Source organism: Lagopus muta, chromosome Z, assembly GCF_023343835.1.
Source record: "Lagopus muta isolate bLagMut1 chromosome Z, bLagMut1 primary, whole genome shotgun sequence".
NCBI lineage: Eukaryota > Metazoa > Chordata > Aves > Galliformes > Phasianidae > Lagopus > Lagopus muta.
In genome coordinates, this window is record NC_064472.1 from 42438919 (window position 1) to 42496331 (window position 57413).

The following is a 57413-nucleotide window of genomic DNA, read 5'->3' on the forward strand; positions in this document are numbered from 1 at the left end:
AGTGATTTATAACAGGCTAACAAATTAAAACATTTCCTTAGCATTGGAGTCAACAAAGAAGGCTTAAGACACAGTAACCAAACCTGCCAAAGTACTCCAACCACATAAAAATCTGGTAATTTAAAAAAAAACCTTATTGTAACTTCTAATGCATATCATTTGAAGTATACAGAGAGAAGCAGGCGCTCTCTCCCTTTCTCCCTTTCTCCCTCTCTCCCTCTCTCCCCCCCTTTGGTAGTGGTATTCTGCCCTCCAAAATACACTTCCAGCTCACTGCAATACCCCCTGCTGTTACATTACATAATCATATACAGCATTAGTCATAGCATTCACAGAATCCACAGTCTGAGGATGGCAGGGGTCCAACCTCAACCCCTGCCCAGGCAAAAGCACCCATGACAGTTGCCCAGGACTATGTTCAGGCAGTTTATCCAGAGCTCTGTCAGCCACATAGCACTGCACAGAAGTACTTACTGCTGCTCAGAAGGAATCTCCTGTATTTCAGCTTGTGCCCATTGCATCCTGTTCTGTCAGTAGGTGCCCCTGGAAAAAGGCTGGCTGCATTCTCTTTGCAACCTCCCTTATAACCACACACACTTGATGAGGCAAGTAGAAGCTTTCAGTCTTATTTCTTAAAGGAAGGGAAAAAGCAGAAGAACATTTACTGCCTCTAAATGACAACACAGTTTTAACTTCTGGAATTTCAGCCCTGCACTGTAGTCCACCATTCTCACCAATATGGAAAAAAAAAAAAAAAAAAAAAAACAAACTTATGGGCATTTGTTCTCACGTTTGGGGGGCTCATGAGGATGGCATCCCAAAAGTGTTAGTATCATCAATCTCATGTTCAGCAGTTTGTTACACTGTCTATAACTGCAAACTCTTCACTGATATGAAGGGATTAAAGAACTCTCTTCTTTACATTTGAACTTAGTCACAAATAGCTTTACATCAGCCACACCTGCAGGGCTTGCTCAGGGAGGTTCTCAGAATCAGATACATGTACAGCTCATCTCTGAGCTTTGCATCTGTATAATCAGTGGATGTTAAGATGTTACAATCACAAAATAAACAAGAGAGTTAGGCGAAGTAGATTATGATAACAAAAGAGAATAAATGGAAGGCTTACCCTTATTTGGGCTCACCACAAAACACCAGAAGGAGTGATCTCCAGATAAGATCCTTCCCCACTGGTAGCCAGCTCTTAACTAGGTCTATGAGGGGTGGAGCCCTTCCGGAGAAGGTCAACCCCTTCCGGCAGCACAGGTGAGTTGCCTTCACCTGTGCTCCTCTGGCTGACTCATGGCTCACCTCAGGTGATCAATCAGAGGTTCAGGCCGTGACTCAGTAGTTCCCATACAGCATCCTAACCCAGTGCCATGTAACAAATCTTATTATGTATGAATTTAGGATCCTTTTTCTTTAGTGTTGACTTCTATGATATTGTATTTTGTTCATGATATACAAGATATAAGAAATATTCTACTGGGGGACCTGTAAGTCCATTTTGGGTGGGCTGTTAGCTGAAAGACGTTTTAGAAAGAAAATGAGATCTTTGCTGGGCAAAATATATGCTAGAACCTCAAGAATATCAGGGAGGATAATTTCTAGCTCAATTTATGACAGTGCTGGAAATGTCAAGCTACAGTCATAGATAGCACAGTGTTTATGAAACAAAGGTCACACTAAAGTAATGTCTCCTATTGATTTCCATAAACACACAAACAGATACAAACAGCACAGTAAAACTATTTGATAGAGTACATTCTTAGTTACAGAACACTATTTTTCAACACTGTCACCAATATTAGCCATGCGTTTTCACTAGTGATGAACAAAATCTACATGCTGTGCTCAAAAGTCTTCATGGCTGAAACAGAATTTTAACAGTTTTTCATTCAGAATGTAATAATAGACAGTAACAAGAATTACATTGTTGGATTTAATACAGTTTGAACAACGTTAAGCTAGCTCTGAGCACAAATTGTCCTCATGTCAGCAAAATACCATGCTACTTGCAAGCAACTTTTAGTTGCTACTCATGTACTGGTAAAAAAAAAACAAAAACGGAAAATAACCCCACTCAAATGAATACCTAACCCTAAAGCCAACCCTAACTCCTGCTCCCAACCTAACCCTAAACCTGACCAATACCAAAACCCTAATAATCTTAGTCATAACTCTAATCCTAACCCTGACTCTAAAAAAATCCCACATAATCTTAATCCTAAATTTAACCCTAAATCTAATCCTAAACCTAACCCTAACCTTGATCCTAAGAAAACCCAAATAACCCTAATTCTAACCCTAACATTAATAATTTAACTGTAACTCTGCACCTAATCCTAAACTTAACCCTATCCAAAACACTAATAACTTCAAGTCTAATGCTTACTGAAACCTAACTCCTAAACCTAACCACCAAACTATCCCTAATAATGCTAATCCTAACTGAAACCCTAAACGCAGACTCATAGCCCTAATCTGACTCTTACAGGAACCCTGAAAACCCTAATCCCAACTGTAACACTAATAACGAAACTATGACTCCTAACTCTAACCCTAATTTCTAACCCAAATCCTATTTTCTTAACCCCTGACCATAACAAAAACCGTAATAAGACTAATTCTAGCCTTGACCCTAACAAAAACACTAATAGTCCTAATCCTGACTTAATCCAGCACTAAACCCTAACCTTAAACCTAACCATGACCCTACAAAAACCCTGATATGTCTAATCATAACTCTAACCCCAAACATAATGCCCTTCACTGACTCCTAAAATTAACTTCTAATCCTAAATCAAAACTCCAATATTCCTAAATCTAACTGTAATCCTGACCTAAACCAAAAACCTAATAACAGTAATCCTAACCATAATTATAACCCTATCCTTAAACCTAACTCTAATCTCTAACACTAAACATAACCTTAGCCTTAGCCATTATCCTAAACCTGAGCTCTGATCCTATAACTAATCCTAATTCCTAAAACTAACTTTAATTCTAACCAAAATCCTAACCCCTTACCCTGACCCTAACCAAAACACTGGTAAACCTAACCATAATCCTAACCATAACCATAATTATAATACTAACCAAAGTCCTAACATCCCTAACCCTAAATCTATCTATAACCCTGACTCTAACCAGAAGCCTAATAATACTAACCCTAACCATGATCCTAACACAATGACTAAACCTAATGAAAGCCCCTAACACTAACCATAACCCTAGCCATATCAGTAACCCTAACTGATACTGTAAAGTGGTCGATCAGGAAACTCTCTAGGACTCAAGCTGGAGTTCGAAAGCATGCTTTTTTTATAAGTGTCAGAGCTGGGGATGTGGGGATTGAGCTCTTCCTATCAGGAATACCTTGCACAAAAGATATTCAGTTTATAGATTAAACGCGTTACATATGCAAAAGTTTTCCTGGAGATGTGATACATATTCAATAACTGACTCCAAGCAGATCTTCCTTATTTTCTTGGTACAAGCACTTTGCAGTACTTCCTTATCTAGTGGGTATAGAGACACAGCTCTCTCTGGTATCTAAACAAACTTCAGGGTTATTAATGAACACTATCAAGCTTAACAGTATCATTACAACTTGTATCATACACATAATCCTAAACCTACCATAATCCTAACCAAAATCCTAGTAGCAATAATCCTAAATGTAACCCTAAATATATCCCTAACTGTAACCCCAACCATATCCCTAACACTAACCTGAAGAAGCTCCTACTGTTGTGGACTGGTTGTAAAGCTGGGCTGAGCATTGGAAACTGTAGAGTCAGAAGTGGCACCTAAGGTCTGGCTGTTGTTTGTTAGCAGCATGGAGAACAGTGAGAACAGTGCCAGAAACTGGCACTGTTATCTCCCTGCTGCTGCAGCAGGGCACAGCTGACTTGAAACAGTACTAGCTTGGACTCAGGTAGGGGCTTTCTTACAGTGCTTTTGTGGCAGGTACCACAACCTAACCATGCTACCATAACTTTAACAACACACCACTAAATCATGTCCCTGAGCATCATATCCAGATACTTTTAAAACACTTTCAGGTATGGTGACTCAACTACCTCCCTGGGGAACCTATTCCAGTGCTTAATGGCCCTTTCCATGAAAAAGGTTTTCCTGATATCTAAACAAAACCTCCCCAGCTACAACTTGGGTTCATTTCCCCTTCTCCTGTCAGCTATCACAAGTGAGAAGAGACCTACCTCACTCTCACTGCAATCACCTTTCAGGTATTTGAAGAGAGCAATAAGGTCTCCCCTAAGCCTCTTCTTTCTAGACAAAACAGCCCCAGCTCCTTCAGTCACTCCTCAAAGGGCATATTCTCCAAGTCCTTCACCAGCCTTATTGCCCTTCTTTGGTCCTGCTCCAGCACCTCAATTTTCTTTCTGTATTGAGGTGCCCAAAACTGAGCACAGTACTCAAGTTGGGGCCCCACCAGTGCCAAATACAGGGGCAGGATTACTTCCATAGTCCTGCTCACCACATCATTTCTTCTTGGCCACCTGGGCACACTGCTGGCTCATGTTCAGCCAACTATCCATCAGTACACTTTTGGTCCCTTTCTATCAGGAAGCTTTTCAGCCATTCCTCCCCAGGCCTGTAGGGTTGCCTGGGGTTGTTGTGACCGAAATGCAGGACCTGACAGTTGGCTCTGTTGATTCTTGCAGTTAATCTTGGCCCATTGGTCCAGTCTATCCAGGTCCCTCTGTAATGCTTTCCTCCCTTTTGGCAGATCAACACTCCCTCCCAACTTTCTTGTCTGCAAACTTACTGAGGGTGCACTCAATTCCCTCTACAAAATCATTAAATAGATATTAAATAAAGCGGCCCCAGTATTGAGCCCTGGGGACACCAGTGATGACTGGCCACCAGTTGGATTTAACTCCACTGATCAGAACTCTTTGGACCCAGCAATCCAGCCAGTGTTTCACCCAGCAGAGAGTCATGGGCAGTCAGTTTCTTCTCGATGAGGATGTTGCGGGGGACAGTGCGAAAGGCTTTACTGAAGTCCAGGTAGGCCACATTGACGGACTTACTTTATCCACTAAGCGTGTCACCTTGCTATAGAATGATATCAAGTTTGTCAAGCAGGAGTCACCATTCATGAGGCCATGCTGACAGGCCTGATCCTCTGATCAACGTTTAGTTGATCCATGATGTCTCCTTAGATTATCTGTTCCATAGTTTTCCTGGCAGCACTTAGGTAAGAGTGATAGGTCTGTCCAGGATTATGTTTCCAGCCATTTTTGAAGATGGGCATCACATCTGCCAGTCTCCAGTCCACTAGGACATCTCTGATTAGCCAGGACTGTTGAAGGATGATGGAGAGTGGCTTGGCAGCCACATCCGTCAACTCCCTCAGCATTCCAGCTTCCATCCAGCAGTCCATCTGGCCCCGTGCACTTGTAAGTGTCCATCTTTTGAAGCAGGTACAAAACCATCTTATCATGGATTATTCAGGGTCTATTCTGTTCCCCATCCCTATCTCCCAATGCAAGGGGCTGTGTGCCCAGGGAACAACTAGTTTACTATTAAAAGTTGAGGCAAAGGAGGCATTAAGTATCTCAGCCTTATTGCGATCCTTGGTCACTGTGTTCCTCTCTGTGTCCAACAAGGGATGGAGATTCTTCCTAGCCCTCCTCTTACTGTTGATGTATTTACTGAAATATTTATTGTTGTTTTTCACCTTAGTGGCCAACTTCAGTTCTAACTGGGTTTTGGCTTTTCTAATGTTCTCCCTGCAAAGCTTTACTGCATATTTGCAATCTTCTTGCCCCCTCTTCCAAAGTCCTCCCTTTTGTTCCTGAGTTCCAGCCAAAGGTCTCTGTTCAGCCAGACTGGCCTCCTTCCCTGCCAGCTTGTCTTCTGTGGCTTGGGGATGGTTAGCTCCTGCACCTTTAAAATTAGCACCCTAAAGTATTCCCAGCCTTCCTGGGCCCCCGTGCCCTCCAGAACTACCTCTCAAGGGACTCTCTCAAGCGAAAAGAGTCCAAAAGAGACCAAAGTCTGCCCTCCGGAAGTCCAAGGTGGCAGTTCTGCTGACTCCCCTCTGTGCTTCAACAAGCATTGAAAAATCTATCATTTCAATATCACTTTGCTCTAGACGGCCTCCAACCTTTACATCCCTCACAAGACCTTCTCTGTTAATAAGCAGTAGGATTTTACTTCCCCTTGCTGGCTCCCTTACCATCTGGGTCAGGTAGTTATCTCTTACAAACTCGAGGAACCTCTGGGACTGTTCTCTTTCTGATGTATTATATTTCCAACAGATGTCTGGAAAGTTGATGTACTTCTCAAGAACAAGATATGGGGACCACAAGACCTCACCCAACCATCTATAAAGTATGTTGTCTACCTCTTCATCCCAGTTGAGTGGCCTGCAGTCTTGTTGTCCTTCCCCTTGATTCTGACCGTAAGCTCTCAAACTTATCATCACTATCATTAATTTCCAGACATTTACATTCTTTCTTAACATAGATGTTCACATTACCACTTTTCTTGCCTTGCCTATCTCTTTTGAAATGTTGGTAGCCAGCAGTCACAGCACTCCAGCTGTGTGAGTCATACTACCATGTTTCCATGATGGCAACTATATTATAGTTTTCTGATCACACAATGGCCTCCAGCTTCTCTTCTTTGTTACCCATTCTGCATGCATTAGTGTAAATGCATCCGAGCAGGGCCACTTTTTAAGTGGGAGGAGCCCTTATACTCTCTTGACCATACTTAGATGTTTCTGTAGTAGCCTCATACCAACCCTTTTGGCCTTCCTGCAAAAAGATGTGTTATCCTTCTCCTTCACCAAGACACAAGAGTGTAGGATCTTACTAGCACATCCCTCTCCCACAAGCACTGGCATATTACGTACTCCTTTCCTGTGACCCTGTTTTCATCCCCACTTCCCTTCATACACTCTATCCCACTGCCATGGCTTTTCACATAAATGATCCTCAGCATTGAGGCTGTTCTCTGTGGGAATAAATGCTTTCTCATCACCTGGCCTTCAGTATAATACTTTCTGCTAATAATCTGAGAACAAAACAAAGATTGTACATGCTTATTTCTGTTTGCTTTTTTTTCAGTAGACAACTTGAAAATTTCTCATGCTTTTATCAAAAACATGACCTGAATGATAAAACCCTACTTAAATATTCTGAAAACTGTGTTTAATTTGAGTAAATTAAGTCAAACACTTTTTTTTTTTTTCATTTTGTTTCTGCTATAATCTTGTTAAATTACAGAAATCTTAAATGACACGTTAAGTTTCATTTCAGTTCCCTTGGACATTAAATGAGCTATTAGGTAGTGTAGGATTAAAGCAACATCAAAGCCCTGATAGATTTTCAGCATTATGCAAAGGCTCTCATTTTCCTTTTGACTTACAGTGCCATGAAGATTATAGGTTGCACTGAGTAATTATATCAGTACTCCTGCTTATGGATAAGGCTCTGTCAGCATTTCCATTATAATCCCCCTAGTTTCAAAGGGCTTTATTACTTGTCCATAAAAATTTGTTCTGGGATGGAATTTGGTACTGAACTCTCATCCCCAAGTAAAAAGAGCTATTTAAACATTTGATTACTGCTCCCTGGTTTGTAGGTAGTAGGTGTGTTTTAAAGCACTCAGGGATTGTACCTGAAAATCCTGTACCAGTTTTACAATTCAAAACCAGCTCTATTTTCTACAGTTAATGCTGACAGATTGTTACTAGACTGCTTAGTGGATTTGTTCTTTTTCTTTCCTGATGTGGAAAGGGGCAGAGGGTCACAAATATGAAGCACTCAAATTGCAGAGTAAACTTCATCAATGACTTCTGGCACCAAGGTTACTCCATTCAATCCTATGAGATGGTAGAGCTGTGAGATTATAAAAAGGAATGTGTGCAAGGTATGAGGTGAGGATAAAACAAGGCTCTGGGAAAGGCTCAGTGCTTTTAAAGAAGCTGTAGCCAAGGTCTTGCACACTGTGCTTACTAATGAGAAAGCAGTTTCAGAGAATGAAGAAATAAGGGAGTCTTTTCTTTGTGAGGAATGATCTTGGGGTGTTTGTGTTAGTAATACATATCCTAAAAGTAGGATGAGTTATAGAAATATTGACTAGATAGAGGATGTTGTATTTACTCTCTAGCAGATAGTAGATATATTGGTAGAAGAGAAAGCTAAGTTATGTAAGCAGGGTATCCTGTTACAGGACTTTATAAACTGTCCTTTAAGAGCTAGCTCTCCAAAAGGCTACCAGCAGCCTGAGACAGCAGGTTGCCAACAGAGAAGAGCCCTGCAAATGTAAAGCATCAGTCAAAGGCACAGTGAGCTAGGTATGTCATAGCTGTCCTCTCTGGAGGCTTTCAGACATCACTTGCAGCCCAAAAAGCAAACTGTATCCTGGGCTGCATCGAAAGAGACATAATTAGCAGATCAAGGGAGAAGACTGCTCTCCTCTACTCCTGTCTTGTGAGGTTCCCCACATGCAGAACTGCATTCAGCTCAACATAAGAATGTCATGGAACTATTGGAGTAAGTCCAGAGGAGCACCTCAAAGATGGGCTGGAGGATCCTCTGAAGACAGGATAAGAGCTGGGGTTGTTCAGCCTGGAGAGAAGACGATTTCAGGGAGACTTTACAGTGGCTTTCCACTACCTAAAAATGGGCCTAGGGGAAAGCTGGGAGGGACTCCATATTAGGGAAGGTGTAACAGCTTTGAATAAATAACCAGAAGATTTAGATTAGATATTAAGAATCATTTTTACCTTAGAGGATGGTGAGGCACAAGAACAAGTTGCCCAGATATGTTGTGGATGATCCCAGGAGGTGTTCAAGGCCAGGTTGGATGGAAGCCTAGGATCCTGATCTAGTGAGAGATATTCCTACCATCAGCAGAGGGCTGGAACTGGGTGGTCTTTAAGGTCCTTTCCAACACAACACATTCTATAATTCTGTGAAATACTTACAAAGGTATGTATGTACATGGCTGCAGCTTTCAGCCTAGAGTTATCTAAGTACAGAATGGCCCTCAAAACAGCATGATGTATGGTTTGAATTTAACTGAAATGCAAATTTCACCAAGAAGTGACTGCAGACCATGTGTGGAGCAAGTGCACGTGACTGACCTAATGCAAGCACAGATACGTGTTAAAGGCTTCATATGTAATGTAGAAAGGTAAGAGGATAAGTCAAAAACAGTACAATTTGTAATCGGTGTCAGTCCTTCTGCCTGAGCTCTTTCTGTTAAAATAATTATATCCTGCTTTTCCAGATTTAACAATTTTCAAGTTCTCTTAATGAATCTGGTATCTCAGCAGCACCTGATTCTTCATTTTCCACAAAATCCTGTGGGAATCGAGTTTCACAATGTATGGGAACTGCTGAATCATGGCCTGAAACTCTGATTGATCACCTGAGGTGAGCAATGAGTCAGCCACAGGAGCACAGGTGAAGGCAATTCACCTGTGCTGCTGGAAGGGGTGCAGCCTGGCTCCACCTTTCCTGGACCCATTTAAGAGCTGGCTACCAGGGGGGAAGGGTCTCTTTTGGAGGTCTGCTCTGCTGGAGTTTTGTAAGTGAGCTCGAGGTATGGGTAAGCTTTCTATCTATTCTCTTTTTGTTATTATAGTCTGCTTTGCCTAACTCTCTTCTTTATTTTGTAATTATAGCATCTTAACATTCGTTAATTATAGACACAAGTAGCATAGTTCCTTTAACATCAGGTAGGTTCTGCCACTGCAATAGCAACTTCATGGGTTGAGTTCAGGATGTTTTTATTAATAAGAACTTTATATTAGGGGAAACAATCTGTTGATTTCAGCTTCATCTGAAGGGCTGGTTACTGAGCAAGTGGACCTCGTTATCCAGTGCATAGATCCATTGCCAACAATGGCAACAAACATAGGGAGCACAGCTTTCCCCTGACTTGGCTCATCCTTCCACTCACCTCTGCAATTTCTGTCCTGTTTATGTGGTGATCTCTGTGTGTCAGGTATTATTTCTGTAGTAGAGATTGATTGTGAAATTGTAGTAGAGAGCGATTGCGAAATCAAACAATGAGGTAGTACGTGCTGTAATCTGATAGGAGGACCTACCTTGTATAGGTGGTCCTATAGTGCTAAGCAATGATATATAAAGGGATGTGTTGCTCAATAAAGAGAGCATTCTTCAAGACCGCAACATATGAGTACGAGCTGCTTGATAGGTAATCATAGTTACACAGTTCGCGGGGAGCTCTCACATAGTGAGAGTGCGAGGCAGCATATTTCTCATGTTGCTTGTGTATCAAGTTATGTAAATCATGGAGACTGCTTATAGACTTTTCAAGAATACAATAAATAATTTATTTGTACTAAACACTACTTGTCGTTACTGAGGGAATTCTTGTTAATTTCTTCTCTTCTGGTTCCTGGGTCTGTTCAGCCTTGAGAAAAGGAGACTGAGAGGGGACCTGATCCAGGTCTATAAATATCTAAGGTGTGGGGGGCAGAATGGTAAGGCCGGACTCTTTTCAGTGGTGAGTGGAGACAGGACAAGGGGAAACAGCTGGAAACTGCAGCACAGGAAGTTCCGCACAAACATGCGCAAGAACTTCTTTACAGTGAGGGTGACGGAGCACTGGAACAGGCTGCCCAGGGAGGTGGTGGAGTCTCCTTCTCTGGAGATGTTCAAGACCTGCCTGGACGCCTACCTGTGCAACCTGCTGTAGGGAACCTGCTTTGGCAGGGGGGTTGGACTCGATGATCTCTGGAGGTCCCTTCCAACCCCTACAATTCTGTGATTCTGTGATTCCTTACTGCAAGAAAGGTGTCAAGGCTCTGGAGAGTGTCCAGAGAAGGGCAACTAAGCTGGTGAGAGGTCCGGAGCGTGGGCCTTATGAGGACTGGCTGGGGGAGCTGGGATTCTTCAGTCTGAAGAAGTGGGAGCTCAGGAGAGACCTTATCGCTATCTATAACTACCTGAAGGAAGGATGTAGTGAGCTGGTGTCAACTTCTTCTCTTGTGTAACTAGTGATAGGACTGGAGGAAATGAACTGAAGTTATGCTAGGGGAAATTCTGGCTGGACATTAGGAAATACTACTTTTCTGGGAGAATGGTCAGGCATTGGAATGGGCTGCCCAGGGAGGTGGTGGAGTCACTGACCCTGGAGGTGTTCAAGGAACATTTAGGTGTTGTGTTGAGGGATGTGGTTTAGCGAGAACTATTGGTGACAGGAGGATGGTTGGACTGAATGATCTTGGAGACCTTTTCCAACCTTGGTGGTTCTATGATTTTATGCTACAGTAAACACAGAATACAGTATATATAACCTTGTTATTATTGTACAGTGGATTTATTTCAGTGCTGAAAACATTAAATGCTTCACAATTGACCAGCAGATCAATCTCCTTTTTGGTGAATGCTACCAAAAGACTAAGCAGGCATGGTTACATGAAGATGTGACTGCACAAGGGGTAATGTGTGACCTTGGTTGTCATGCTATGCATGGTTTGCTGGATGCTTTTGCCCTGGGCTGCAGAAATTCTTCTGTGACAGGGCTGGATAGCTTCCCCCAGGCACAGTGGAACCATGTCTCTGATTTGATGTCACCATCTTACTATAAAGTCATCCTGCCTTTTCCTTGACCAGCACCACTTGTTCAGAGCCTGGTCAAAAATATTTCCCTCTTAATTAGAGAGCTCCAGAGAGGAGCTTCAGGAAGGACTATTGACTAAAGAATTGTATTTAAGCTGCATCAGTTTGGGCTAAACTGCTAGGAGGACTGTTAATTTACTGACAATCATTCCTCGCAGTTCTCACTCCTTATCTGTATACTAGAAAGGCCATTAATGCAGATAAAATGGGCTTTCAGTTTTGTGCTAGCATGCAGAATACTTCTCATAAATAGTATGTAAGACGGGTTCAAATTATTGAGGGTTTATTTCAAAGGATGATAAAACATTTGATTACTGTAAGAGTTCAAAAGTTTTTTCCAACAGTAAGGTACCATATATTTAAAATGAGAAAGTGGCATGCATGTTCTTGCTAGTCAGTGTCAGGATGAAGCGAAGGAAGGGTTAAATAATGAAAGCTAAGATGATAAGCAAGTATCTACCACATTTTAATTACAAATCTATTAAAAGCAGATGGACGTAACTCAATCTCTAGCTGTTATATTCAAACAGGTGAAAATATGGATAGAATAAAATCAAGACAAATGAAGTGTTTCTTCAAGTATCTGTGTTATGAATATGAAATATTGTTTAATGTGATTAACTAAATAATGCACTCCTTTGAAACTCTGTACCAGTGAAGAACTGACTGAAGAGTATCTGAGCATCCTCTGTAACCATAATGGTTTTACTAATCTCAGATGATCTTATCAGTTTTTATCTGATGACTTTTCTAGTGCTGTGGTCAGGTTTCTGCATACCTTTTTATATCATTTTTGTAGCATTATGGCTCATTTTCTGAGTCTTGCTGAAATTGTAGTTTATGGGTTTTTTACTCCTTTTAATTTATTTTACAACATTCAGAGTAAGCTGTAAATTTATTTTTTTGAGTTTTCAAATCTCTGGAGCCATTCTAATCATATACTTTACTCCAATTCCTGGTGCAAACTGTTTCTTCATGTTTAGGCTTGAATTTTAATGTTATTGCACTTCTTTATTTTGCTGATTAATTCTGGATTGTATTTATTTCTCTGGTTATGTGTTCCTTTGTTGATAGTAATTTATAGACCTCTTAAATAGATGATCACCGCAAAAGTGATCAAGGCTTTATTTAAATGTATTACTGGCACCTAGATAAAAATTACATGGCCCTGTATTTTGAATCTAGTACTGTGGAACCTGAAATAATTCATCTAAGCATTAAAGATGAAATTGCAAAACTCAGAACAGAAGTGATTTAATTTTGGAAATGTGTACTTAGAACTCCTTCTGACTTTCAGCTGGAAAAGAAACATTCTGGATAAAATGAGTTCCTTGTTATCCATTATCCATTTAGGAGATGATTTTGTTATATTTTATCTTGACATGTTCCTTACGCATCCTTGTGTGACATAACCATACAAAATGTGCAATGAAGGAAAACGGCAGAGAGTGGGGCATAACATACTTTAAAATCATTTTTTCCTGCATTTGTTTTTCTGGCTTCTGATGGATTTTCTTCATTTTGACTTACTAGCTGAGAAGAAGAATCACGTGAGATGAAAAGGAAAGCTTATTACAGGAGAGATTTCTTCATTTTTAAATTATCTAAACTGTGATTTTTTCCTGTTTTGCACTTTGTGCTGTCACTTACACAACTCTCAAGGGGGCAGAAAATTTTACTTTTACCTCAGTTCAAATTTTTGTAAAAGCAATTCTGCACAATGGAATTCAGTAAACATGAAGCACAGACAGATAACTGGAGAACCGAAGTGTTAAAACTGACACTTCTAAAGAAAACTTTTACTAAAATTTAATATTAAACTATGTGTCTGCATAGGGGTTGTTTGTTAAAACACAGCTATACTGCAATTATACTACTATCTTCTGGATAGAATGAGAATGTGTATTCTCAATTGATGTTGCTTTAAATACTGCTTAAGAAAGCGATTCTGGTGAAGAATGTGAGTTCAGCAGCTTTTTCATCTGTCAGGCAAACTTCTCTCAAGTTTAATGACAAACCTACTAATGTCTTGATTTCCAAACATATATTTCAAGGGCATCCTTATTCCATATTTAATGGATTTCACAGGTCTCCAAAAAATAATTTGTTGGGAATTATTTTAATGCTTTAATTCTCATAATATGTCTGATTTTTCCTAGGGACACAAAGAAGTGAAATTAAAAGGTAGTATATGAAGACAGAACAAATAGCACTTGAATTTTTTGTTTTTCTTTAAAAAAAAAAAAAAACAAAAAACAGATGTTCTGAATTTTAAACACCAAACTTTTCCTCAGTTCCCTTCTTGTCTCTCAGTAATTCAACTATTTACTATGAAACAAAAAGAATTACCAGAGAACTAGTGAAATGCTCATATGAAAGGAACTGAAAAGTTTAGCGACTGAGAAAAACTTTTAGAGTACTCAGAACAGCCAATTTTGCCGTGTATTACCCCACACATTGTGGTGGCAACAAAGAAGTCGTCCTAAGAAGGAAATGATTTTATTATGCTGCCTGTTGATATGCTTTGATACTGTTGAAAGAGACATCACATCCTTACTAAGCATTAGAAAGGGAACTAGAAACTGCTCTGATGAATGGGAAATATGGGAAAAGAAATTTGCTGCTTTTGTGAAGGTACTGGTTGTAAAGGAGTACATATTAGGTTTCATCAGGTTAGAGAAAAGAGTATGATCTCCACTCAAGTGTGTCAGGCAGATGTGAAGATGCATCAGATTGTCTGTGTAACATGTATCAGTGTAGCTCTAGGCAACTTGGTTTGAGTACCAGAAACAGCTTCAAATCTCCAAGACATTTTGCCTCTCAATTTAGCTAAAATTTGGCTTAACAAGTAAAGCAGTTCTTTTCAGTATATCACAAAGCCTGTTTCTCAGACTATGTATTAGTGGCTTTACAAATATTTAATATATGGCAAATAGGATCTATAATGGCTGTCAGGTTTGGCAGTACTTGTGATCTAGGAAGTAAATATATGTTCATATGTGAACTCACTTTCTTAGTCTGAGTAGGGCTCTGCTGTACTTATAAAAAAAAAAAAAGCCAAACAAATCTGTATTTAAAAACAAAACAAAAAAATAATCACTTAACTATTCATTAAATATTTTTTGGGGGAAAAAATTGCTATCAGTTTAGTTCAGAGAGAAAATCGTACTATCCTGGAAATATTTTTGCTGAGCACAGTGTAGCAAAATGCTGATTTCCTTCCCGTGCATCTGCAGCTCAGTGAACTTATTTGTTTTGAACACTTCAGAGTGTTTCAATCTGTTATCAAATGAGGGGATGGATACATAACATTAAAAGCAGCAATTCACATGTGAAACTTCTGACAATGACTGGTAATTATTTATAGCTCGCTTAAGCCACAGAGCAAAATCCACTTGAGTTTTTGAATCCCACTGTCATACTCTCCCACAAAACAGTCTCTTCCTATACAAGCAGTGAGTTTGAGATCTTCAAATAGATGCATCTTCAGGTTGGGTCCTCAACATCTTTATTCGTTTTTCGAGCCTCTCCATCCATTCGTTTCTGAGCCTAAGGACAGAAACACTGGTTAGCTTATCCCTAGATTTTTACTAGGAACCGATTTTTTTTTTTTTTTAATTTTTTTTTCCCTCTTAAGCACTTCTGCTGATTATTATGCAAACTGATCTGCCCATTTAGAGTGTGTTGCTGGATAGAAGTTCAGGATTGGATCTCAGATCCCACTACCACCTCATTTGATCATTGTGGTTTATTTTCATCTTTTTTTCATCCTTTCTTAAGTGTCTCTTTCTGCCAAAGTGACTTGTCACCTCCACTGGAGATTGCTTACTGCCACCTGCTGGGTAGCAACACCCATTGTTTCCCTAGTCCCCTTCTCAGAAATTACTTCAGAAAAAGTACTTTGTAGTGAGGCTTTTGTGCACCATTTAGCTTGGAGGAGCTATGAGTGTTGAAACTCCACTTAGGTCCATAACAGGAACACTAACTGCCTGTCAGATGATAAATGGAAGTTTGTTTTCTCTTTGGTAGAGTCTAGATACTACAGAAAGACTGCCTCAAAAAAAAAAAAAAAAAAAAAAAAACAGAAGTTTCACAGTTGAGGATCTGAAACATTGAAATTAGGTTATTTAAAAAATGGGTAAAATGTACTGGAGATTGATTCCAGTGTTGCTTCATGGAAGGTTATTAATGCAATGTCATCTTATACTTACTTGCTTAAACATTAACTCAAAGGAATGTAGGAGGGAAATTTGGAACAAATGCTTTCTTTTTGAACACTTCATAGCCAGAATACCCATCTGTGTATGTGCCTTCAACTCCCAGGCACTTCATGTGAAGTAAAACAGTATTGATGGTGCAGCAGACTACTTTTACATTATTTAGCTGAGTAAGGTAAATGTGACTTACTGAGGTAAAAATAGCTACAGATGGTTGCTTTAATCAGTTAGACTATTTAGACCATCTGCTTTATTATGGACTTTGTTCAGATTAACTCACAAATTAATTGAACACGTACTCTTGTGAAAACAAAGCCATAGAGAAAGAGGGTGAATCAAGTACAGATAAGTGTTAGTTCTGATGTGAACCTTGATATTCAAGGCAAGTCTGTACTGCTAGAGTTTGTCCTAATAACTTCAGGAATTTCCGCACTTTGGACCCAATTTTTGAATAAGTAAATTATTCTCTCATCCTGTGAAGCGATAACTAATACTAATTAGTATTAGTAGGCCAATTTGTGAAACTTTATTATTTTCTAAAAATATAAGAAAGTAAACATTACTTCCAACTTTCACTGTGTGACATAATATAGGCATAACTTTTCTTTTAAAAAGAATAACAGTGCAAACTCAAATAACCTTTCAAAATACAAACTACTAACTTTGTCAGAGCACTTCTTTGCTGACGTTCTCTTTCAACTTGCAGATACCGAGTTTGTTGTTCAATTGTCTTTTCCCAGAAGTTTCTCAGGTTGCTAGTTTCACATCCTCGCACTTCGTGACGTATATATTGACTATTCATTTTCTGTTAAGGATAAATTTGAAATGGTTATATTGTAAGTTATTTGTCCCTCATCTTTTTTCACAGCAGAAACACGATACTGCTGTTTTGGATTTTTCACAGCATTAGGTTCACACAGTTTTTTTTTTTTTAATGTAGGATCAGGATACCAGTAGGCAATTTAAAACTTTTATTTTCTGCCTCTGACACTAGACAATGTGCTGTTTGCAGTGATTTGAGTTCCTGCTTGCTAATTTCAGATGCTATTTACCTCTGTCTGTGATTTTTAAGATTAACATGTATAACTTTTCTTTAGCATTCTTTACTTTAATAATTAGTATGTGGTTTATGATTTTCAAAAATGACAGGAAGTAGAAAAATTGCCAGATCTAGTGGGAATTTCTCACTGTTTTCATTTTTACAAAATGTTCAAATGATCACAGTAGATCAAGACTCAAGCAACAAAAGAAAATGACTCTGGTGTTTTGCTGTTAATGAATTTAATTTTTGTCTTAATTTTGGAGAATGGAGAAAATGTGCATACATTAAGATGTTAACTTGCAAAACCCATCACACTTATTAAATACTTCTCTGTTCTGTAATTTCCAAAACAGAGCAATTTCATTCAATGTGTTTATATACCTGTGTTGATTCTGTACTTCCTTCATTTAACGTCGTCCTAGAGAGAAATTTGTGAGTAAATCTTAAACTATGGAAAAAAAATATGTCTCTGGATGACTCTCTATGGGCTGGCAATAAAGCTCTTATATCCCCCATTACAACCAGAAAATCGTATAGTTAATTTCAAAATTTCACTGAATATAGAATGAGTTTATAGATGCTACCTTCCAAATTGCCAGGTGATTTTGCATAAACATGCCATTATAATATTTTCCAGAATATATATGTTTTAACAAATATTTGTCTCGTGTGTTGTTTAAATTTGTGCAATTATTTGCACTTTATTTTCATCAAAAGAATAGAGAACTAATAAACAAGACCCTCAAGGCTTGCTTGGAAAAGCTTGAAGGAACTACTGCCATTCCCCTGCTGGGCACGGTAACAAAAGCAGAATTGGGAAGCAGTAATCTTTACATAACTCAGGAGATTTGGCTGTTTTAAGAGAAACTCTAAGAGAAGTTTCTGTCTGTTGGTAGAGAACAATAGCCGCCTTTTTGAAGAGTTTTCTTATTTTTTAAGAATTCCCTGTGACTCTGCTGTGTGTACACCGTATGTGTCAATACATGGTCCTTGAATAATAAAAGTTATGTTTCTGAGCCTGTGTTTGTAGAATTTTACTGAAAATTATTTTCAGATTACAGCTGTATGTATAAGTATTGAGCAGATTATAGTTGGATAAATAAGTATTAGCATCAGCATGTAATTGCAATTACAACTGAACACCTTCAACTGTAAGAGGCAACAAATTCTAGGTCAAAAGTCTGTTTAATATAAGTGTTCATAAATAATATGCATTCTATCAGTTTCTCTTCTCAGATGTAGTTACTGCTCTCTTTAACCTCTTGTGTACCCAGGAATACTCTAGACACTTGTGAAGAAGATCCAGTAACAGCCATCTGATCAGATTGATGGTGTTTCTGCTATGGGATTTCATCTCAGAATAACAATAGTGCTGAAGTACATGAAACAAAATTCTCAAACATCCTTCAGGCACTGAAATAAACAGTGACAGGAAATAGTCTCTCCTTTTTTCTTTGGTAAGAGATGATCTTAAAAAAAACCAGAACATTTTCACTTTTTCTGAATGCAAATTCCCATTTTACTATGAATATGCTTTTTTCTATATTTATGAGAGTGAATAACTCTTCTGACTGAGGTGAAGTTCAGAATCTGTGGAACTCACTACTACCATATATTAACTGAAACCACACACTTACTTTTGGAACACACACATCCTTTATCAATTTCAGATGTTCTGCCTTTTGTCAAACTGCATATATTTTTGGTGCTGTTTTGAATATATATTTATATGTATCTTTCTATCACCTCCTTAATAAAAAATAAAAAATAAATCCCAAGGCAAAAGTTTTGAACACCATAAAAGAGAACTTCAGAAATAGTTTTCATTGTTATTCACCTTTCATCATTTAGTACAGGGATACCTGTTGAATACTATGAAGTATACATTGTAGTATATATCATACTATATGCTACATCATTATTTTTTTGGTGGGTGTGGGAAATTAGTATTTTTCTCACTGTAACATCAGCCTTTTTGGGTTTGCTGGCTGAGGCATACTAGGAACACTGTCTGAGCCTATACTTTTCCAACATTTTATTTTGCATCAACATGTGGATAATAGTTAAATTTTCTTTTACTCAATCCTTGATCTTCCCTTTTTTTTTCCTCCTAATAGTGCACAACACTCACAACACTCTCTCTGCATGACACACTGAATTCTTGATTAACATTAGTGAACCAGTGTGCAACTATTTGCACCACACAGCTGTAGAATCATCCTATCTTAATCTACCCTTTACTTTGAAACTGTTATTTAAGCCTATTCATGCAGTGACTGTAGAAACTTCTCAACAAATCTGCTGAAGTACCCCTGCCTGGTTTCCTTTATATTTGTGCAAAGAAATTTGAGTTCAATATGTTCTGCCATTTATTTCAACACTGTTGCCAGAAAACTTCAAGGTTATGTGGGAAATCAGCAGTATCAAATCTAGTCTGTCAGTATTTCACATGGCAGAGGATACAGTTTCTTTGTTAACGTCTTCTGACAATAATGGAAATCCTATTTTCTTCTCCTACTCAGTTTCTTTCTAGTTCCAGAAGAAATTAAGTGAATTTAAACTTGTATGGTAGATTTGCATCAGGAGTTACCAAGTGGGTAATGTTTATTTTCATATCAAAGTGGGAAATACAGAATATCAAAGTGGGAAGTAAAGAGCTTCGTTTAGCAGAGGAAGAATGGTTTGAGGAAGACATGTAAGGAGCCTCTGAAGAATGCTGTGTATAACAGGTAGGAAGAAATGTCATGCTCAGGTATATAAGAAGTTGTGATAACTCTTATATAGATCTCGCAGTAGATCTAATTTCAACTTGCTTGCAACAGCTAACACCAAACAAAATTTTATTTAAGCCTCTCATGATGATCCTTCTGTAGGACAATAATGAGTCTCTTTCTGGTAATCATCTTTGACAGAGCCCTGGTTGTTAGCTGAACCAATGTAGCTGCTCTCAGATGAAAGGAATATCTAGATAAACTCTAAGAAAGCTTTAGCCAACACAGGATGAACATGATCAATTCCTTTATGTTTAATCATTTTGGAGAAGGTTGATAGTATTTAGACTAAATTTGCAAAGGAGATCTTATAAAGGAAGTGAAGCTATAGCGCTAATACTGTTATTTGAAATAGAAAAATTGTGCTGGTAGAACAAAAGAAGGGCATGTCAGACCAATTCAGTGTGACATCCTGCCTCTTTTGTAAGTACAAAAATCAATAGTTTGAGGTTGGTACTTACTAGTTCTATGAGAAGTCATTAGCATCAAGTGAAATATACTGTTATATAAAGAGAATTGAAAATTAAGATTTACTTATCTAGAGAATGAAAAGTAAAGTGCTTTTCCCCATTGTAGTAGAACAGAAATTGTTTTTTTAGATGCTTTTTTTTCTTAATTTTACATAACATTTGCATAAGTCAGGAAAGCTATTTAATATTTCTCTTGTGTCTCATGCAACACAGTCAGTCAGGGATTTGAGGATGCTATGCATCTTTGTAGAAATAAACCAATATTTTATTCCTCTACTTTTGCATGGATGTTTCTCCATGCAACGATGGTGATGTTATTTCCATGATAATGCTGATGTCTAATTTTATAACAATAAGAAAGCTTTAATTTTAGAAAATGGGCCTTGAAATTGCAACTATGATTTCCTTCCTCTGTCATGGATCTTGGGTATGTTATCTGCCTTCTGGAACTGGAAGCTATTAATGTCTCGAAGTGTTAACTGAGATTTGTTTTGAGATCCTGCCTGGTGAAACGCATCAGTTTCAAATTTATCTTAGGTCTTCAGAGCATGGAGAAAACTCTTTAAGGGTAGAAGAAAGTACTTTGCTTTAATCCTTTGTAACTTGTTTATGTGGCAAGTTACATAAATAAGATCTGTGAGATGAAGGATGTGCAGGAAAGAGGTATTATTCTGGGAGGGCAGAGGCTGCCCACTTGAGCAGCCAGGGATATGATGCCCCAACAGAAGCTGCAGTATCTGACAAGGTTGGGTAGACAGGATCAGAGCCTGGATGCTTTCTGGTACGCACATTGCCCCTGTTCTCTTTCAAAAATACAGAGACATATGATGTCAGAAAAAATGTGTGGCTTGCATGTGTGCAATATTCTATGTATTGTACTTCAACACTATAGGTTGTGAATCTATGCTTTTATTTTCTAAAGACTGATATCTGAAATTTGCAATTAAATAACAGAATTCTAGACACATGATTTATTCTACCATCAATCTTTCCTAGTTTGTCAGAATTTGAAGCATACTGTCTAACCACAACATGTTCTCAGTCAGGAGGTCACTGACTGTGTAAAACCTTCAATAAAATTTATTGAAATTTTGCATAAGATAAGAATTTTCCCTATGTAAAAATGACAACCATGTGATTTAGTAGTACAAAAGGAGTTACCTGAATGCATGAGTTACAGATACTCATCTAGCAAAACAATTCTGGAATATGCAAGTAAAAATGTTTGAAAGCAAAGATCATGCAGCGATCTCATGTTCAGACATTCTCCTTGTTCCTGGTTACTGGAGTTCATTACTGCTTTTCTATAGGAAGTTGATGAGTATGGCCTTGTTTATCAGTTTCAGAAAACTGCTTTCTTAAAATGCATTGAATGATTATCAAATGTGAGCCTTTTCTCATAAAAAAGCCTTTACAAAAAGAAAAAAAAATATGAAAAAGATACAATTCATAGTGGCTGTAGACTCTTTTCATATCATGTTGCTATAATGGCAGTATCAATGCCTTTGAACACTACACATTGGAAGTATTTTCATCTGTCCTTCATCTGCTGAATCTCAGTTCTCTTTGCCTGTTTTAGTTTTTTCCTGGATATCACAACTACTAATATGTTACTGAACTGGAGGGAACTGATTCTGTGCCTTGGTTTTCTGTACCTGAGAGCTCAGCAGTCCTCCAGCTGAAGGTTAACATTCTTACAACCGTTTGAGCAAAACACTTCAATAATCAGCAGTTTATTTCCCTCCAGGTCATCCATTCAGCCATTACTATATTTTTTCTTTTTTTTTTTTTCTTTTTTTTTTTGGCTGTTGTGCTTTTATTTATCTTCATTAGATTCACTTTATTTTTGATTCATTTATTTAGCTGCTTTTCTGCACGCTGCTGTTTTCATTAACTTCTCCTTCAGCCCACAGCTGAGTGCTTCCCTTGCAGACACCTTTGCTTTTTCATTCTCTGCCTTCAAATCTGTTGAGCTTCCTCCTCCTGGCCTGCTCACTTACCATGTTAGCATTCTTGTTCTCAAATCCCAGTCTAACTAGCTGGCTCAAATCCCCGTTTTTGAACATCTTTCAAGCTGATTTAATCAGCCCTGTTGCTCTCTCTGGAAAATTTCTATCCACTATCCACTTCTTTCTGGAGTTGCATTTCTCTGTGATTACTAATGCTGATCTCACCTAACTTTCCCTGGAGCATCTTTGCAGCGCATTTCTGTTCATCATCTTCCCATGCTCTCTTTCACTGACTCTCTGTGCTGCCTGTCCAGGTTTCTACATGTCCTGTCACCATGATACAAACAGCTGTGGTGACAGTTGCATAAATGCAAGTATTGAGTGAAAAGGCATTCATAAGCATCATGCAGTACAGAATATCCTAATACCTTTCATGAACTTTCCATAGATTTGCCTAACACTGAATGACTTTTAGATTTCAACAATTAAAGCTTATTTAGAGCAGTAGTAATTTGCTTGCGTGATTAAATATTTCTGAAAATAAGTTTCTTCCCTCTGCTAGATGTATTTGAAATTTAATCTTATGAATTTCTGAATTTGTAGGATCAAGTATATAGCATTATATATACAGCATATTTATTAGAAGCAGGGACCCTGAAAACGTTTTCTTTGTTTGATTTTTGAGTACAGGAGGGCTTGAAGATCTCAGATCAAAGAATAGTGTAAATCTTGTGTCAGGCTCATGTTCTTTGTTAGATCAATTCAGCTGTGACAAATCACACAAGAGAGACATGTCCAGATTTGTCTGAAGGTGTCTACTGTTAAATTAACAGATCTGTAACAGATCACCTTTGCAAGAGAAATGTGTATATATCCTTGGCTATTGTTTAAGTCCATCAGTTGACAAAATACTTATCTTCATGTATAATACACATCTATTTTACCTAGGGCTGTGGCAAGGAAATTGCAATTTTTTTCTGTATCAATGCTACTCAGCAGCTTGCTTAGGATGCTGTTAAACTGGGCACTCTTCCCGGACATTTTCCTCACACTGTTATCTTCCCTAAAATATAGTTCTGTGAGAATTAAAGTTAGAGGAAAAAATGCATTTCTTTATATTATTATGAAAATCTTGACATATAAAAAGTATTTACTTACCTCAGGATTCAAGCTCTTCCTGCAAATAAATCCTCTTTGTGACACAAACAAATGAAAAATATTGCCACAGCAGCCCTGGCTTCTCCAGTGTCACAGGACAGTAATGAAATGCATCCCTTAGTACTTTTTATTTGAAGTGAGGGTAACATAAATCCTTCATCATATCAAGGTTATTTTGAACAGAAGCAATAGCGAGATAAGATCATTTAATGAACTTTGCAGCCCCCTGCCTGAGATGATCATGAAACACAGGCCCCCTTGAAAGCATGCATCCCTCCCACACTTACAGATACCTCAGAGAGCATGACTTGGCAAGTGCTGAAAATTATTCTTTAAAATGCATGCTATCATTATCCATTTTAATACTCCTCTTATGAAGCTTGAAAAATTCCAGACTTGCTATCTTAGCTGCAATGGAGGTTGAAGTGAGGTGACAAATCACACTTGGTTTAGCATTACAGGGTGACTTATAGAAGTGCACGGTACTTTGGAGCTGTTAATCTAAGGAGGTGTGCTTGATTATGACCTATCATGTAATCTGTTCTCTTTGAGGCAATAGTCATAGGAATGGTCTGTTTGGTTTACATTAGCTGACAAATTGCATTAAACCAGCACTAGTTTTATCATTTGAAGCTGTTAGAACTCTATTAGACATGAGCACTTACATAATTACATTTCATTTTCTGAGGAAAGTATTTTGTAGATTTTGTTGATGACAGACATATGATCTGATCTCAATTTTCATTAAATTCATCTGCATTAGTAATATACCATATGTGACTGCTGGCTTTAGTAGTGTTTATAGCACGGCTGACTATTTTAACCTTCCTGTGCTGTCATTTTTCAGACACTAAGTAGCAAAAGCAGAAGCTATGAGATGGATGCTTTATGTAGTTCATATTCACTTAATTTTATTTTGCAGTCTGCTTTACAGCAGAAAATACTGAGCAAAACCTGAGAGCTGCAGATTTTTCTGTAAAAGAGAATTCCATCTCATATTAAGCATTGGTCAGTTTGTTTAACTTGTCAAAAACATTAAAGTATTAATTTATTTCAGCATTATATCACCTTGTATCATGTGAAACCATAGAAATTAGCCCTCTTGTCAGAATATACGATAATAACAAAGGTCCATGTTCAGAGTCATTACTTGGTTAATATTAAAATAATACACTATTGCAAAGACAGAGGTGTGTGTCCTGACTGAATACAACAGTGATGCTAACTACCATAGTGCTGTAGAGCCCATTATTTCTTTCTTGCCATGTTACTCACAGCTTCAACAACTTCACAGTGTATTAGAAATTAGAACTTTGTTTTGAATGCTGTAATGTGAATAACTTCTAAATATTTACAAGCATTTGCATTCAGGAGAAAACTTCATTGTTGAGTCTTCATCAGCTGTAGTGATATTTCAGCATTTGTGCTGATAAGATGCTTTGTGTAAAGCATGCCAAGTTGTGATAAACATCATATGCACTTATGTCATCTGCAGCAGATTTGATACATCTTACATGATACGCTGCTGATTGAATTTACAATGAACAATAAACAGATCTATGCATTTACAGTGACACCTTATACAAAATAAATAAACATCTAGCATGTACAAATTCTGAACAAGTGCTCTGCTGGGCTATCCACATCTGAAGAAGAAACTGGGTGAGAGGTGACTGAATAGATGTCCTCAAAAGCATTGCAACTGTCAAGTACAATTTTATGCAGTGAAAATTATTTAAGAAATTCTCAGGTGCACCACTGTCTTTGTTCACTTCACAAAGAAACGTTGTCAAGCCTGTTTACCATAACCGGCAGTATGTCAGTATTTATCTCTAGTCTGCAGAAGTACCCACAAGCACTTGCTTAATGATGTTTGCAGAGACCTCAGAAGTATCAGTAAAATGACTGTCAAAGAGCAAATCTTCAGAGCACCTGGCATGTTAATTTTCTGTAGTGATCAAATTCTTCCTCTGTGTTCTGACTGTACTCTTGGACTGTGTGGGAGAGATGGAAATAAAACTCTTCCATTACACTTTCATTAGTAAACACATTTTGGCCCTAATTTGCTGACATAGCTCCTTCACGGTCTGCATGTTTTTAAGACTCTGTGCTGAAGAGGAGAAAGGAGAGATCTTTAAAATAATCTACAAGAACTTTCAAATTCATGAATTTCTCATGGTCTTTTCTCTTTGATTTTAGAGAAAATGAATTCTGGTGAGGTTAAAATTTTAAAGCATACATTGTTCCATGTTGTTGGGTAGCCTTTTACTTATTCACTACATATAGTATTCACATTCTTCGCATTACTGGCTGATTCAGTGACAATTAGAAATTTGTGAGGAAGGACACTTTGTATGCTTTGTCCCCCTGGTCTAGGCTCAACGCTGGCCACAGTAGTTTTGGCAGTACTCCCTAGGCTTCACAAATTCTGGAAGGAAGCAGACAACTCATAGCATAGGTAAAAGCCTGATCAGTTTAAGCAGGTGTTTTCCCATGGAAGTTGGTTGTTAACTTTTTTGATGCTTTTGTAAATATTTGTAGAATAAGGTTTTTAAAATCAGTCCTTTAAAGGACATCTGACAGAAGACCCATTAATTTGGGTCCTTCAGTGAGTTCAGTATACCCCAGAGAGAAAACAGGTAGGGGTTCCTTGATGGACTGGTCCAGAAGGTGATGTCAAATGCCAGTTTTTCCCTATGCTGATTTGAAGTCTGTAATCCCCCATTGTTACATCTGAAAGAGCAGCTGGAAAGAACTCCACTTAGATGTTTCTAGCCCTGCCTGCTGGATATGATACTGAAGGTTTGATTAACATTTATGGAAAATATTAGCTTGTCTGAATGACCAAACCTCTGAGTACGTTCTGGATGGTGCCTGAGTCATGTCATTCATGCCTATGACACAGAGTCGTTTTCTTTTTTCTTTTCTTTTTTTCTTTTTTTTCTTTTTTTTTTTCGCCTCTTTTAGGATGATCACAAAGCCAGTAAAATAGCAAACTGAAGAACTTACATGTTTTGTTAATTGAATGATACTTTTCTGAAGACCACTTAAATGACGTTTGAAACATTTATGTAGCTTGGTTAGTGTTTATTTGCAATTGTGCTACTATCTTTACGACATAGATGAGAAAAATTAGATACAGAATCATTTAGATTACAAAAGACCTTCAAGATTATAAAGTGCTCTGCTTGTGTAAGATAAGATTCTAATATTTTTTAGTAATTCATTAGTTGCTTGCTTTTTTGTTATTCTTTCCAGGAATATAAAGTTTTCAAGCAGTTTAAATTTCGTTAGACTAAAATTTATCCACTGAAGGTGTTATACAGATGCTTTCTCATGGAACTATAATTAGCTTGGCTTCTTGCACTACAGAGTCTGCTATAAAGAAAGAAAAAGACTGCTGGTGTCACCTGCTCTCTCTCTGCATTTTCATGTATTTGAAACTACCCACAGTCCACATCAAATGAACTTCCTCAGGGACTTGTCCAGAGAGGTTTCTATGAGTAGAAATTGCCTGCAAATCTGGCCTGGATGTTCTTATATTTTGCTATGGTATCAGAATTAGGAAACTCAATTGCTCCAGACACCTTCAGGCATCAATTTAATGAGCAGAGGAAAGAGGGTTTTGAAGTTATGTTAAAATCAACCAGTGCAGAGTATGCTTTATTACACACACTCTTTGAGCTAGGGATGAGGCTGCTCTACCGCCCTTTATGTTTTATTTTTAGAGATCTAATACGATCTTGGTGAAATGATGCAGTCTTCTGCATCTTTTCATACATAGCTGCATTATGCTTCTTATATAGCCACATTTTTAAAGCTAGAATTAAGTGAAATCTAGCTTATGGGATGAATTGGGAATGCTGGAGACTTCAAGTTTACTTCAAGAATATTGAAGATGCCTGCGGGAACCTTGTTAGCATTAATTTCCAAGAAATAATGTCAGTTATGTCATCCACAGCAAACTGGAGAGATAAGATGGTATATGAATTTCACATCTGTTTATCTTCTTTCCATATTAATCAGAACTTAAGAGTCCAACACTTCCACATTTATGACAGATAAAAATATTACATCATTGCTTTCTTTAAGGATGCTCAAATATTTCTCCAAATCATCTTTGGGTGATTTTGCGAACCTTTTTTGAGAAAGTAAGGTTAGGAGGATGGTTAAGGCTCTTAAGGAATCATTCTTGCTTTCTAAAAACGAAAGCTAACAATCTTGAATAAATCTGTAGTAGGAGTCCCAATGTAAAGTAACACAGGGATGCTGTATCTGTAGCTTAGCTTAATGAGAACTAATATAGCTCAATTAAAATATTTAGATGTTAGTATTTGTATTCTACTTACTTTCCTTTTATGGTGTACAAACAGGAAAGGCTCTGGCTGAATTACTGCCTCAGGACATATCTGTGCTGGCCTGCAATGATTTACTGTGACCAATTAACCAAACTGAGAAACACATTGTGTTTTGTTGCTTGGGTCCTGTTCTGACTGCATCAGTTAACATTAGAAAGGCAGCCCTGCCTATTTAGGCTGGACCTGAGACCTTGAAGAATGTGAATGTGAGATCTGAGGGCCCATTTACCTCTCATGTGTGCTTCCTGGAGAGAAATCTGATTTTAACTCTTGCACTCAATCAGGTAATGTAAAGAAGTATCAGATGTTCAAGATTGTCACCAGCATGTTTCTTGTAAACACTTGTGACCCAATCTGATCATTAACTCTTAGAATCTGTCTTTAAAAAGCCTCTGACTAAAACAGTCCTCAGTGAGCAAACATCCCAGGCAAGATTACAAAAGTATCAGGTATGTGTTAAGTAAAATTTAAGTCATGACATACTATAATCACATATTTACAAGAGAACTGTGAGTGGCCTGGGCCATTATGCAATAGCAGACCCGGGCATCCTGAAAGCTGCAAAGCTCCTTTAGTTGCAAGATCTGATAAACGAATTGTTTGAAGACACAGATCTGTAAGCTATGAAACATCCAAATCTGAAGGAGGATTAAAACAAATATAAATAAATAAAAATGAAATATTTTACTGTTTCCTTTCCTACCACAGATTAATTTAGATAAATGCTCTTCAATTGTGAATGCTTTGGGCAATTAGACCACTTGGATCATTTTCTGAATACGGATTTAAATGCTAATATTACATTCAAGAGTTGAAATTTTGCCTATAATTCTTGAAAAAGGATCACTGTGACTTCAAACAAACAAAAAATGAAAATAAAACATTGTATTGGCAAAGAAAATTTTTCTGAAAAGGAGCAGAATAAATTATTTCCTTACCTGCTTTTTGGCACATAAATTGCTGATGAAATATTAAAATGTTTAATATGAGGTACCATTATATCTCTTGCAAGTAGAACCACCTTCATAACATGAATTATGCGATACCTTAAACTTAAAGGTAAAATTCCTTCAGAATCAGTTTATTCTGTACTAAAGTTGTTCTGGAGTTGAATTATCCAGAAAATAATCTTAAGTAAGCAATCATTTAAAAATTCTCCTTGAAGAAAATTGAAGATCAACATGCTCTGAAGATTCTTCAGAACCGAATCAGTGTGTAGAAATGGCTTCAGAGAACATCCTCAGGCTCTTTTGAACTCTGCACTCTGGACTACCATTTTGGCTCCTTTCCTAGTCAGTGTGTACACAAGAAGTATTAGTAGAAAATCTGAATGGTGATCACAAAAGGAGCTTCTCCTGGCCTGTATCTCTTTCCCTTTTTTGATGCTACTCTGCAGCTGAGCATCTTGCTGTCTGCATAGTGGAAATTAAGTCTGAATGCTTGGATTCCAGTCCAGATATGGGGAAAAGCCACCAGGATGTGGGCCAATAACCAGTCTGACAAAATAAATGAGTCAGCAGCCATTTATTACTCAATTTACTAATCTGGCAGTCTGGATAGATCCCATCTAACAATAATGTTGATCTTGTGGCTGAGAAGGCCAATAGTGTCCTAGGGTGCATTAAAAAGAGCATAGCCTTGATCTGCTGTTCAAGGAAGGTGATCCTCATGCTCAACTCTGCCCTGGTGAGGCCATGTCTGTATTCCTGGGTCCAGTTCTAGGCTCCCTAGCTCAAGGTAGACAGGAAATTTCTAGAGAGAGTCCAGTGGAGGGCTATATAGATGATTAAGAGCTGAGAGCATCTGTTGTAAGAGGAAAGGCTGAGAAACTTGGAACTCTTCATCCTGAAGAAGAAAAGACTGAGGGGAGATCTTATCAGTGCTTATAAGTATGCGAGGGCAGGAGTCAAGTGGACAGGACTCTTTTCACTGTTGTCCAGTGACCGTTCAAAGGACAGCAGGCACAAGCTAGAACACAGGAAGTTTCATACAAACTTGTTTTCTTTTAAAAGCTTCTTTATTTTAACTGTGACAGAGCACTGGAACAGGTTACCCAGAATGATTGCAGTTTAGAATATATGGAGACATTGAAAGTCTGCCTGGGCATTTGCCTGTATAATTTGTTCCAGCAAGGCTGCTTTGGAAGGAGTCTAGATGAGATGATCTCTGGAGGTCCCTTCCAACCTCTACAATTCTGATTCTCTGATAATTATTTCAGTAGCTGAACTAGCAAAAGCAGAAACTTTCAGGTATACTAAGCTTAATTATATCTGAAACATAACACTGAAATAGCAAGAAACAAGACGCTTTCCACTGTCATGTCACTTTTCATCAGGACATAATAGTACCTCACCTTACAATATAAAAGGTGTTTTCTTCTCTGGTCCATGTCTTTTGTTTTGTTTTGCCTACAGAAATATAGGCTTCTCTATAGATTAACTGCTCAAGTTTTCTGGTCATTTTGTTTTACTTCACCAGGGTACCCTGCTGTCTTGTCATGAGCACATGCTCTTTTTTCATGTTGCGACACAGTGTCATGCCAGACATTGACCTCTGCTTTGTTTGCACAAGACCAGCCTTGCTGGCAACCAATAGGAGTAGCTTCTCTCACTGGTGGAAAGGGGTCTTAAGACAGGAGTAGAAAGATTCATTGATAGAGCTTTAAACTAGGTACGAAGGAGGGTGAGGGTGTAACTGGGGTCACTGGAATGGAACCTGGATGTAACGTCCCAGTGCCTGTAGGAGAGGGATGTGCTAGTATGATCCCATAGTCTTGTGTCTTGGTGAAAGAGGAGGACGGCCCACCCTTTTGTTGGAAGAACACAAGGGTTGGTGTGAGGTTTATGGCTGTGGTAACACCTGAATATGGTTGTGAGGGTATTAGGGCTACTGCCACTCAAAAGGAGGCCCAGCTCATGTGCCTTTACACTAATCCATGCAACATGGTAATAAACAGGAGGAGTTGGAGGCCATTGTGTGGTCAGAAAGCTATGATACAGCCATCACGGAAACATGGCGGAATAACTCTGTGATCTCTGATTCTGTGATTCTGTGTTCTGTGAATGATTCACACAGCTGGAGTGCTGTGATAGATGGCTACCAACTTTTCAAAAGAGACAGGCAAGACAGGAAAGGTGATGGTGTGGCCCTCTATGTTGAGAAAGAATGTGAATGTGTGGAAATTCATGATTGTGGTGATGGTTGAGAGCTTATGGGTCAGAATAAAAGCAAAGGCCAGTAAGACTGATATTATTGTGGCAGTCTGTTACAGGCCATCCAACTAGGATAAAGAGGTGGACAAGACACTTTATACATGGCTGGATGAGGTCTCAAGGTCTCTCTCCCTTGTTCTTGTGGGGGACTTCAACTTCCCAGACATCTGCTGGATTTATAATACAGAGGATAGGGAACAATCCTGGAGGTTCCTAAGGTGTGTGGGAGATAACTTCCTGACACAGCTGGTGAAAGAGCCAACACTGGGAAGCTATTGTTAACAGAATTAGGAAATGCTGTTTGTTAGCAGAGAAGGTCTTGTGTAAATGTTGGAGGTAAGAGACCTTGAGATATCTGGGGCATAGAGACCTTGAGATGCTACATTTCTTGATCCTTGTTGAAGCATGGAAGGGAGTCAGCAGAACCGCCACATTCGACTTTCAGAGGGCAGACTTAAACCTCTTTAGGACAATGGTTGAGAGAGTCCCTTGGGAGGTAGTTTTGGAGAGTATAGGAGCCCAGGAAGGCTGGGAATACTTTAGGGAAATAATTTTAAAGGTGCAGGAGCTAACCGTCCCCAAGTCATGGAAGACAAGCTGATGGGCAAAGAGGACAGACTGGCTGAACAGAGACCTTCGGCTGAAACTCAGGAAAAAAAGGGAAGTTCCACTCTCTGAAAGAGTGGGCAAGCTGCTTACGATGATTACAGGTATGTAGTGAAGCTGGGCAGGAAGCAAATTAGAAAAGCCAAAGCCCAGCTAGAACTGAACGTGGCCGCTAAGGTGAAAAACATCAGTAAATATTTCAGTAAATACATCAACAACAAGAGGAGGCTTAGGGCATAGATTTCCAGGCTTATGGTCACTGCAGACAGCATTATGGTGGAGAAGTTTATTTTCTAACCTGGTAACAACAAAAAAGTTTCAACAAAATTATAAATAGTATATTCTCATTTTTTACTCCTGCCTAAATCATAAGTGCAGATGATGAAGAGTTCCAAGGAAATGTGCTCTAAGTCAATCTATGGAGAAGCATAGAACCTTCAACAAAAATGTAGACCTACTAACTGCAGAATCATCTATAGCAATAATCGACTATAGCTAATAATTGACTCAGCAGAAGAGGTACATGTATGTGCTTTTAACACTGGCAGAGATGTAGCATTGTAAGTCTGTAAAGATTTTATAGGGTCAGAAAACTGACAGCCAGCATAATCCTGTCATCATGTTACAAAAAGAAAGCAGTTCACTGCCCAGAACACATAAAAATTTTCCTGACCTTAGTGTTTTGGTCTTTTGGAGGAACACTGGCATAACTACCACGTAACTACCACATCTGTCCGTTTTTAGTCTTAGTTTCTGAGAATAGTGTTTTTTTTTAATAGGTAAATCTGTTTACCCACAGCTTTTTTTCTGAGGTTAGAACAACATTTTAGTTTGTCTAGCAGCACTTCTCATTACTATTCAGGAGCAGCATGACACTGTAAATGAGACCAGACAACACATATTATAGCACCTGTTTCAATATATTTTGAGTTATTAAAAAAATATTTTTATTGTAGCTAAGATAATCACATACACAAAATAACAAAGTCAGTGCATGAGAGTGTCAAGAGAAAACATTAAATGCTGCAGATGTTTAATTCATCTCTTGGGAATGTTATTTCAAGCACTTGCACATTTTTCTCTTTAGCATTGATCTGCAAGACTGAATATTTTAATTAATCCATCATCGTGTATTTATTTATAGTGTGCCTGAATGATGTTATGAAGATATCTGTTTTCTATCTTCATTATATAAAATATTCCAGAATCTGAAAATCTATACCAAATAATGATTTTTGAAAGCAAATATTTTCAAGTCTTTTTAAGTTGTTTATCTTGGTGCTCTGTCAAACTTTGTTGCTAGCAGCCTGACAAAGCATATACTCTTGAAAAGTAACAAGTCTCTGTTAATTCTTTTCATCTGCCTATCTGATAAAACTCCTCTAAAATTAGTATTCAGCACTTCAGGATCCATGCATGCAGGGCTGGGGTAATTTGTCTTTCTCATACACTTAACCCAGCAAGTGGGTTCCTGAGTCCCTTTGATATAATGATAAGATTAAAGGTAATTATTTTGCTTTCTGTGAGTCTTTGCTCAATGAAACAAGAATCACTCCTTTGCCCTGCAGTAGGTCAGATCGTACTTATTTGTTCTCTGTAAGTTTGATTTTAGTACATGAGTGGAATGGCCATAAGAAAGCTACTTGAAAAAATACTGCTTTAGTGCCCATAAAATTAGTTCTGTGATAACCTTTATCTAATTGTATTTTCGTCTCAATGGTCAAAATTTTCTTACTTTCAATTGCCTGAGAGAAATTATCTCTCATTGATTCTATGCTAACAAAATGAGCAGCATTTGCTACATGTTGACAGTATATGCAGCCTTAATATGTACAGGGAACTGTAGCGAAAGAAGTAGATAATGGTATCTTCCTTTTTTGAAGACTGCATTAAAAACAAGAAGAAGAAGAAAAAACAATAAAGAAAGAAAGAAAGAAAGAAAGAAGGAAACAGAGAAAGAGAGAAGGAGAGAAAGAAAGAGAGAAAGAGAAAGAAAGAGAGAAAAAAAAAAAAGAAAGGGAGGGGGAAGGGAAGGGAGGGGAGGTAAAGATACCTTGCATTCAGATACTTGCTTTGGATATATTCAGTTTTTTTTTTTTTTAGTACTGTGAGGCTTAAGAAGACATTTATTAGTGTTATATTCAACGTCACACTTGTATCTGACTGCAAAGTTAAGAGTTCTATTGTTAACTTCTGATGATGCTGTCTTCTGGTGAATGATGCACTTGCCAATGTTGGGGTCTAGGAGCAGCATGGAGAAGATGGAAAAAAAAGCAGCAAAATCACCAGGGATAATAAAAACATGAAGGAAGCAGGGGAGTGTGCACACCCAGGGTTTTTACCTTGTAATTTGGAGCCAGACTCTGCGGTGACAGGCACTTAAATAACAGTAAGAAAATAATCCATTAGGTTTTATCAACTGCCTTGAGAGATAACTATCAAATACTTAAAGAGCTAAAGAAATTACACTTTTCTACTATCTGTAAACTTTTTTTCAGGCTTGTATTAGAAAGCTTTAGAGCACTAGGTTCAAAATGGATTGTTTCCTTTACATTGATAGTTTGTTAGATTAGACAGCAGACTTCCCTGCAAAGTTTGTGAGTTCAAGATCATGATTGGTGTTCTCCAGGGGTTGGTGCCAGGGCCCATCCTCTTCTACATCTTTATTGATGACCTAGATAAGGGCATTGAGTGCAGCCTCAGTAAGTTTGCAGATGACACCAGGTTGTCTGGAAGTGTCGATCTGCCTGGGGGTAGCGAGGCCCTACAGAGGGATCTGGACAGGCTGTATAGCTGAGCTGAAGCCAATGGGAAGATATTCAACAAGGCCAATACAGGGTCCTGCACTTTGGCCACAACAATCCCAGGCAATGCTACAGGCTTGGGGCAGAGTGGCTGGAAGACTGCGTAGAGGAAAGGGACCTGGGGGTACTGACTGATGCTCGGCTGAACGTGAGCCAGCAGTGTGCCTGGGTGGCCAAGAAGCCCAATGGCATCCTTACTTGTATCAGAAACGGTGTTGCCAGCAGGAGATGAGGAGAGGAGTCTGGAGAAGAGGAAGCTCAGGAGAGACCTTTTCACTGTCTACAACTACCTGAAGGGAGGTTGCAGTGAGCTGGTGGTCCACCTCTTCTCTTGTGAAACTGGTGATAGGACTAGAGGGAAACAGCTTCAGGCTGTGCCAGGGGAGATTTAGGCTGGAAATACTGGACGTTAGTAAATACTACTTTTCTGAAAGAGTGGTCAGGTACTGGAATGGGCTGCCTAGGGAGGTGGTGGAGTCACCGACCCTACCCTGGAGGTGTTCAAGGAACGTTTGGATTTTGTGTTGAGGAATATGGTTTAGTGAGAACTATTGGTGATAGGTGGTTGGACTGGATGATCTTGGAGATCTTTTCCAACCTTGGTTTTTCTGTGATCCTGTGATTCTGTTCTGCGTAGCACAGTGCTGCAAGGAAGTGAAGGGTACATGGTGTGAAGAAGGCTGCCCCGTCTACAAAAAGGCATCCTTTTCTGGGGCTCTCTGCAGCCTTGTGCCCTGAGGAGATGAGGGAGTTGCACCAGTTGCAGGGGCAAAGCTGCAGATTCCAGGCATTTGTTTTGTTGTTGGAGTCAGTTGCAAACAGTGGAAGGTCTAATGGCTGTGAGACCTATGAAGCATTTAATAAATGCTGTTTGAGAGCTTTTCCCTTGTCCAAATGTGGCCACATAGAAAGGGCACATGCATGAACTTGTTGCAACAGATTATCTATTTTGCTAGGATGTGCTAGGTTTGATGGAGAGACCCATAAAAACAGTTAGCGTGAGGCTGGAGAGCAAGCATCACTGTTTACTACAAACAAATCTTACTGAAGTGACTGTAACTGTGGTGTTTGAAGGTTTGCCAGGCCAGTAGGGAAAGAAAATAGTGTTTTCTTTCATCTATTCTTGCAAGCAGATGGAGACAGATAAAAGTGGAGACAGATTTAACCTAAGCAAGGTAGAGGCTGCATGCTTTCCTTTGTTCTTCAGAACTTCCAATTTTCATTCTTTTTTTTTTTTTTTTTAATTTTTTGTACAAGACTATTTATTGATCAGATCCTAAAAAATTTTTCTTTTCCTTTATTTTTTCTTTCTTTTTCCCTAACTTAACAAGATAATCGTTTCACTTCAAACTCAACTCCTGTGGACATTTCTGTCTCAGAAGTATGCAAGGATAACAGACTCTTTTTTTGTTCTGCCTATTCATGGTGTCTTACAGAGCCCTGACACACAGGCCAGGCAAATACCTCTGCAACTCACCGTGAGGATGTACTTCACCATAATACAGCAGATGCCAAATAGTATTAAAACAATCATTTTCAGATTTGCTAGTAAAATTTTCCTAGTAATGTAAATGGCATAAAATAGGAAAAATTATTTTTTATTATAAAAAAATAGCAAGCACAAAAAATGTCTGCCAGTCCTTTTAGGTACACAGGATAAATTTTTCAAATCCTAGCATTTAGATTTACCACAAATTTACACTGACATTAATTGGAATTACTTACACAACTAGGTTTCCTATGCAGTGGCTTTAAAAATACACCTTGATTCTTCTAATTACATGCCTTGGGCTACTGTTTGGGTACACTGATAAACTAATTTGATAATGTATAGTTCCATCAGGGTGAGTCTGCAGGGACATAGGCTTATCTGCATAAGGAGTTACTCTAGATCAGGTCTTTCTGGTAAAATCTGCTGTGGATTATTACAACAGAAATAGATCTTCTGTCATAAATCCTGTTATTAGGTCATTCTTTCCTTTTGTCAGCTGCAGTTTCTTATGGTTTTGTACGTTTTCTATAGAGATAAAAAATTAAGTATTACTCCCGATGTATTTTACTGTACAGTCTACTTTCCACTTACTTTGCCACTTTCCCTCAAAAAGTAAAGTATATTTAAGGTCATTACATGCCTTCGCATTACATATTTCTTTCCAGGTATGTTTTATGATAAACAAAGATGCTTTCACAATGGGATATCATCATAAGTCAGTGTTTGATAAATAAAGGCTATTTTCCTCCAGTGTACTCTCTGATATATATAATTGCCTTAAGATAGCACTCTGTTTCTAAAGCTTGTGCAAACATAGGTATATGAGTACAGACAGGATAGTGGTGATATTACAAGAAAAAAAGCCATTTCTGGTCTACTATATTATATGTGGTAAAAAACCTTACTTCTTAACTCCAAGGTGTTCAAAGGAGCAGCCTGAATACTTTGTAGTATTTGTATACTCTTGTTTTCACACTGTGGCTCCCTATAGAAGTTATGGAATAGTCATAGATTCAACTTATTAAAACATTTATTGGTAATGCATTTTTTCTGTTGAGCAACTGGGTTTTTGTCTTGGTTTGATGCACCAAGAAAATTTATTTAAAAAATTAAGAATTGCATCTATTTAATTTTTGAATGTCATTGGTGATTTTAAAAATCAGTAGCATCTTTAGAGCCAATAAAATTAAAATTTGATTGTTTCTATGTAGTAGCTTCACAGAGAGAATGAAGGAACATTTAGCCCGGCATTTACTTTTTTTTTTTCTTTCTTTTTTTTTTTTTCTTTCTTTTAAATAAGCATGTATTTGATGTCTTATAAACTTGCATCAGAAATGCAGTTACGTTTTCCAAATATTTTTCTTTTTTTAGATTTTATTTCACAGCCTAGAGATAGTCATATTTAAATAATATATAGTTCAGGACATATTTCCTAATGAAAAATATTAAAGAGGTTGCCCTTCACTGCCCTTTTATAAACAAAAGGGCTTTTATTTTTAGGATGCAAAACAAAATAAACTCTCAAAGGACAAATGATTATCAGCTCTGTGTTCCTCAGAAACATTTACTTCCTGCCTAATATTATGCATAGTTACAATTTTAACTACAATGAATAACAACAAGAACTGAAAAGCTTTCTAACTTCTAGTTCTTCCATAACAATAGTGTTTGAAATCCTGTTAAAATCCTCCTTATCTTTCTAAGTTTCAGGCTGTTCATGCTACCTGCCCTTTTGTTACCATTTTGTTACTGAATACAATAGGGTAACCAGATGGTAGTCAAAATTTTCATATTAAATAAAACCAAACAGTAAAGCTCTTCAGGGACAATAAAACCACTGTTATTTATTTAAAGCAGTTGTATAGGATACAAACGAAATTGAAGTAATTTACTATACTTGAGGCATGGAGATCACAGAATCACACAGAATGGCCAGGGTTGGAAGGGACCTCAAGGATCATGAATCTCCAACCTCCCTGCCACATGCAGGGCCACCAACCTCCCCATTTAATACTAGTCCAGATAATTCATTTTTAGTTTTAGTTATTTTTAGTTATTTTTTAGTTATTTTCTTCCACTGAAAGAACAGTATTTTAAAACTAAAGAACTGTTGGAAATAGACACTGGTAGTAGCAATATAATAATAATAAAATAATAAATACTTCACGTTTATATAATCTGTATTTATAATAAACCAAGCATTTCATCATTACCTAACACCTCATAATATGCTTTAGATATGTAAGTATAAGTGTCTTCCGCAGTTTAATAAAGAAGGAGTTGTTCAACTCATGTTAAAGGCTACAGGAACCCTGATATAATCTTTCTGTTCAGCTTCACAGCTGCCAGCCGCAGAGCTCCAGGAGGAAGGTGAGAAGGCAAATCAGTGCAGACATTGTTTGCTGTAATCTTGGGCCATTAGAATACAGTCTGATAATTTCCTCTTCCCTTCTCAGTTCTACGAAAGTATCAAGAAAATAAAATGGTTAACGATAACGAGGATTTTCAACATACTTTGGAACTTCTGAAACATCTCACAGGTACTTAAGTTGAAAGTATCAGCTGCTAAAACCAATCAAAGAAGCTATTCTCAAGAGAGAAACTGTGAATAAGTGTCCCATCAGTGATCGTTTGAGGAGCAACTGATATCATTTATCAGCTCTTGCAGGCATTAATCTCAGAATAATCAAAAGTAAATACCAAGCAAAAGCAACATCTTCACAAGAGGTACGCACCAAGTTTGCGTGTAGACTTTTAACCCTAACCAGGTTAAAACCAGAAAGCCATAATCTCACACATGTGAAAGCCACTGAGTCTCTGCTTGAAGTACTGGTTTTCCAGTATTACTTTTACAGTCTTTATTAAGTGGAACTGGAGAGTAGTTTTTAATGAACATTACTGCCTTCACTGAACATGGCCAGGTCTGTTAGGCTTTTTGCTTTTGTAACAGGAAATAATCGATTCAAAACTGAATGCTAAAGAGAGCTAAAGCATTAGAACATTTAACTCCTCAGAAGAGCTTAACTGCTGCCAGTTAGTTGCTTCATGTAATTAAAAAAAAAAAAAAAAACAAAAAAAAAACACAACTTTCAAGGCCAAAGGTTTTGTTTTGTTTTGTTTGTTTGTTTTCTGATTGCTTGTTTATCTGTGGCCTGCAAATATAAGAATTTAACCTTTCCAAGGGACTTGAGAGACTCAAGTTGTTAAATAACAGTTTATTTCTGGAAGCATAGTATAAATCAGGAGTTGCAGGTTCACAATGCAGTGCTACACAGATAGGAATCTGCTCAGGAAAGAAGAGGCTGATAGTTATTTTGGGTACAAGTGAGACTAGGCAAGTTTCCTCTCTTGTGCCAAACTGTAATTTTGATGCTGACAAGGTAAGAGTGAAACATTAAGAATGGAGGACAGCAAGAATATTATGCACTAACTTTGCATATAGAGATAAAATAATATTAAACTCTTATTAATAATCTCAGGATATTGAAAATGTTAATTATAACATCTTTCAGTTTTCCATGGAAAGTAAGTATATACAAAGCAATGTTGTAAATTTTCAATGTTGTTAATATACTGCATTTAAAAATGCTCAGAGCTTTACCTTTATATGGTTTTTTTGTTTGTTTTTTTAAACAACTGAATTCTAAAGATAACAAATATAGTGCACTTGAGGAGATTGCATGCTGCTACTGTACACTGGCCATGGCTTTGACTGTACATTACTTGTGTAGAATGCTCAGTGTTAGAACTTCATAAAGCAGTATTCTGAGAATTAACCCACAGAATTCAGACTAATTTTTAGCCACTTGTATGTGTTGAGCAGCTTATACTATAATTTTCAGCACTTATTTCTCTAGTTTAATATTGTTCTCTACTACTACAATAGTTTACATCTGTTTTCTCTTTCTCCTGATTTAAAAAAAATAAAAATCTATCTATATATAGATTTACTGTGCAATTTTGTTATACAAATTGCTTAGTTGTGTAGAAACTCAAGCATATGCAGATTTTGCAGAAGAAAATATTCATCCCTGTAACTTCAAATTAAAATGGGAAAAATAGCTTTCTGCTGAATAGGATTATAAAGATTTCCCAGTGTTTTATGTTAAATAAAGCAATAGTTGTGTTATTCACTATTTCACTGACATTCTCTGAAGCAAAACAGAGCACATCTAGCATTTCTTCAAGTAAACCAACATTTCAGAAAACAATTCTGCTGCCCGCCAGTCAAAAAACAAAACAAAACAAAAACAAAAAACTAACAAACCCACAGTAAAATAAGCCCTCAATTTACCACTGACCCTTACCACAGTTGTCTTGCAAGTTTTGAGAGAGGCACTTCAGAGTGCCATAGAGACACCGACACAGCCAGCAGCCCTTCATCACCCAGTCGCCATGGGCAATGCTGCCGCACTTTCTGTCAAGGACAAGGGAGATATTTACCACAAGATATAGCCAGACAGAACTGGAGCTCCCTGGTTTTGATTTAATCTTTACCTTAGTTCACAGTGTCGGCCACTAAAATGCTTTGGGCATGCACAGAAAGCCCCTAGGATGCAGGTCCCTCCATTTTGGCAGCAGTTCCTGTTCAGATTTTTACCTGCGAGACGGTATTAAGGAGTTTACAAAGCAAGACAACATTGGGTCTACCAAGCATTCAATGGGCTGTGAACTTCCCTTTTTCCTCACTTGTTCCCTCCAGTTGCAGAACATACATAGTTCTATTGTCTTTAGAGACAATAAAATTAGCTGCTTGTTAAGAGTGTTTGCATAGTTAGGCTGAGTTTGTTTTGTTAGGGATTAGAAGCAAACTACCAGGGATTACGGCATGGTCAAGAAGAAAGGTCTGGCATGTCCCACAGACGCAGCACGTACCCAAGTGAATTATTTCACTTTGACTGAGGTATGTCTCAGTCACACGGAGAAAGAGAGCAATTACAGGGAAATGCTGCTAATTTTCGAAGAAAGGAGGCATTGTTAGGGAGAAGTGCCGCTTAGTCATGAGTCTGAAAGGGAACGTTCCCGCAGGCATTTCTGTGATGCCTGAGATAGAGCTTTTCTGCTCAATTTCTTTTGTTTTCGTGAAATACTTTTTGGTCACGATTGATTTTACAAAATAGAGAAGACTTTACAAAATTTTATGAACTCCTTTCCAAGTCCAAGAGTCCAAATATTTATTATTTCCCAACATTCTATTTTATCAGTGTGAAACATTTTGCAGATGAGAGATTTTTACTGCTACTTTTACCTTAAATTCTTAGCAACATTTCGTAACATGCCATGGGAAAATTTAAAAACTACCATAGAAAACCAACAAGTTGGAAGATTTCCACCAACTCAGGGCCCAGGAGAACAATCAAAGGATTATTATGGTATTGTATTAAAAACAAACAAACCCTCAGAAACAAAAAACCGAACGATTTTCTGACATTGTTTAAGCGAATAAAGTTACCTACTCTCTGTAATCCCAGTGAAAGGTACAAATTCCCTGGAACCTTGTTGCTTTCTGCTTTGGTAACTCTGATTCATGTCACTGAAAGCATCTATAATTGTCAATGAATTCTTAGGCTGTTGCTTTTGTGCTGTGGTGCTGATATTTTTCACATTTTTTTCATGTTCTTCTTTTTCACGGCCTTGAAATGCAGTGCAAAAATGGAAGGATAGCTTGTAATGAAGCAATACACACTATAAATCTATAAAAGAAACAAGGAGCAGTGGGAAAACAAAGTTTTCCTTACCTTTTCCTAAATGAATGGCCTGCCAGATCAGAGTCACAATGAAAAGACTTCTACGAAAGTCAAATAAGTGAATTAGATTTTGTTAATATGACACAGGGAACAAAAAAAGATGTTTGGAGTTCGAGGGAGGGAAGGAACATTTTCAAAGACTTATCTAGCACTGAAATTATAAACTATAAATATTTGATAACAGCAGTAATTATCACATCAACAGTCTTAAGATTATGAATTTTTAAAAAAGTGAAAAAAAACAGAAGAGAAACAGAAGGGAGAGAAAGAGAAAACAAGGACGCGTATGAATCATAGAATCACAAAGTTGGAAAGGATGTTCAAGATCATCTAGTCTAACCGTCCTCCCACTACCTATGTAATGATGCCTATGTAATTATGCCTTCTTCCAGAAAGATACAGATATCATACACTTTCTGGATGACAACCAGTTAAACGTTCTCTTTCCGTACATTTCTTTATCACTGTGGAGCTACTACCATCTAGTTACAGAAGCAGCAAAAGCAAGAGGGGAACATTTGCCTTCACCTTCGGTTCCAGGCACGTTAGTTCCTTTCATTATCCTGTCCCGATTCACAGTCAAAATAAGTACTATTAAAAGACAAACCATCCTTAATCTAGAGGGGGTATTCGGCAGTGCAGGCAGCCTTACCTAATATGTTTTCGCCAGTACATTTTCCTGCAGCCTGAAATACTGTATATTCCTCCAGGAAAGCTTGAGCAGAGGTCCAAAGTCCCTCACTGAAGGCTGCTACATGCAGTTGTTCTTGCACCATATACAGTATCAAGACAAGCTGAAAAGTTGACAGAGGAAAGTTTTCTCTTTTTGTCCAGCTCACAGCAACGTAGAAAAGACATAGTTACCAGACATAACTCTTGCTGAGCCCCCACAGAGCTCCAGGAAGGGAGTGGGTTCTTGGATTGGGACTCCCTATCCTGTCCTTGATTAACATGTGCTGCTAAAGGGTGGAGCAAAGTGGATTTAGATACAGCTGGGTAGAGATTTAAGGAACCGTGACCACTGAAAAGTGTAAGCCAGTAAGTTCTCAACTCCAGTTTACTTGTTATTAGAGGCGGGGGGGGGGGGGAGGAGGGAGAGGGAGGAGGAGGAGAGGGAGGAGGAGGGAAGTATATACACTGACATCACATACTGCTTAAGAAAGAAAAAAATTCTGCAGAACTGTTGTAAGTGTATGGTGAACTGTAGAATCTTGTCTCTGCCATGGGTCCCTACAGGGGGCTCTAGTTTTATAAAATTTTGCCTTTTTGAGAGAGGTCTTTTGAGAGGGAGAGCCTGCACAAGATTGCTGTCAGCAGAATACTGCACAAAATTCTTGATAGATGTCTGTTATTTCACAACAGCCATTCATAAATTCTGAAGACATTCTTTGAAACTTCTTGCAATGACAAATCCATTAGAGAGCTTTCCTAGTCCATGCAAAATGATCTGACATTTTATTTATCAGTGTACACTAAAGGGGTCTAGGAATGCTCACAACTTTACAATACCTCAGCAACATTGACAAGAACACCTGCAGCTTTGACAGTGGTTAAATGGCTTTTGGCCATATTTTCTCCAAAATATCCTGCAGTGCATATTGTTCTTACCTAAGCTGTAAGAGGAAACTGCAGCAATGCAGGCAGGTTTTGTTTTTGAGGGCATGTAGAAGAGGGCTACTTTCATTAAACAACACAAATCAAGATAACAGAGACAGTAGCATGGCTTACCCACATCAGATATATGAGCCAGACCCTCATGAAGACTGTACTGGCTAAAAATATTGCCAAACTCTTGCAGTCTGCAAGACACCATGCCTGAAGGTTGGCAGCTTTGTCCTCATTAGGCAAGTGGTTTAGAAGCAGCAAACACTCCCTGTCCAATGAGGTAAAAAGGCCAGTTTAATTTGTGAGGGAATATTTCTAATTTATTCAACTCGCTTATCACTGAAGTGAACTCAGAGTGCTCTGAGGCATGTTATCTTGTGTCCCCTGTGGGGATGCTGATATCCAATGAGAGAATATATCTGTATGTCTGGAGACATGAAATGGCTCTTTCCATAGGGAGTGCTTGCCATTTGCAGGAAAGAGTGCTCTGTTCTGGGAACAGCATTCACAGCACCAGTAACACTGTTGACTCCAATTGATCTAACCTCAACTGTTCTCTTGCAGATGTAAGTTAACTCCTTAGTATTCGCATGGAAGCCATCACATTTACTGCTGTGAGTGCAGATGCTGTTCTTAATTAGGATGTTTCACAGTAAGTGGAAGATACATAATTTCTGTGCATATTCATAATATATATATATATGTCTGGAGTTTATCAGCACATGAAAATGTTTCCTGAAGTAAAATATTTCCAATTCAAACAACTTATATTTTAGTTTGAGTTCAAGCCTTTTCTTCAGCTGTGTGCATTAGAGTTTTGAGTTAAAATAGAACACCTGTACTTACATTACATTTGTTTACTGTTTTTTAAAATTATTATTATTATTTTAATTATTATTAAATTAGGAACAAATACTCATTTTTTACTTTCTCTAACTGGTAGTACCTTTTTAAGTTACAGTATCAGCTGCTGAAGTGCTGTCACCTAGGATCTAGTTTGCTGGTTTTCCCCTCCCCATAGATTGAAGGAGGGGAAAAATAAATACAGATAAGAAAACACAAGAATATCATACTCCTTGGTTTTTGTTTATTTGCTTTTAGTAAATGCAGTATCAGCATAGTTATTTTCCAGGGTGTCAGATTTCCAACACCACACTGGAGATAACTTTCAAAATGGAGATGGTTGTAAAAAAATATTGATCATTTTTAACACCTTGTACCATTTGTTTGGGACCAGAAGTCAACTCTGTAAGTGCAAGAGCTAACAACCCGGGGAACTATAAAGCAGTTGGTAAACATTTATCACTGTGATATCTTGTTTCCTTCTTCCTCCTCCCTGAAATCTCAGTGAAAAGGTACACATGAAACAACAAACGAGGACAATATAAATTGCTCAGATGCTGCTGTTGCCTTGCTATATTATGGAGATGATGTTGGTGTGTCAGTGTAGAAAAGCACTGCTGTTTGTTAACAGAATCTGCGAGAAAGAAATTACTTCTGTCCAGGGATTTGAGAGAATCTGTAGTAAGAACTACACATCCACTTTATGAACCACAATGAAGATAAGAGTGGAGCAAATCAAAGAGCTGGTCGCAGCATTTTGGTTGAGCTCTATGTACATAACAGGTGGTTAAGTATTAGGTGTATTGTTAGTACACATACTGTACAGTACTGTTAAATCTTACAGGAGGTCAAGGGGTCTATATGGTTAAGGGCAGAAGAAAAACTTGGAATCATAGAATTGTTTGAGTTGGAAGGGATCCTTAAAGGTCATCTAGTCCAACTTCCCAAAATGAACAGAGACATCTAAAGCTAGATCAGGTTGCTCAGAGCCTGATCCAAGGTTGACCTTGAATGTCTCCAAGAACAGGGCTTCCATCACATCTCTGGGCAACCTGTGCCAGTGCCTCACCACTCTGACTGTAAAAAACTTCCTCATTATATCCAATCTAAACCTCCTGCTTTTTAGCTGAAACCATTTTCCCTTGTCCTATCACAACAGACTCACTAAAGTGTCTGTCCCCCTGATAGTCCTTTTTTAGATACTGAAAAGCAACTATCAGATATCCATGGAGCCTTCTCTTCTCTGGTCTGAACATCTGCAGCTGTCTCAACCTATCTTCACAGGGGAGGTATTTCATTCCTTGTGCCATTTTTGTGGCACTCCTCTGGATGATTTCTAACAGGTGCCACTCAGTTATTCTGCTGTTAACATGTGTCTAACAACTAGGATAGAAGAACTCCTTAAGTCTTGATCACAATTGTTCCTTCACAGTTGTGAAGGTTATGAGTGGTTTAACAACCTTGCATGTCCAGTGCCTCCCAGAGTATGGTGAAAATCAGCTTACCTCTGGCAATATATCTGTAAGAAGCTGCACTGTAAAGAAATTCACAGTATGAAGTATGTACCAACAAACAGGATGTGAGCAAATCAGATGTTTTCTTTGTTCAGATTTTTATCGCTATCTTCTTTTACAACATGGTGTTACTTTGTTAGTACGTACAATCTCTTGTGCTGATCTCAGAAATTGTAGGTCTGCAGTCTACTCTGGCTTCAGTTCCTAATGTGTAAACGGAAGAGTATTCTGAAAGATGAAGTGTGGAGAATCAATGCTGTTTTTTGCTGTGTTAGTACCTAGTTTCAAGTGTATGATACTCAATATCTCTGAGAGCTTCAGGATCAATAAATTCCTGAAGACTAGGGGTAGTATAGTATTTTTAAAAAGAAAAAGAAAAAAAAAAAAGTAGTAGCAAAAATGAGAAAAACTTTGGTTTCGCTTGCTTCCTGGGAGATGTACTGCAAAGAACTGAATCATAAAAATAGCTTTTCCATATTGTGAGAACAACCTTTTGCATGACTTGAATGGATACAAGCTGAAGGACAGAAGGCTTGTGTAAATGTAAGCTCAAGAATGGAATTCAGAGGCAGCGAAACTTGTCAAGTGAAGATAAGAAAGTAAAATAGATGACCTGTTGAAGATAAGATGGCAAAACAGATGCCTCAGCTCAATGTAACATCAGTGGGAACTGGTTTGGATTATCCTCCCCCCCTAAAAGTTTGGAAATTTAGAATGAGTATGACTTCATCCTTCATCCCATGACCACAAGAGATGTTAAGTATTTTTGGAATTTCTGCCCATGTCCTTGGAATATAATGAATATGTATACGTTATGCCTTTAAATATGTAGTTGCTGCTTCTCTTAGTGTGCACGTAGCTGGAGTGATCCCCATTAACTGTAATAAAAGTAATACCTGCTTGACATAACTCACTGGCATGGCAAGTTACTCTGTTGGTTTTTTTGGCTTCAAACTATATGCAGAATTCAGTGAAGGCTAGTGCAGCCAAAGCATCTGTTGATCAGAAACCTTTGATTTGCAAAACTCCAGTTTAGGGCTAGGACCAGATCTCTGACAAGATTGGGCACTTTTAAGTCGGTTATGTAGAGTATTATGGAAAGCAGTGGAAAGCAGTTGTCTCCCCAGGCATTTACTGGTCTTGGGAATAGAGACATCTGTGAAGTAAAGCTGGCTGCCTGATTGGGTGACTCATAATTCCCTGAAGAAGTGAAAAGTCGAGGCAGTCTAGCTCGGGAATGCTCAGAGTGCACTTAAATAATTACATGGTGGGGATGCTGGCTGGAAAGATGTAATAGGAGCCAGCTGGAGGCTTATATTCTTACTTGTTCGTTTTTTTGTTGTTGTTGTTGGTCCTCTGATAGCTACCTAGGAGCTGTTGATTTTTAGAACTGTGTAAAACTTAACATAGTTCAAATGAATAATTTGTGTGCACTCTGAAAACTTTTTCAACATGAGCTGGTCAGACCAGCTCTTATCACCATAAGGGATATTTTGTGGGATTGTGTATGGTTTGGTATATTTGCCTCATTGTAAAATGGAGACCTGGGCACAAGATCTTCCACTGGTTTCAGTAGGCAGCATAAATGCCCTGAGAAGCATTATTTTAACACCATATCAAGAATGGCTGCTTGAGTTTGAATATGTCACTAATTGATCTGAGGATATAAGAAGGAGGAAAGTGAAGTAATCTGCATAGTGATCTGCACTAGTTTAATTAAAGCCACTGGATCATGATCAACTTAAGAAGGATAACTAGCTACCGATGCTAAAAAAATGAGTTTCCCGCTGTTGTACAGCATGGGCTATTCATTCATACTGACTTGCTCACACCACCATTACTGTTTGTGGATCTATAAGTGAGTTATAATAGGGAGTTACTTTGACTGAAAACTGAGCTGCCAAAAATGGTTAATTTCATCTGGATCAGTTCCCTGTTATGGTTTGCCACATGATAATTACCAGTGACTGAAGCAGGAGACAGGAATAAAGAGCTATGCCCAGATGAATGGTAGCTCTTTTCTGAAGCACAGATGATTTGTACCAGATTAAAATGACTGTAGAGTCTGTAAACACATATCAGTTCATAAATTTGAATTCCCATTCTCATCCTTGGAAAATAACTCACAGCTAATATATCCACATGATAGTGATACCACCTTCTATGCTTTCAAACTATTGGCTCCAACTGATGAAGAGAACAGTCATTCTGCCTGTTCATTCAAACACCTGACAGCATATGGATAAAGATTAGTGCAAAGAAGATGGGAGTGATATTACCAAATGAGAGGAGACAGCTTTAACAGTCCTTTTGAGAAGAAATCTTACACAGATGCAGTACAAAGATGTAATTTCCTAGCAGTGTTCTGTCACAGCCTGAATAAATTCATGATTATTACCAGCATCATAATAGATTATTCTGTAGATATTCATTCTACTGAGTCTAGAGGTTAATAATTAAGTTGTACAAAAAAGAAAAAGTCAGTGTACAAATAAAATGTTTTTATAATAAAAATGACTGTATATTATGTCTTTTGTGTTCAGTAAACAAGAAATTATGTTTCTCTTGGCATATATGGAAAATGATAAGAAGACCCAGGTCTTCTTCCTCTGAGAGAAAGGTTCTTTGACAGATGAATCAACATTAGCATCAAAAGACTGCAAGACTGAGACATGTCTTTTATTGAAAAAAAAACAAGGAAAATACAAAGAAAAAGCAAGAGTCCAAAAAGCAAATTTTGCGTAGTCATTTCATTCAGAGTTTGAAAAGAAAACCTTTTTTTCATTGATCTAGGCTTTGTAGGGAACCAAGATATATTTTTGTAGAGTGAGTAGTGCTGAGCTCTACCATAATTTGGGCTGAATGTACTTTAGCTCCACACAATATCAGGTGTATGCCTCTACCTTGCCTGCCATTCAGGAAATTGTATTAACATTTCAGGTTTAAGAGTAGGCTCTTTTTAGTCAATAAATTCTACTGACGTATATGTTACCTTATTAAGGGGGCCATTTGGGACCATTGTATGAATGCAATCATGCACCCAGTCTGTATCTTTCATATAAAATCACATTAGGTGTCTACATGAAATCTATCTTTTTCTATAATAAAAAAGAAATTACTACAGTTTGATAGCATATTTTGACCTGGCTTATTTAGTGTTTTCAGCTGAAACTAAAGTGAAATTTTTACTTAGCCAGGTGATGCACCTTTAAAGTAGAGAAGGAAATAATTCAAAGATTACTGGTCAGGTTTTTCCTCTGTTTTAATTCATTAGTACTTCAGTGTAGCCTAGCCTGTTGTCAATGGTGCTGTAATAGGATATGATCCCAGAAAGCCTTGATTTATCTGTAATAATACAAACTAAGCATTTTATAGCAGTTGCAAAGGAGTCTGAAGCCAAGTGGTGATCCCTAATTCAAGGAATGATGCACAAATTGTAGCTGTGAATTGAAACCAGTGCATAGATCTATCCCTGACTTTTAATTAGCCAATGATACTACCATTTCTTCAGGATAAACTCACCTATATGTTAAATTTGAGTCAATGTCTTAAGGCTCTTTCTCAAGTCAAGTGTGCTGAAATTTATACTGGCTCTATTGGCACTGGATCTTTCGGAGTTGAATCCATCTGTATCCTGGGTCTGTTCAGCCTGTGGAAAAGAAAACTGAGGGGGGATCTGATTCATGTTTATAAATATCTAAAGGGAGGTGGAAGGCAAATGGACGAGGCCAAGCTTTTCTTGGTGGTGTGCAGCAGTAAGACAAGGAGTTATGGCCTAAAACTTAAACATAGAATGTTCTATATTAACATGTGGAAGAACTTCTTTACAGTAAGGGTAATGGAACACTGAAGCATGTTGCTTGGGGAGGTTGTGAAGTCTCCTATGGAGATATTCAAAACTCATCTAGATGCTCTGTTGTAGGAATGTGGTTGGACTTGATGACCTTCTGAGGCCTGTTTCACCCCTGTGATTCTGTGAATCTTTTTTTTTTTTTTTCTGGGGTATTTTTTTTTCTTATTAATTGAATCACCTCAGCAAGAGGTCCAGTGACCATCAGAGCTGCCACATGTGGGCTGAGAGACTGTCTGGCTGGAAGTCAGGCATTGAAGGAAAGTGTTGGTGGGCTATTAGATCATCTGCACATGGTGTTTCCCTTTTTTTTTTTTCTTTTGTAAGTGTTCCTTTTTGGTGAGTTATTCCTGCAGGCATTAGGGATGGCAGGCAAAAATGAGAGATCTAACTAATCTCTGTTAATAACAATTAAATGTTATTAGCAATTGAAATAGAAAAAAAACCAAAACTATATAATGATCTTGACTACTGTCAATAGTCCACATGTTCCTTTTGTTTCCTGCTTACTGCTCTGCTCAGGGTTTCCTGTCTAATGGGCCAGACTTGGAATCCATCTGGTCCTTGGTCCAACCATTCAAAACGTACTGCTTGTGCCAACATTTGCAGATGCCCTGTGTTCCAGGATTCTTTTCTCAAGGAGTGTGCTGAAGTTGAACTTCTGCCATAATAAAGGCTTCTTTTCTCCTTCACGCAAGCCCAGGAACTGTGTGAATTGACTTGGAGCTGCAAAAGAGAGCAATTTTAAAGCGTATCTGCTTACCAGAGCTAGCATATCTGGAATGGTGCTTGTTGAAACAACAAATGTTTGATTACACAAACAAATTATATTACCTTCATGCAGGTACCAAGAATGGATAGCTATATCAAAACGCGGTTTTAGTTTCTAGCTTATAGGTGTTAGGGACACTTTGTGAATTTATTCACAGAATACAAAAATCTTGTGATAAGGAACAAACCAGAAACCCTATGAACAAAGTCTGGAAGTCTTAAAGTAAATTTGGACAGTTAGATCACACTTAGGGCTATAGAAGAAAAGGAGTCATGGCTCTTTTAACAGAAGAGGACTTCATTGTTTTGGGGGGCTCTCCACTGACAGTGGGACTGAAGAGGTGGAAAGAAAAGCAAGAGTAGGATCTGTACAGATACAGTCATGCTCCCAGTGACAGAGCATGTACTCGACATAGTATTAGACTTCTGACATCACTTTTCCCTTTTTATTTAAGGTATTTACCACAAGTGTAGTTCCATTCTCTCTCACTAAATGTCTGCAAGGAGTAGAATTTTCTCTCTCTTTTTTATTTTAAATTTTTTATTTTTTAACTGTTGCTATATGATGAGGAGAAGAAATGGGTGACATGCCTACTCATGACAAACTGCTTAATGACATTCATTTGCTGAGACTGGAGATATGCACTGCAAAACTCGGAGATTTGTTTTCTGTTTACTCTACAGGTCAGGATGATTATGTGTCACTGGCATGGTAGGACAGTCCCTACTGCAGAAACAAGTGGTTATGGGATGAAAGTTCTTAGTATAATTCCCTGAAAACAAGTGGGTAGAAATAGTCTGAGATAATTGGATGTATTGTGAGTATTTACAGTGTCCTGAGGAAGAATCTTTGGAAGTCAGAAATGATGAACTGATAAAGAGTGTTTTTCTGGAACACAAAGTTTTACTTGATAATAAAGATTATAAAGAGCACAAGATAGCATACCAGCTGCAGTTTCATACTGTGATATCCATATGTATATTAGTGCAAATGTAATCTTATTTATTTATTTACTTACTTACTTATTTTTCAGGAAAGCTCATTTCAATAAGCTTTTCTGCCTTGATTCCTCTCTTGCAAATTACCATTTCCTTGGCTGTGCTGCCTGAACTGTTCAGGCATCATTCACAACAGTAAAAACATCCTTGTTTCCAATTATTTCATTTAAATTTGGTCATTTTACAGATCATGCATAGAGTGCAGTCTCACAAAAACTGAGTTATCTAGCTATATTTGAACTGAACATTCACATGGGTGCTTAGCTCCTCCAAATTTGTCATACCTAAATGACTGAAGAACACTGAAATTCCATAAAAATGGTGATTTTCAGCAGTGTTTGTAGCCACACTTGGGGGGAAAAAAAAAAAGATTGAACTAGTTTAATAGCTTACCACTATGTTCTGAGTCGCCAAGAGATATAAGGACCTGAAATGAGAACATGGTGTATTTTAACACAGTTTTGTTTGGCTAAAGATGAAATTGAAGTAGCTGATGAATTCTACTGAACAGTAAACCTCATCCAGGCAATGACAGTAGAGAAATTATCTGTAAATTTGTGCTGACTTTACAGCTTGAGCTAAGTATACGATTAACACTTATGGTGAAAATTGTCCTAGCTTAATTAATTCTAACTGATGCTTGATAGAAGCTTTGGAAACTCTTATAAACTTCCTCTTAAAGTAAAATCTATCATTTTTCCTGCTAAATCTTTCTATTTTTACAGAACAGTTTTCCAAGGGACTATGACAGTTTATCATTTGGAAAACTGCCCTTTATTTCCACACATAAAACTGACAGAAAAAAATTGCTGCTTCTTTTACTAAATTGTGTTGATGCTTCTCTAGTGAAATAAAATTTCATCTACAGTTGTAGGCCTGGCTATGTGTATATATTTCAATAGATTAAATTTATGCAATAGAGCAGATTCTGTTCATAAGTCCAGGAACATTTGTGGAAAAGGAACACAGAATCACAGAATGGCCAAGGTTGGAAGGGACCTCAAGGATCATGAATCTCCAACCCCCTCCCACATGCAGGCCCACCAACCTCCCCATTTAATACATACACAGTGGTCACGATACATCTTCTGATGTATGGGAGTGTTGTATCACCCGGTGACAGTGTTTGTGGTGCTGGGGCTACAGTCACTGAAGCACCCCTGTCTAGCAACCTCACAGTGGTAAAAGTGTACGTGCATACACACGTCTGATACACTTTTATCAAAATAACATCTTGAGTACTCTTATCAAAATAATGGCAGATATCCATAAACTACAGCAAAACATCTGTCAGGTCAATGTGCAAATTAGATACAGAGTTACATTAATGAATATTTAGTCTAGCAGTGCTTCTGGGGACATCTTCTGATGTGTATTTTTTTCCAATGACCGTCTATATGTGCCTGACCTTGCCAGATTATATCAGGGTAATATTTGTGTGTGCTTCATCTTCACAGTGATTTTGCTGAGAAACTGTCTCCATTCAGTTTGTTTTTTATCTAGAAATAGCAGAATGACATGCAAATATGCCAAAATAAAGGGCTTGTTAACTCTGTAGGTAATGGCTGCTGTTCTGTGGGAAGTGGCTGTACCTATTCTTTATCCGATGCAGGGATGGGGATCCTTCCTGCACACTTCAAATATCAAAATGAGCTTGCTTTTCTCAACTTGTGCAAATGAGGAAAAAAAGTTGTGGATCATTTTGCTTTTTAAACCTTTCCTACACTGAATTAGAGGATTGGCAGCAATTTGTCACAGAGGCTGAAAGTTCATCAGGATATCTGGAGGCTATAACAGCTGCATCAATCAATACAATTTGCATTTTACATCTCTCTTGGGCATTTCTTCTGCTTGTTTTGATGGTGGTCAGTCAGGGTCTCATCATTATTTAGGAGTCAACCAAACATTGATATAGATAAAAATCTCTGCTCCACAATGCTTACAAATCCGTAAATACTTAATTTCTGCCTTTACAATTTGAAGATAAATGAGGAGAAAAGGGGAAACAAATTACTTTGAAAGCATTAATGAACGGCATGAAGCTGTGAGGGGACGGGACGACAAGTCTTATGGGAAGCAGCTGAGAGAACTGGGATTTTTCAGTCCGGGGAAGAGGAGATTCAGGGCAGACGTTATTGCTCTGTACAATTGCCTGAAAGGAAGTTATGATGAGGTGGGAATCATTCTCTTCTCCTAGGAAACAGTAGTATGATGAGAAGAAATGGCCCTCAAGCTGCACCAGGGGAGATTCAGCTTAGATGTCAGGAAAAACTTCTCTGAGAGACTGTTCAGACACTGGGATGGTCTGCCCTGGAAGGTGGTTGAGTCACCACACCTGGGGGTGTTCAAGAAAGATGTAGGTGTGATACTTACAGACATGCTTCTCACTGCAGAAATACATTAAGGACCTGGAGTGTTGTCAAAGGAGGGTTATGAAGCTGGTGAGGGATCTGGAGAAAAAGTCTTATAAGGAGGTTCTGAGGGAACAGGAATTATTCAGTCTGGAGAAGAAGAGACCCAGGAGTGACATTATGGCTCTCTATAACTACTAGAATGGAAGCTGTGGTGAGGTGGGGTACAGCCCCTTTTCTCTTGTAACTAGTGAGAGAACTAGAAAGAATGGTCTCAAGCTGAACCAGGGGAGATTCAGGTTGGATGTTAGGAAAAACTTCTTCTCTGAGAGAGTGGTTAGGCACTGGAACAGACTATCTAGGAAGGTGGTGGAGTCACCATCAATAGAGGTGTTCAAGAAATGTTTAGATGTTTTACCGAGGGATGTTGTTTAGTGGGAAATATTGGTGATAGGTGGATGGTTGAGGTGGATGATCTTGGAAGTCTTTTCCAGCCTTTGTGATTCTATGATACTAAGGTTTAACAGGCAATATTGGTAGTAGATGGATGGTTGGACTGGTTGATCTTAAAGGTGTTTTCCAACCTTAACTATTCTGTGGTTCTAATCTACCAACTAGTCTACTACCAAATAAGACTGATCTTGAGGTGTATTTAGATAGACTCCTTCAACATGGTGTCTTTCTAATCTCTGTAATCTAGTTCTAATGCTAACACTTTAGTGTAGTGTTGTGCGCTTCTCACCCTGATTAATCTCTTTTGTATGCTTCCTATCTCCATCATATGAAGGTTTGTGCATGGCAAGGCGCATGTTGCTCACTTGTAGATTGTGCAGAGGAAAAAAGGAACAGTGTTCAGGACACAGAGTTACTCTGTGTTGTGTCAGTATATTCAGTATATATCAGTATTCATTAGTAGCTGGGAGTTTTGTGGCATTAGGAACTTCACCAAAGTATCTATAACCCTCTGCTCTGAAGAACAAAAGGATTAGAACAAAATTTATTTTACATGAATCAGCTCTTTCAACAATCCATACTACATATGTTCCCTTACATCCACTGTCACTTTGCTGCTAATTGGAGACTGTATATATACATTAACAAGACAGAAATACCAAAAAAATCATTCAAAACATATACTGGGGAATTTGATATTACGTGGTTCTTCTGAAGGATGTTCTGCTGCTTTACAGACTTTGCAAACCACCCTTCTCCTGCAATTGAAAAGAGTCTCCTAGCATATGGATTGCCATTTTAGAAAAATCTCTTTAGAAACTGTTATCAATAGTTTGCAATATCAGACATTAAAAATTTTCTGATGGAGAAATCATACTTTTGTGTTTTTTTGTTTGTTTGTTTGTTTGTTTGTTTGTTTTTCCTACAGGGAACACTTTATTTTAGAAAGAAAAGAGAAAATGAAATGTACATCACGAAAAGTTACCTCAAGAAAACAAGATCACAAAATGCAGGCTAAATACCATACCATTGTGTACACTAGATACAGTTCATTTCTTTGTTTTTGATTTGTGATGCTGAAGCCACACAGACAGAGCTACCTTGGATGTCTTTAATGCTGCAAGACTGTTTTTACCACAGGATTCAACCATGCTTCAGTGTTGTTCTGAAGGGCTGAATTGGCTGATTTTATGCTAATATTACTGTTAGACAATGATGATTGAATCTCAGCTTTAAATTCTTGCATACTTCAGTCTGTGCATGAGGGAATTCTATCCTAGAGGTGAGTGAAACCATGGGCTACAACAGCCTTCTGTTTTCTCCTCGTATCCTGCTGACTTTTGGAGACCTACCTGTGAATTTGTACTAAGAAAAAGGGGAGTTGAATGCACAACAGATTTTGTTGTTTTCAGAAATATCACTTTCTCCCAGCTAGTATATTGCATAGCCTCCTTGGGTGGCATGCATGTTTTGGAGGATGACAGACCCTGCTGCGGAGACTGGAGAAAGGAGAAGAGGAAATGAGAAAATTATAAACTGTTATTTCTCCTGAATGGAAGAGAATGAAGGATAGAAAAATTGTCAAAAATTCAAATAAAGTGTTGGCTATATTGTTTTGAAAGCAGAGTCCTACTTTCACAATAGCTTATTCTGTGTTAATGCTATGTTCCATCAGAAAATGTCCATTCCCAAGTGCTGATTTGGCAAAAAGAAGACTCAGCAATAGATGCTAAGAAAAAAAATTAAAATACTTAATCTTTATGTCAGGTTGAATTTCTGTGTTTGAAGTAGCTTCAGGCAACCATTCTGTGAGTTCGACAACTGCAGCTATGGCTATTTGGAAATTCTGACAAATTGGAAAAGGCATGATATCCAAATTAGATGCTGTGGAAATATATCGTTCTGACAGAGAATTGTTCAAGAAAAGGGACTCACCTTCAAAATGGAGAAATAACTTGACAGCTGCAGCTCTCAGCTGGGACTAGTGAAACCCAGACTTGAATTGTTAGTTTTTCTGATTTAGTCTAAGGAGTGGGCTTGGGTTATCATAAAAATTTAATTTGAGTGATGTGAACAAAATATATTAGCTATTTTGCAATTTCTATGTTCATATGTTTTCACCTTCCTCTGTCTTTTGTGTTTAGTGGGTTTTCTTTTTGTTTTGGCACCAGAAAATAAAGAAAAAGAATTAGCTCTGTCCTAATGCAACGTGCCAAGAGGAAGATGTTTTAAAACTCAACGTTTACAGAACTGAGAATCAATTTTCTTCACAGCTTTGACTGGAAGGTACTTGTAGCATTTTAATTTTCTTTTTTTTAATTCTTGTTATTGATTATATTATTGATCCACATCTCCTTGTTATTGTGTAAATGCAGGCAAGAAAATTGGTAGAAAATAATATCAAGTGACATTTTTTTCCTTTCTGTAGTGAGAAGGAAAGAAGGTTCTCAGTGTTTCTGTACCAAAAATCCAGACCATACCCATTCTCTTTGTAGACCCTTTTGCAAACAATGTACATATTATCTAACTCTTTACTCCTACATTCATATTAGGTAGACAGCTAAAACTGTGGCCTAGGAAGTGGGAACTGGGGGCAGCATACACACTGAAACAAATTCCATTTCAAATTTCTATTTTGAAATTAGAGTGAAGCACAAAGTTAGCAAACATACTGTGCACAGTTACTTCTGTAGTGGGCTTGCTTTTGCTTTTCAACAAAAAGTTTGAGTTAGCTGATTTACAGAAAAAAATCAGGGATGAGATGGAGGGAGGCTATATTTACTAGGCTTCAGGTTTGTGTCTATATGTGGCTTTGGCTGTATCTAGACTGTTTCTGAGCTTCTTCTCATGTCAGACCACATTTGACATCCAGGGCATCCATGGCGCTGTACCTGGATTCAGTTTGTTTTAGCATACTTTGTGTACAATTAAATGGCTTGTTAGTGAATGCTTGTTTTCTGGCAGATTATTTATCCTGACATGAACACAAGGAAAAGCTACCATTTAGCCCATTTTTACCTATTAACTTTATTACCATTAAAATCTGCAGTGATCATGATTTTACTGTGCCAATTTATGCAATACTGTGAGAAATCTAATTGGCAGCAGTGCAGAACTCTTCTGCCCTGTGTTAATACAAATCAGCTGTTCTGACAGAAGCTAGCTGCAACCAAATTGTTGGTATCTGGGCAGATTTTTTTTTTTTTTTTCTAATAGTTTCTGGTGTTCTCAGTTTGGTTTTGGTACGTGTTCTTTCTTCTGAATCCCAAATGCAGATGTGGGGAGGTAAGGGAAGTTAAACTGCTACAACACAGTAGGTAAAGCACATGGAATTATCTGCTGTAATCTCTGTGTACCCTCTTTGTGTTGGAGCTGCATCTGGCTTTGGCTTTCCATTAGGCGGAATTTTGGACAGAGCCAGAAATGGTGCTTCAGCCATGAGTACAGGGGCTGTCACAAGCTACTGGTCCAACATGTGGCTGCACTCATTGTGGCTCAGGTGTTTGCTCCAACAGGGCAGAACAAACTGCAGAAACAAAACAACTGATTTTTTTCTGCAACC

General features: G+C 38.0%; 2 protein-coding genes across 4 annotated transcripts; both read right to left on the bottom strand.

Annotated features, from left to right (window-relative positions):
* Positions 1 to 14976: 14976 nt before the first annotated feature.
* On the bottom strand, positions 14977 to 28611 carry LOC125687256 (protein FAM240B-like). 2 transcript variants are annotated; one of them, XM_048932236.1, is made up of 3 exons: positions 28543 to 28611; positions 16519 to 16661; positions 14977 to 15188 (listed from the first exon to the last, which is right to left on the bottom strand). In XM_048932236.1, exons 2-3 carry the CDS (start codon positions 16656 to 16658, stop codon positions 15110 to 15112), a joined length of 219 nt encoding a protein of 72 aa, XP_048788193.1. In that variant the 5' UTR covers positions 16659 to 16661; positions 28543 to 28611; the 3' UTR covers positions 14977 to 15109. The 2 variants fall into 2 exon arrangements, with proteins under 2 accessions (XP_048788193.1, XP_048788192.1); XM_048932235.1 differs by lacking the exon at positions 28543 to 28611 and adding an exon at positions 23247 to 23323.
* An 8367-nt stretch (positions 28612 to 36978) lies between these two features.
* On the bottom strand, positions 36979 to 42468 carry LOC125687251 (cryptic protein). 2 transcript variants are annotated; one of them, XM_048932228.1, is made up of 6 exons: positions 42118 to 42468; positions 41457 to 41506; positions 41175 to 41351; positions 40216 to 40318; positions 40026 to 40135; positions 36979 to 38176 (listed from the first exon to the last, which is right to left on the bottom strand). In XM_048932228.1, the coding sequence occupies exons 1-6, from the start codon at positions 42138 to 42140 to the stop codon at positions 38055 to 38057; spliced, it is 585 nt and encodes a 194-aa protein (XP_048788185.1). In that variant the 5' UTR covers positions 42141 to 42468; the 3' UTR covers positions 36979 to 38054. The 2 variants fall into 2 exon arrangements, with proteins under 2 accessions (XP_048788185.1, XP_048788184.1); XM_048932227.1 differs by having other exon boundaries at positions 40020 to 40135.
* Positions 42469 to 57413: the final 14945 nt, after the last annotated feature.

Bases quoted from the DNA above. Each gene is read 5' to 3' on its own strand.
- LOC125687256 (XM_048932236.1), bottom strand. From the start codon at position 16,658: ATGAATAGTCAATATATACGTCACGAAGTGCGAGGATGTGAAACTAGC. The intron at 15,189-16,518 runs GTTAGTAGTTTG...TTCTGTCCTTAG, and splicing joins CAAAGAAGTGCTCTGACAAA to GCTCAGAAACGAATGGATGG.
- LOC125687251 (XM_048932227.1), bottom strand. From the start codon at position 42,140: ATGTACTGGCGAAAACATATTAG. The intron at 40,319-41,174 runs GTAGGTAACTTT...ACCGTCTCGCAG, and splicing joins TTTCACTGGGATTACAGAGA to GTAAAAATCTGAACAGGAAC. The intron at 38,177-40,019 runs GTCAGTGGTAAA...ATACTTTCGTAG, and splicing joins GCAAGACAACTGTGGTAAGG to AACTGAGAAGGGAAGAGGAA.